Here is a 72,089-nt window from a genome sequence, read left to right on the forward strand (position 1 = left end):
ATACCTTTTGTTGTTTGGATTCCTTGAGAACCTTGTGAGCCTAGCACATCAAGTGTGATGCCTCAAATGTCTCACACAACACCACAACACTTGGAATAACCTTGAGAGAATTTCAATAACACTCAAAATTCGGCTAGCCCTCTTATTCTTGCGTGTAGCGTAGATTTTTTTCTAGTCAAGGGGTCTTTATATAGTTGTGACACAAGTAGGGTTACACCATGTAAACCCTAGTTGTCATGGCTTTCCATATTCCATGATCCATGGGTTTGTAATCTCCATGGACTACCCATGAAGCACCTTATGGGTTTTAGCTCAATCCATACAAACCATGGATCATTAGCCCACTATACAAGAATAAATGATTTACACAATCAACCCCATATATTTAATTAGTCTCTTTTTGATCACTTAATTAATTCCAAATTAATTCTTTGATCAATACTAATTAAATAATATTATTAATATATTAGAGCTTATAATATATTAATAATCCTTAAGTGTCCTTTCTCTCATTTAGTCTATCCAACTGTTGCAATGCCATGCAACCCAAATGGACCATGCTAACCGGGTCAAGTACATTCCAGGAATAGTTATGAACTTAGACATCTAATACAATAGTCTCCTACTTGGATAAGTCTAATAACTATAACTGCAAGAATGGCTTCAGGAACCGATCAGTAATCGTAACTCTTTCAAGGTCTCGCAGAACTAAGATGATGATGATACGCTATTTAAGATAAGTGATCATATAATCCTCTGTTCTAGATATCAGCCGGACAAATACATGGAACAATGTCTTACTTATTGTCCAGTAGTTTGTTTCCCGATTTTCGATTTGTTTGACATAGAACTTAATTGAACACATCAACTTAGTTCTGACTGGGGGCCCGGTACATGGGTCAACACAAAATCATCAAGGGGCCCATATATCGCTTCTAATCCAATAAGGAACAGATAAACTTCGACTCATATGCTTGTTCTACTGCTTGTTGAATCATACACAAAGGCACGTTTTATAACATTGAGTTACCAAGGGGTTTTCGTACAATCAATGTATAACCAACTCATAGGCAACAAATCATATCTCTAGGTTTGAAGAGTTATATGATATTACCGTCTCACAATCACTCGAGATAAATTCCATGAAGTGATACAAGTGAGCGTGGGTTGAATCCAATACTCAAAACTTTTGAGCACTCATGACTGTTGTAGCAACACTTTTCTATGTCCAACATCTTAGACATCTACAAGCCAACTCATGACAACCTTGATTCATATCTACTTCCAACATATGACCGACTGTGGAGAATTTGAATAATATGATATATCATAACATAATTATTCTGGAAGTCAAAACATGCAAAATGAAACAATAGTAAACGATTGACAAAAGATAGCAACACTTTACTCATAAATAAACAACAAATTTTATTCATCATCAAATGTCAATTACACTTTACACATTTCATAGCTATCTAACTACTAAAACTAATATCATCCTTCAACCCTATGTGCCTTGCATGCTGGAGATGCTTAACCCTACCCAGTCCCTTCGTGAGGGGATCTGCCAGGTTCTCATCCGATGATACCCTCTTTGCCACGAGGAGTCCTTCTATTTGATGTCTGATGAAATGGTATTTTCTGTCGATGTGTCTGGATCTCCCGTGATCTCTTGGTTCCTTTGCTAAGGCAACTGCACTTTCACTATGACATAAAATCTCTATAGGCTCCTTTATAGCTGGTACAACTCCAAGGTCTCCAATGAAGTTCTTTAGCCATATAGCCTCCTTTGCTGCCTTGCTTGCCGCTATATACTCTGATTCGCAAGTTGAATCGACCACTGTCTCCTGCTTGGAACTTTTCTAAGAAATTGCTCCTTCGTTTAAGGTAAAGACCCAGCATGACTGAGAGCGGAAATTATCCTTATCAGTATGAAAGCTAGCATCATTGTACCCTACTACTCTCAAGCCATCACTCCCACCAAGGGTAAGGACCCAGTCCTTAGTCCTCTACAGGTACTTGAGAATGTTCTTTACCGTAGTCTAGTGAGCCTTGTGAGGGTTCCCCTGATATCTGCTGACCATGCTCAATGCAACGGCCAATTATGACGAGTACAAGTCATAGCTCACATGATCAAGCCTACAACAAAAGCATACGATACTCGACTCATCTCTACTATCTCATCCTCTGTACTCGGGCTCTGAGTCTTACTCAGTCTGGCGTTACTCTGGATCGGTAACTCTGCTTTCTTGGAATTCTGCATACTGAACCTATTCAGCACCTTCTCCAAGTAGGTACTTTGACTAAGTCCAATTAGTAATTTACTCCTGTCTCTCAAAATCTTTATCCCTAGGATATAGGCAACTTCTCCAAGGTCCTTCATAGTGAAACACTTCCCAAGCTAGGACGTCACTTCCTGCAGAGTTGGGATGTCATTTCCTATGAGTAGTATGTCATCCGCATACAGTACCAAAAAGCTAACTATACTCCCACTAGCCTTGACATATACAGAAGATTCATCTTTACTCCTCGAAAATCCAACCTCTTTGACTTTCTCATCGAAACAAAGATTCCATCTGCGAGGTGCTTGTTTCAATCCATAGATGGATTTCTCAAGCTTACACACTCTATTAGGGTACTCTGTACTGACAAAACCCTCTGGCTGACTCATGTAAACATCCTCAGCCAACTTTCCATTAAAGAAAGCAGTCTTGACATCCATTTGCCATATTTCATAATCATGAAATGCAGCAATGGCTAACATAACCCTAATAGACTTAATCTTCGCTACTAGTGAAAAGGTCTCATCATAATCAACTCCCGGAGTTTGAGAAAAGCCCTCTGCAACCTGTTGTGCCTTATAAGTGTGTACATTACCATCTATGTTGGCCTTCTTCTTGAAGATCCATTTGCACCCGACTGTCTCACGACCAGGTACATTGTCAACCAAGTTCCAAACTTGATTGTCATACATGGATTGTATCTCGCTGTCCATAGCCTCTTTTCCATTTAGCAGCCTCAGGGCCTGCCATGGCTTCTATGTAGCTGTTAGGTTCATCCAGACTTACCAGTGTGTTATCACTGATAAGTGTATCACCTTCCGCAGTAATATGGAAACCATAGTAATGCTCAGGTGCATTCCTAACTCTCGTGGAACGCCTCAGAGGTACATACTCTTCTTTTGGATCAACAGGAGTTTCCTCCTTAGGTTGATTGCTAGGGTTTGAGGTTCCTTCACCACTTGACTCTTGAATTTCTTCAAGGTTAATTTGCCTCCCACTGTTTCCTTGGCTTATGAACTCTCTCTCGCGAAAGACTCCTCTCCTTGATACAAAGACCACATTATCACTGGGTCTGTAGAAGAGGTAACCAAAGGATCTCTGTAGGTAGCCGATGAAAATACACCTCTCACTTCGAGGTTCGAGCTTATCATGAGACTTGCGCCTCACAAAAGCCTCGCAACCCCAAATCTTGATGTGGTCTAGATTGGGAACTTTTCTAGTCCACATCTCATGAGGTGTTTTGGCAACCTTTTTTGTAGGGACTAGATTAAGGATAGGGGCGACAGTCTCTAAGGAATACCCCCAAAATGAGATTGGTAGCGAAGCTCGACTCATCATGGAACGAACCATGTCTAACAAGGTTCGTGTAACATCCCAAAATTCAAGCCCAAAAATTTCATTTTTGATTAATTAATTCATAAAACATTCATTAAGAAATATTGTATAAACACGTCATCTCAAAACCAAGTATCATGTTTGAAACCCACAACCATGGACAAATGTCATATCAGAGTACAGTCCCAGAAAAACACCGTGCGAAATTCATATGTGAGTGTCTGTGATGCCATGCTACGCCGCCGGCTCCTTCCCCTAGGATGAAGAGGTACCTGAAACCAAAAACTGAAACCGTAAGCACAAAGCTTAGTGAGTTCCCCCATCATACAACATACCATACAATACCATCGATATCTTTCAACCGGTAATCATCATCGGTATCTTTCAACCGGTAATCGTCATCGATATCTTTCAACCGGTAATCGTCATCGGTATCTTTCAACCGGTAATCGTCATCGGTATCTTTCAACCGGTAACTGGGGACTATTCCACCCCTACTACTAGCATACAATAGGAAGATATAATCACACATTCAGACATATCCGGGTACTGACCTACCCCTTGGTCCTAAGGACCACTATCAGGGAAACTATCCCTATCATGTAACATATCATACAAATATAACTCATAACCAAACGCAAACCAGACCAAGATAAATTATCACAAAGACAATTATCTTCTAAGTACTCCTCAATGGTGGGCCGACATTGTGGCCTTAGACCCACCCCTACTGGAAGGTAACTCACCTCGTATCTACTGAACTGTGCGGGAATCCTCTGACTGCTGCCACTACTGCTCCGGAAATCCACCGGCTAAAATTCCCACAAAACACTTAGTCAGAGACTGACATCTACCCTTAGGGTAAAATGACCATTTTACCCCTTGACCAAAACAAAGTCAAATTCAAAGTCAACTTCCAGTTGACCTGACTCGCCGAGTTGACGAGTCAACTCGCCGAGTCCCTATCCTTCCATCAGACCTCATACCCGTCTCTACTTGTCGAGTTAGGTGATGACTAGACAAGTTTTCCTTCTAAATGAACACCGAATGAATCCACATCCGACTCGCCAAGTTTTATGAACAACTCATCGAGTTCATCATCAACTGATACTCATGTCCTGACTTGACTCGCCGAGTTGTATGAACAACTCGTCGAGTTACTCTTCATCCTATGAACACGTTCTGTCCTCGACTCGCCGAGTTGATGAACAACTCGCCGAGTTCCATGAAGATTGTCTTGGACTCGCCGAGTCCGTTCTTGCACCCGCCGAGTACCATAAATTCCCATAACACTTTGCTTAGTCCAGAACGTTCGGTCACTCCCCGGGACTCCTAAAACCCTTCCACACTCAACTGGTCCTTATGACCCTCACTGATATGGGACAAAAACCCTTGGACTCGCCGAGTCCAGGAATGGACTCGCTGAGTCTATCACATTCCTTACTAAGAACTTCGATTTCTGATGTACAACACTTAACCAAATGATAGATCCAGGCCCCCAAACTCGATCTAGCACGTAAATTTACAAACTTTACGTGCATGCATGGGACATTAGAGCTTAAAAGGCTCTAAAATGGTTCTTTTGTTACATGGGGCCTTCCTTGGTGCAAAAAGCAACCTAGATCTGACTTGTGGCTCATAAAATGACATGATACAGAAGCCCAAACCCCCAACCATGTTTGCAAACATGGTTGGCCACCAAAAATGGCTTATAGAAGCCCTAAATCACCCCAAAGAGGGATCTAACAAAAGAATGAGCAAGGTTCAGACTTTATACCTTCCAAAGACTACAAATGATGAACCAAGCTCGAATCCTTCAGTCCCCTCTTGATCCTTCTATGCTCTTCCTTCTTCCTTGAGATCAAAACTCACAAGAATCACTCAAAAAGCCTTAGATCCTCACAAAAACGGCTAGGGTTTGCTATGAGGAGTGTTTGGGAGCATAAAGGGGAAAAAAGACCGCATAAGGTCGTTTAAATAGGGTGCAAACCCCTGGATTAGGGTTTTTGCCTAAATAGCGGCTACTCGCCGAGTCCGCAACTTAATCCCCGCGCCTCATCCCGCTTCTACTTGGCGAGTCAGTCCTTCGACTCGTCGAGTCCAAGGCCAAAATGAAAAAAATAAATGAAGATTTAATAACAGAATACATACCAAGAACCAGGTGCTATAAATCTCCCCCCACTTATTTTAGACTTCGTCCTCGAAGTCTGCCGCTCGATCCTGAAACAGCTCGGGGTAGTGCTCCATCATCTCACTCACCGGATCCCAAGTCCATTCCGACCCCTTCCGGTGCTGCCACTACACCTTCACGAGTTCTACTCTTTTGTTCCTCAGATCCTGTTGGGTAGCAGATTCGTTTATGTATTGCGTCATTGGGCTCGGTTAATAGTCCATTATTTTGTACTCCGGTTTGGGCCTGTCCAACCGTTGAGCTGTAGGGTTTAGTATATAATAATATGTTTGCATGCATATTAGGTTAACGATAGAGTACGATTGATAGAAGACGATAGCGTTACAGATTTATTTCTTTATCGTTCCTGTAAACCCTTTAACCCTCTACAGTTGATGTTCTTTATCGAGCTCTTCCGAGGGTTGTTTATAAATCATTCGACACGTTTGATTCACTTTTGAGTTGTTTGCTGTTTTCTTGTTCTTGCTGTTTGCTCTTTATATTACCTGTTTAAGATCTAATCGATCTTCAAGTTTAAGTTTTAAACTTATCAATTGGTATCAGAGCAGGAGGCTGTGTAATCGATACACTTCTTTTCTGTGAAAAAGGTTTCGATTAGGGTTATTCCGCAATTATTGATATTTATTGAGCCGTCATCTCATTATTGACGTATCTTGATATTTATTATTTTGCCCTAATCTGATTTATTACAAGTCTGATCTTTGAACAGGTTATTCGATCATTATGGACGAGTCGCAATCTAATCCCATCAATATTTCGAACAGCATTGGATCAACCACGAAGATTCCCATCCTGTACACCCATGATTATGAAGTCTGGGCGCATCACTTTGAAGATTATGTTATAGGATCTGAGGATAATAGATACCTCATCTGGGAAGCAATTGTTTCTGGACCGTTTTCTCATTCTGCAACTTCAAGGATTATTAAAACTCAAAAGGAGTACAATGATCTTCTGAAAGATGTTAAAGATATTGCGCAAGATGAAAAAGATAAATTTCAATGCAATATCAAGGCATTAAGATTAATCAGATTCGCCCTTCAGTCCGACACTTTTAGGCTAGTGAGTTCATGCACGACGGCAAAGGAGATTTGGGACAGGCTACGTGAATTGTATTCTACAGACGAGGATCTTGAACACTCCATTCAAACCTTACTCTTGTCTGAGTTTGGTGAATTCAGGCAAGGAGCCGAAGAAACAGTGACCCAAACGTTCGATCGCTTCAATCATCTTCTCAGCAAGATGATCAAACATGACATCGAAAGGAAGCTTATTGAGCAGAAGGTTACGTTCTTAAATGGTCTCAGATCAGAGTGGAGAGCAGTGGTGTCCACAGTTAAAGCCCACGAGCAATTTAAATCATATTCATTGGCGAAACTGGTGGGCATTCTCAAATCTCAAGAGAAGATCGTGTTACAGGAGAAGAATGTGGTCTCAAGCCTAGGTTCGTTGGCCCTCTTGCCAAAAAGTAAAGCTGTGATGGAGGACGAAGACCTCAACTTGGAGGATTATGACCTCACGTCTGAGGATTATGCTATGATGGTGTCTAACCCCAAAAGGTTCATCAAGAAGAGATTCCCCACCAACAAAAACCGAAACTGGCAGGGGAGTTACAGTTCAGAAAAGGTTAAAGATGAACCGAAGGTTGAAGAGTCTAAGAAGGAACCGAAGGCAGAAGGTGATTCTGGAGTTAGCTGCTACTATTGTGGAGGAAAGAACCACTATGCAAAGGATTGTGTCCTCAAAAAGATGGCTGAAAAGGATGAGGAAAAGGATGAAGAAGCTTTGCTGCAGAAAAAGCTTGATGAGATCAGGAAGAAGAAATCTACCGCTAACCCTTCTATGAATGCTCTAATTGTGCAGGGTTCGGTTGCTGATGACGAGTTCGGTGGCGTGGAGGTTTGGTCAACCGACTCTGAAGATGATGAAGTGAGGAAGCCTTCTCATGGAAAGGCTTGTGTGGCAAAAGAGGAAAGCAAGTGGAGGAAGGTGCTTGATGGTGTCTGACGTATCTCAGATGAGGGGATACAACACTGATGGTGGGAGTAATGAACCGAAGGAGCAACAGGATATGTGCTTTACAGCCAAACCGCTCAGCGTGCAGTTCAACGAGCTTGATGAACTGATTAAGAAGGTACAATCGGTTTTTGTCTCATTTAAAGTCCCACAATGCTCATATGAAAAAGAACTAAAAAGTGTTAATTCAAGAATCTCTCATCTAGATAGTAGTTTAACTCAAATTCGAGTCACCAATTCTAACCTAACTGATCAATTAAGCAGGATGTCTTCGAAGAGTGAGGAACGGCGCATGTGGATCGAACTGAAGGAGTGGGAATTAGTCTAAATTAAAGATGAAAACATTTATTTACAAAGAGACAATTTAAAGCTTTTGAAACAGTGAAATGTTTTTTGTTTGATTGCTAAACGTCTTTACACTAATATTACTCAGCTTCATCTAGATTGTGAAATAGGACAAAAGATTCGTCGCATGATTTTGCCCTTCCTTGAGTTTAAGGAGGATGAAATTGATGCCGAAGCATATAATTGTGAGAGTGTGATATCATTTGAAGACGTTAATCCGACATATATGTATGGACTGGACAAAATAGAATCTTTCATTAAATGCAAGGACCATAAGGACATGCTTAAAAACCTTTTGGATGAAAATGATAGACTGAAACTGAGAACCGAAACCATACAAAAATTTGACTCTTTAAACGCCAACTTGAGCTCAGAAAACAAGATTGATGTTGAAAATGCATCTGAGCTTAATGAGGATGACAATATGAGTGAAATTTCTGTATACGGTTGACTGCTCAGAATTTGTGAAAAGCGAACCTGAAAACCACAAGAATCTTATTTTAGAAAATTCAGTGGAATTCGCTCGTATGTCCCAACAAAAGTCCCCGATCCTTGCTGAGAAGGACGTTGTATATCAAAATGTTAGGACCACTCCAAATCAAGTGTACAAGGTCACAGGAGTAACCGAACATCAGACTGCTGAACTCACAGCAATTGTAAACGAAGACAATGTTGATGGCTGCGATGAGTTCTTCTGGTCAGCTCCAATCGATAATGTTGATGAAACGGTAGGCTTATCTGAAAGGACCTCATGGAAAAGTAAAGGTAGATACGTGCCAGAACCCTTGAACAAGCCCGATAACTTTGATGTGCCAAGTACTAGTGGTACGAAAGACATTCCTCAAGAAAATGGAAGTCTGGCAAAAGAAGACACTCCATCTAGTGAAACTTCCTCAGTTCAAAGTGAACCAGCCAAAGAAAAACCGAAACCGAAAGCCAACATCCATCATCAACCGAAGCAGATGAGAAATCAGAAACGTCAAAGGAATCAGAGATACAGGAAGAATCTCTCTGAAAGAAAACAGTTCTGGCAATCCCAGAATGCTTATTTCTCACATCAAGACAAGAATCTAAAGTATGAGAAAAATCCTGTTGAAACGCACGAGAGCCACAACAACCGAAAGCAAAGGTTCGGTTCAGAAAAGAATACCAACCAAAAGCAAAGGTTCAGTTCTGAGAATGACTCCAACTGAAAGCAGAGGTTCGGTTCAGAGAACGAAACCAACCGAAAGCAAAGGTTCGGTTCTAAAATCAAAATAGATCAAAACTCTAAGGTCAGTCCCACCAATGATCAAAAGCAAAAGGGTCACCTAGAGTCTCCAGCCAAGAAGTCATCTCAATCTAAGCCCTCTCATTCTCACTCATCTAATTCTTCTAATTCTTCCAATTCCTCTCCACCTCGTCCTAAATCCCATTCTGTTCCTTCTCAAAAATCTCAATCATCAGCTGAACAAAAAGGCAAACAGAAGGTTTCAGCATCCAAATCAGAGTCTAAACCGAACGCACCTAATCCTAATAAAATCAAAGTTTTTACCATCAAAAAGAAAGATGAAACAACACTAATAAAACGAACATATCTTGTTGACATCTCTCTTACTATTCCTGTACCTGTGAAAGGCTCACGTGGACCCAAGAAACTTTGGGTTCCTAAATTTGCTTAATTTTTGCAGGTTATCAGTGACGAGCAGTTTGACGAAGAATGGTACATTGACAGTGGCTGCTCATGTCACATGATAGGGAGGAAAGAAGAGCTGAGGGAATACAGGTCTCTTTCAAATGGTGGAAATGTCAAGTTTGGAAACAACTCCTTCGGCACCATAAAAGGCTATGGAATGATTACCAATGGTGATTTCACGATAAGGAAGGTTGCATACGTGGAAGGGCTACAACACAACCTCATCAGTGTATCTTAGCTCGTTGGAGGTACCGGTCTCAAAGTCTCATTCGACGATGAGGGTTCTGAAATTATTGAGAAGAAGACGAAGAAAGTTATTCTCAAATCGGAGCGTAAGGGTGAAATGTTTCCTCTAAACCTCAAACCCATCAAAGGAAACCCAGCTATCTGCTTGTTATCAAAAGCACAATCTGACGAAAGCTGGTTGTGGCACCGAAGGCTCTCTCATCTCAACTTTAAAGACATCAACAAACTTGTCACTGGAGGTCATGTTCGAGGTCTTCCACTGCTCAAGTATGATAGAGATCATTTGTGTGCTGCATGTGAAATGGGGAAGCAGAGTCGTCAAAGTCATCCATCTATAATAAACACTAAAGTTGTTGAACCACTTGAATTACTTCATATTGATTTGTGTGGTCCATCATCTATCGAAAGCATCGGTGGTGGCAAGTATATTCTTGTTATTGTTGATGACTTTTCGCGTTTTACATGGGTGTTCTTTCTAAAGCTTAAATCTGAAGCGACTCACAAGCTAAAGGTGTTCATCAAGCAGATTGAAGTACAACTGAAGAAGGTCGTTCGCAACATCAGGAGCGACAATGGTCTAGAATTCAAAAATAGAGAATTCGAAGAATTCCTGGCAGAAAAGGGAATAAGTCACAATTTCTCAGCTCCCTACACACCTCAACAGAACGGAATTGTCGAAAGACGAAACCGATCTTTGTGTGAAGCTGCCCGAACCATGCTAAGTTTCGCTTCCTTACCTCTTTATTTTTGGGCTGATGCTATTTCTGCTACTTGTTTTACACAGACAGGTCATATCTCAACAAGCGATTCACGCTCACACCTTATGAGATTCTCAACAACAGGAAGCCCAATGTGAAATTTTTCCATGTGTCCGGCTCACGGTGTTTCATCTTTAACTCTAAGGAACACCGCAACAAGTTCGATGTTAAAGCCGACGAGGGAATCTTTCTGGGCTATTCTCTCACTTCTAAAGCGTGCCGGGTATTAAACAAGCGTTCGAGGAAAATCGAAGAGACTTACTATGTGACTTTCGATGATAGCTATGTCAAAAAGCTAAAGGCCAATGAAGACACTGCTGGGGAAATCTCTCCTCAAACTGACCAAGTCAAAGTCTCGATCGCTAATCTATTCGAGAAGTTTATGGAGCTATTTGACGAACCAGAGAAAGCCACTCTCTCAGAAGCAGGTGCAACAGACAATAAGGTAGATCACATGAAACAAATTGTTGAAAAAGCTGCCAGGAGAATGAATGAAGGAGGATCAAATTCTGACGAACCTCCATCAAACAATGCTTCAGTCGAGGGGGAGGATCAACCATCGTCATCTCAGCCAACCTCACATGTTGAGGGGGAGCCAAAGTCTCCAACTGCTCCCGAAAGCACTTCACCAACTGAAAGTGCTTCACCATCCGAAAGTGCATCAACGCCTGAAAGCCCAGCACCACAAAAACCTCTGAAACTCAAGATTCGCAAAGCATTCCTGAAAGTTCATCTATCGAGGGGGAGCAAGCTGATATGTCATATGACTATGAAAGCCAGTCCGAACCAGAAGAAATGATAACTGCTGAACTGGATCCAACCTTTGATCCAAACTACCCTCCTCTCACCAAATGGACCAGAGATCATCCTGTCTCTCAGGTTGTTGGTGATGTCTCTGAAAAGGTTCTGACCCGATCACAACTCAAGGCAAAACAGACATCCTTATTTTCCAAAGTTGAATTCTGCATGTTTAACTCATTCGTATCAAAAGTTGAACCGAAGACAGTTAACACTGCTCTTGATCACTCCGATTGGGTTCAAGCCATGCAAGACGAACTGAACGAATTTGAAAGGAACAAAGTCTGGCGCCTCATTCCAACTCCTCCAGATGCCTCGGTTGTTGGTCTCAAATGGGTCTTTAGGAACAAAATGGACAAGGAAGGAAACCTCATAAGGAACAAAGCTCGTCTGGTAGTAAAAGGATATTATGAGGAGGAAGGGATTGATTATGAAGAGACTTTCGCTCCTGTAGCTAGGCTGGAATCTGTAAGAATATTTCTAGCTTATGCTGCCCACAAAAAACTTTGAAGTTTTCCAAATGGACGTCAAGTGTGCATTTCTTAATGGAGAACTCGAAGAAACAGTGTACGTGGAGCAACCTCCTGGTTTCGTGAACGAAAAGTATCCTAATCATTGCTACATTCTGGTTAAAGCTGTGTATGGACTCAAACAAGCTCCGAGAGCCTGGTATGAAACGCTAACTAAATTCTTAAAGATGTCCAAATTCAAACAAGGTTCGGTTGACCCAACCTTCTTTCGCAAAAAGGAAGGTAACCACCTTATGATCGTTCAAATTTATGTCGATGATATCATCTTTGGCTCAACGAATCCTAGCCTAACAGCTGAATTCAGAAAGATGATGGAGACTAAATTTCAAATGAGCTCAATGGGTCCTATTAACTTTTTCCTTGGTTTAAATATTAGACAGGGACCCGAAGGCATCTTTATCAATCAGGAAGCTTACACAAAGACTCTCCTAGCAAAATTTGGCATGATGGGAGATTCCAAAGTCAAAGTCCCAATGGCGTTCGGCACCAAGCTCACTCCATTCCTGGACAAACCGGCTGTTGATATCACGCTTTATCGTCAAATGATAGGCTCTCTGATGTATCTTACTGCTAGCAGGTCTGACATCATGTTTTCTGTGTGTTACTGTGCTAGATTTCAGGCAAACCCACGCGAACCTCACATGCTTGCAGTGAAGAACATCCTACGATATCTCAAGCGAACTGCCTCCTTAGGTCTATGGTATCCTTCCAACTCAGTCTTCTTCGTTCAAGCCTACTCAGATGCAGACCTTGGAGGATGTGGACTCGATAGAAAAAGCACCACAGGTGGCTGCCAATTCCTTGACGGGAAGTTGGTTAGCTGGCAATCAAAGAAACAAACGTGCGTGTCTTTGTCTACTGCCGAAGCTGAATACATAGCAGCTGCATCCTGCACCTCTCAAGTGATTTGGAAGAGTCAACTTCGAGACTATGGACTCAATATGAAGAAGATCCCACTATATTGTGACTCTGAAAGTGCAATTAGGATCTGTCATAACCCAGTGCAACACTCCAAAACCAAACACATAGCACTGAGGTATCACTTCATCAAAGATCATGTGGAAGATGGAAACGTCGAAGTACACTTTGTTAGAACCACTGATCAACTGGCTGAGGTCTTTACCAAAGCTCTTCCTGAAGCGTCATTCAACAGAATTTTACAAGGGCTAGGTATGATGGAATCAGAGTCAGTACCACAAACTACCTCTCAACCTCAATCGTAAGAAGCGAAATTGACCGAACGTTCAGGTTCGGTTGAATCATCTGACTCGCTCATCACTTCAAAGGTAATTTTCTTGGTTGTAAATTTCATGTACAAAGTTGTTTATCTTAGTGTCAAAAGTATTTTCTTATTGCAAGCCTAAATTCCTTGATTTTCTAAAATTTTTCAAAACTGAAACCTACAGAAGGTTCGGGTTCGGTTTTTCAAAATTTTCCAAAACCGAAACCTACCAAAGGTTCGGGTTCGGTTTTTCAAAATTTTCCAAAACCGAAACCAACCAAACGCTCGGGTTCGGTTTTTCAAAATTTTCCAAAACCGAAACCAACGGAACGCTCGGGTTTGGTTTTTCAAAATTTTTCAAAACCGAAACCAACCGAACGCTCGGGTTCGGTTTCTCAAAATTTTTCTCAACCGAAACCAACCGAACGTTCGGGTTCGGTTACATAATTTTTCCAAAGTTTTTTTTTTCTTTCTAAGTCTTATTTTTTTTCTTTCTTTCTTATTTTTTTTATCTTATTTTTTTTATATATCAAAAACTCCAAAAATATTTTTTTAACTTTTATTTTATTTGTGTGTTCGTTCGTTTATGGGGATATAATTGTTGGATTAGTTAAGTGTCCCTAGAAGCATGCTGTTGTATGTGTCCCAAGCCTCATAAGATTCTGAATAATAGCCTTAATGACTTGGTATAAACAAACCTTGTCTTCCCAATTAGGCTATCACATTTATTCTAATCGTGAACTACCTCACTCTCTTCTCACATGAGATAAGAGTTTTCTGCTTGGTCCTTATTTTCGCAGCAGAGGTACTTTAATTTCTTACACCATCTCCATTACATTTCTCCATTACATTCGTCTCATCAACGTAACCCTTGAGACTCTCAGAAATTACCACTGAGGTTTATGGTTACACAACAACTGTGTTTATGATCTTAGTTTCGTGCCACTACGAGCTGAGTGAAACCCAAAATTCAAAACCAAATCTGAATTGACGGTGAACAATTAATTTGATCAAGTTTTCACCAAAGAATTGACGGATGTATCCTGATGAAATCTCAAATTTTTATTTTGTGTGATTCCTATGAAATTGTTACACACCATAACATTTCTTCCCTTGGGATCCAGTTTTTAATTTTTTGTTGAGATTTTATATTTTCCTAGCCACTTTACAATTAATTCCTACCTACTTGTTCAACAGACTACACCGGTCTCACAAGTACTTTGTTCACTTTCTATCTTATTTCAAGATTAGGACTGTTGAATCAAAGATAAAGCCACCTTAAGGAGCCTAATTAAAAGAAGCCTTTCAACACTTATTAACAAGTGTTTGATCGTCATTCAACGGGAAACCACACTAACACTTTAAGGTCTCTCTTGACTTTGAAGGAAGAGATTCGTGCCCGGGATCATTTGTTTTATGTCATTATTGACATCACATTTCTTCCTAAAAAGATTTGCTTTATTTCTTTTCTTTTTACACTCCTAGCACGAAAATCTTTGATTTTCCAAACTTCTCGTACTAATAATTACAGGCTGTTTTACTAAATTGGTGGTTACTTAAAAGATGTGGTCAAAATTCATCCACGTGGGAGTATCATTCAAAAGATGCCGTTACAGGGATAAGATGAAGGGTTGCTGACTCAGGCGGGAGTCTAACGGATTGAATTTCAAACGGCGGTAAAAACGGGCGCATGCGAATTTGAAACGTCCATTCTTTAACTGACGTTGTGGACGCGTGTGCGAATATGAAGCGGTTCCTCTCTGGCACAAAAAGGCGCGTGTGGATTTGAAACGGTTTCTTCAGAAACGGCGCTTGTTGGGCGGCGTGTTCCAAGGAATCTGACACTCTCTCTCTCTTGCGTGATCATCACATACCTTAACTGTCACGCATCTGTCATTCTGGGAAAACCTTTCGTATTTCCATAGAAGATTTGAACAGATTTTTCTCTCTCCTTACAACCACTATAAAAGGCAACCTCATCTCCCTTTTACCTCTTTACCGCATCCAAATTCCCAAAAGAGCAAAATCTCCCTGAAACCCTCACTGTTCATCATCTTCTTCCCAACTTCAACAATGGCAGAATCATCGTCAGTTCATGCAACTTCACACATCCTTTCCATTCGCCCTCAACAGTGTTTGGTGATCGATTTAACCCCTCAGTCGTACGATTCCTACATGTTTCCGATCATCGAGTGCCTGAAGTACTCGCCAATCGCTCCTGCACTTTCTAGGGTGGAATCTATGCCCATGGAGCTCCTATCGCAGGTTTATGCGACTGCACATTATGATAAAGCAGTCGATAGGGTTTTCTTCGAGGTTTCTGATCACAAAGCCTCGATTTCAAAGCAACGATTTGGCGCACCGCTAGGGTTTGCTGCTGACCCTTCAAGGGTTAATCCGAAGACGATTCCGATTGGCCATCTCTACAGTATGTTCTACAACATGGGGTACACGGAGGCGCTCTCCTCCGTCGCGAAGTTTAAAAAATCATGTTTGCCGCCACAGTGGAACGGCATGTTCACTGTCCTTTTCAAGGGTTTATCAGAACGGAGCTCAGGATCTGATGGCTCCAGTCGACTCTTCTTGTCGATCATGTATGGCGTCTACAACGGAATCAACGTCGATTATGGGTTGGTTCTCTGGCAACAACTCATCCAAAGCCTCTCTTCTTCATCACGACATTCTGAGGTGTTGTATGCAAGGTTTTGGACTCTCATCACTAAGTGGGCGATGGATAAGTTCGATGTCCCCACGGTTGCCGGTGCATCGATGTCTTCGATCGGTACTTTCCATACCACGAAGATTATCGTCTCAGATGCATCAAAATTCCCCTTTATTGGTTCTATTCCGGAGACAATGTATGCTGATGTCCCAGCAGACAGCAGACTCATCCGGACTATCAAGGAGTTCAAACAGTCTGGACCGAGGGATCTCACGCCGGAGATGCTCAAGTCCATTCACGATGCTGATAAGCCTGTTCATAGAGGCAAAAAGGAAGACAAAGGGAAGCAAGTGGACAAAGGGGCTAAAGGTCCTTCTCCCAGGAAGAGGAAATCAACCAAAGCTGCACAGTCCCCGCAGCCGAAGAGGCGAAAGACTCAACCGAAGCGAAAGCTCATAATCGCTTCCTCTTCGAGTGAATCAGAAGGTGAGAGTTCGGATTCGGACGACTCTCAAAGAGGCGAAACCCCTCCAAGAGGCAACACCCCACCCCGATCACCTACCCCAGACATGGAAATCCATATCTCACCAATTCCCTCTCCCACTCAAACAATTCCCACTTCCATTCCCACCATAAACCCCTCTACCACAATTCCTAAAACCTCTTTCCCTATACCACCACCCATTTTCACCGATACAACAACAACAACCACTGCAAAGGTTACAACCAACGTATCTGATACGGGGGTTCATACCGATGCAACCGAACCACCACCTGTAACCGAACCCCTACATACAACCGAAACCCAACCACCACCCGAACCTAGCCATACTCAACAACCACCCGAAACTACCCCCACTCACACTCAACCTGAACCCACTCATACCACTCACCCCCAGCTTCACCACCCCCAACCAGATGAAGATGGGAAAGATTGACCCAAGGCGAAACTCGGTCATGTTCACTAGGGCCGAAGGACAAAAATGTTTCTTTGCCTTAGCGGATAAACATCTTTATACCACTGCTTGTCTTGAGCATGTGCTGGGGATCATCCATCGGTGTAAAGAGAATACAGTGGATGATATCAAATACTTCGACGATATGATACAGTGGTACATCCGATTCAGACAGACGATACTTGCTCTTATTTCTCGTCTGTTTCAGACTGTAAAGAAGAAGGTTCCTGCTGCTGTTGGCCCAAGTAAGAAGTAATGATCTCGCTCCAATTGACGCAAAGGGGGAGATTGTTGGGTAGCAGATTCGTTTATGTATTGCGTCATTGGGCTCGGTTAATAGTCCATTATTTTGTACTCCGGTTTGGGCCTGTCCAACCGTTGAGCTGTAGGGTTTAGTATATAATAATATGCTTGCATGCATATTAGGTTAACGATAGAGTACGATTGATAGAAGACGATAGTGTTACAGATTTATTTCTTTATCGTTCCTGTAAACCCTTTAACCCTCTACAGTTGATGTTCTTTATCGAGCTCTTCTGAGGGTTGTTTATAAATCATTCGACACGTTTGATTCACTTTTGAGTTGTTTGCTGTTTTCGTGTTCTTGCTGTTTGCTCTTTATATTACCTGCTTAAGATCTAATCGATCTTCAAGTTTAAGTTTTAAACTTATCAGATCCTTCGATTTCCGGTCAAGGATCGCCACAGGCCGCTCGATGTAATTCAGGTTGCCATCAACCTGAATGTCCTCCAAGGGTACTACTATCGTATCGTCCACTGGGCACTTCCGCAGCTGAGAGCACTTCGCGAAAGAATCATGTGGCGCGGTGAAGGGTTCGACATGGAAAGTGTTGTGGATCTGACTAAGTTCGGCTGGCAGATCCAGCCAATACTCCACCTTGCCCACCCGGGCTACAACCTTGAACGGTCCGATATACCTTGGGCCCAAGTTGCCCCGCTTCCTGAGTCGGATGACGCCCTTCCATGGAGACACTTTCAAGAGAACCATATCCCCGACCTGGAATTTCAAGTCTGATCGACGCTTATCGGCGTAACTTTTCTGCCGACTCTGAGCAGTCTGAAGCCTGCTCCGGACCTGCTGAATCTTCTCTGTCGTCTTGAGCAATACTTCGGTGCTCCCCATGACTCTCAGTTCAACCTCGCCCCAACATATCGGGGTCTTGCACCTCCTCCCATATAACATCTCGAAGGGAGGACGGTCGATACTTGCATGATAGCTGTTATTATACGAGAACTCTACCAACGGGAGGTAGGTATCCCAACTACCTCCGAAATCTAAAATGCATGCCCGCAGCATATCCTCCAGAGTCTAGATGGTCCGTTCGCTCTGGTCATCCGTCTGCGGGTGAAAAGCGGTGTTAAAATGCAGACGAGTACCCAGCTCGTCATGAATCCTCTTCCAAAACCTAGAAGTAAACTGCACGTCTCTGTCCGAAAATCACCGAAACTGGCACTCCGTGCCGCGCCACCACCTCCCTGATATAGATATTGGCAAATTTCTCGGCCGAGATGCTCTCCTGAATCGGAATAAAGTGGGCACTCTTAGTCAATCGATCCACTATGACCCATATCGAATCCATCCCCCGTGCGGTCCTGGGAAGGTTCGTGATAAAATCCATCGTAATATCCTCCCATTTCCACAGCGGGATATCCAACGGTTGCATCTTGTCGTGTGGTCTCTGATGCTCGGCCTTGACCTTCCTGTAGGTCAAGCACCGCTCCACGTACCATGCCACATCCCCCTTCATGTAGGGCCACCAATAGTCCAGACGAAGATCCCTATACATCTTCGTCGCCCCAGGATGAATGGAGAATTGGGATTTGTGCGCCTCCTCCATCAGGACCTGACACACTCCTCCATGATAAGGGACCCATACCCTACGATGAAGAGTCAATAAACCCCGACTATCATAGTCGAAAGAGGAAACCTGCCCCACAATCCGCTCACTCTTCCGATGTTCCTCCTTCATGGCCTCCTGCTGAGCCTCCCGGATCCGCTCCAGAAGCGGAGTCATCACTGTCATCCTTAGACAGATACCCTGATCGGCGCTGCCTTGCGGCTAAGCGCATCAGCCACGACATTGGCCTTCCCCAGATGGTAGAGGATCTCACAATCATAATCCTTCACCACATCAAGCCACCGACGCTGCCTCATATTTAGATTTGACCGGTCCATGAGATACCTCAAACTCTTGTGGTCCGTGTAAATCGTACAACGAACCCCATACAGGTAATGACGCCGAATCTTGAGGGCGAACACAACAGCCCCCAACTCCAAATCATGCGTCGGGCAGTTCGCCTCGTGAGGCTTTAGCTGCCTCGACGCGTAGGCAATGATATGCCCTCTCTGCATCAATACCGCTCCCAAACCTGCGATGGATGCATCGCAGTACACAACAAAATCCTCCATGCCCTCTGGCAGGGCTAAGATTGGCGCCTCGCACAATCTCTGTCTCAGCGTCTCAAATGCGGCCTGCTGATCAGGCCCCCAGCGATACACCGCCGAGTTTTTTGTCAGTCGGGTGAGCGGAACTGCTATCTTGGAGAAGTCCTGAATGAATCTCCGATAGTAGCCTGCCAAACCTAGAAAGCTCCGAATCTCCAATGGAGACCTCGGAACCTCCCAATTCATCACGGCCTCAACCTTGGCCGGATCTACCAAAATCCTGTTCTGGTTGACAAGGTGCCCAAGAATCTGCACCTCGCGCAACCAGAACTCACACTTGGAGAACTTAGCATAAAAGTTCTCCCTACTCAAAGTCTCCAGAACCTCCCGCAGATGCTCCTCATGCTGCTCCCGCGTCTTGGAATAAACCAAGATGCTCCTCATGATGCCTTTCGGGCTCACCAATGCTCCTGCCGCGTTCGTGGATCTCATGAACCGCGTGTGTAGACCGATGTTGGATCGGTCTGTGATAGTATTTATTGATGAAATCTCGGTTTATTCCAAGACGCGGGAGCAGCATGAGGCGCATCTGCGGGAGGTTCTGGAGACTTTGAGAAGGGAGAACTTATATGCTAAGTTCTCCAAGTGTGAGTTCTGGTTGCGCGAGGTGCAGTTTATTGGGCACATTGTCAACCAGAATGGGATTTCGGTAGATTCAGCCAAGGTAGAGGCCGTGATGAATACCCTGAACGCGTCCGAAACGCAGTCTTCTGTACATCCTCCTTTCTGACCCTCATCTGATGATACCCTGAACGCAAATCAATCTTGGAGAACCAAGATGCTCCCTGAAGCTGGTCGAATAGGTCATCAATCCTCGGGAGTGGGTAGCGGTTCTTGACCGTTACCTTGTTCAGCTCCCGATAATCTATACACATCCGATGCGACCCGTCCTTCTTCCTCACAAACAGAATCGGGGCTCCCCAGGGTGAACTGCTCGGTCTAATGAAACCCTTGTCTAACAGCTCCTGTAGCTGTGTAGACAACTCCTGCATCTCAGGAGGAGCCAACCGATACGACGCCTTGGCTATCGGAGCCGCACCAGGAACCAGGTCGATCCTGAATTCCACCTGTCCTTCCGGAGGTACCCCCGACAACTCCTCGGGGAATACGTCTGCAAACTCTCGTACCACAGGTACATCGTCCACCGTCACCCTACCCGTTTCCCGGGTATCCATAACATACGCGACATAACCTACGCAACCCCGCTGGAGGTAGCGCCTAGCTCTCGCTGCTGAACATAAAGCTGGTCCTTGCTGTGGGCTCTCGCCCTGAATCACCAGCTCTCCCCCACTTGGTGTCTTGACCCGCACCAACTGTTGCGCGCAGTCGATCACTGCCCCATTAGGACTGAGCCAATCCATGCCTATAATCACCTTGTTCCCACGCAATGGAATGGGAACCAAATCTACCAAGTAGCGCTCCTCAAATAACCTCAGCACACAATCTCGAAATACCGTCAATGCCCGCACCGAACGGTCGTTTGCAATCTCTACCTCTAGAGGGCAATCCAACATGCCCGAAGACTTAGAAAATCTCTTCCTAAGCGCAAGAGACACAAATGACCGGGTAGCGCCCGAGTCAAACAATACCAAAACTGGGATGCAATTCACATGGAACAATCCTAAACAGAGCACATATCAATAACACAATCACACGAAAGAAGATTAGAGGAAAAGAATCATACTCGTCACCACATCGGGTGCAGCGCGTGCCTCCTCGGCTGTCAGCTGAATTGCTCGGCTCCTCACCACTAGAACCTCTGTCTTGACCTTCCGGCCATCTGTAACCCGCGCCGTGTGACAATAGTCAAATTCGGGTCAAGTTTAAGCCGGACAAGGTCAACGAGTCAAACCGGTCAACTCAATTAAAACCTTGTATAATAGGGTTTGTATTATGTAATTTCTGTATAACTCACTATCTTAATGAGAAAACATCACTTGGAAAGTTCGTGTGTTTAAATTTCTTTAACTTTAGTGCTAAACAATAAACAAGAACAATAAAACAATGTTGCATACTCATAGGGAGTGTGTAAGATCCTAAAACATGGCATAACGGGGTTTACGGACCTTGCATTTCGAAGCCGGACACTCACATTCATCACACACGAAACCGCTCTCAATCGTTTTCACTCTATCTCTTCTTATCGAAAATCTCTCCAAGAATGTCAAATCTCTCCCAAATCTCTCTAAGAAAGTGAAATCTCTCCCAAATATCTCTCTGTATGTGAAATCTCTCCAAGAATGTCAAATCTCTCCCAAATCTCTCTAAGTATGTGAAATCTCTCCCAAATATCTCTTTGTATGTGAAATCTCTGCAAGTATGTCAAATCTCTCCCAAATCTCTCTAAGTATGTGAAATCTCTCCCAAATATCTCTCTGTATGTGAAATCTCTCCCAAATATCTCTCTGTATGTGAAATCTCTCCAAGAATGTCAAATCTCTCCCAAATCTCTCTAAGAAAGTGAAATCTCTCCCAAATATCTCTCTGTATGTGAAATCTCTACAAGAATGTCAAATCTCTCCCAAATCTCTCTAAGTATGTGAAATCTCTCCCAAATATCTCTCTGTATGTGAAATCTCTCCAAGAATGTCAAATCTCTCCCAAATCTCTCCAAGAAAGTGAAATCTCTCCCAAATATCTCTCTGTATGTGAAATCTCTCCAAGAATGTCAAATCTCTCCCAAATCTCTCTAAGTATGTGAAATCTCTCCCAAATATCTCTTTGTATGTGAAATCTCTCCAAGTATGTCAAATCTCTCCCAAATCTCTCTAAGTATGTGAAATCTCTCCCAAATATCTCTCTGTATGTGAAATCTCTCCAAGTATGTCAAATCTCTCCCAAATCTCTCTAAGAATATGAAATCTCTCCCAAATATCTCTTTGTATGTGAAATCTCTCCAAGTATGTCAAATCTCTCCCAAATCTCTCTAAGTATGTGAAATCTCTCCCAAATATCTCTCTGTATGTGAAATCTCTCCAAGTATGTCAAATCTCTCCCAAATCTCTCTAAGAATATAAAATCTCTCCCAAATATCTCTTTGTATGTGAAATCTCTCCAAGTATGTCAAATCTCTCCCAAATCTCTCTAAGTATGTGAAATCTCTCCCAAATATCTCTCTGTATGTGAAATCTCTCCAAGTATGTCAAATCTCTCCCAAATCTCTCCAAGAATATGAAATCTCTCCCAAATATCTCTTTGTATGTGAAATCTCTCCAAGAATGTCAAATCTCTCCCAAATCTCTCTGAGTATGTGGAATCTCTCTCAAATCTCTCTCGAAATCTCTCCCAACTTTCTATAATCACTCGGGGCATCCCGACCCTCGAATTTGGCGAAAACAGCCCAAAAACGGAAGTCTACGCGAAAAACGGACCTAAGGAACCGAAACCCCTCTTAGGAACCGAAACCGAACCCCTCTTAGGAACCGAAACCCCTCTTAGGAACCGAACCCTTCTGAGCCAAAGGCTGCTCAACCGAACCCGAACGTTCGGCACCTTTCGGTTTTGACATCTTCTCTTCTAATGGCTACCGAACCTTCTCTTCTGAGGACCGAGGACCGAAGCTTCCCTTCTGACCTTCGCTTCTGACCTTCGGACCGAGCCCATCGCCCTCGTTCCTTCTTCTGGCTCAGCCTCTCGCTTCCGAATCAGCACAATCCTGACCGAACCTCGGCCTAGGGACCGAACCTCGGCCTAGGACCGAGAGGCCTCGCTGGGAAGCCTTTTTCTCCCGGTTTTCGATTAAATTCGCGTTTTAAGCCCGTTTTTAATTGTTTTAACACAGGATTTTCACCCAAAACTTTATTTTAAAATATAAGACCCCTAAATTAATGATTTAATCACATTTTAAGGATAAAACCTTATCCAAAAGAGAGTAGGTAAAGTATAAAGGTAGAGTGTTGACTTTACCTTATTTTATGATACAAGCAACCCCATACCCACTCCATGATTAACCCACACTCCTCCCCACCATACCTTGTCACTTCCTTGTACTTTTTACCCCTCTCACAAGCCATCCCCACGTTTTTAGGGCTGGTCACTCAACCTCTCTCCTCATTTTCTTTCAATCACTCTCATTCCACCAAAGATCCAACTCCAACTTTTCTCTCTAATTCAAGATCCCAAGGCTGATCATCAAGTGTTCTTCCACTCTTGGTAAGTGTAATTCATCCTCCTTGTGATTTTTACACTTCATTCTACTCAAATCATTGATAGCTTATACAAACTCCATAACTATGATGCTAGATTCTCAAAAATCTTCAAGGCATCTCCAAGTGTTCTTGAGTTAAACACCTCCATTCTTCAACAATCATCTACTGAAAACACTTAAGGTGAGTTCATACCCCTACATTTTTATGTTTTCTTAAGTTTTTAGGGGGGGAATACAAGTTAAAACACCAAGAACATAACTAAATTTTTCTAACAGCTTTCATCAGAAAAGTTGGACTCCATTCATGGACTGTTTTGGACAACTTAAACATTTTTGTTTGAAAAACTGTTTTAGGTGTAAGTAATTCCAGTTCTTAGCTTTAAAATGACTACTTGCACATCTCCATACAATTTTTCTACAATTTATGGTGATTTTTACAAAACTGCCTATCATTTCAAACACCAATCCAGACCAGTCTGTGATTATGGACTTTTTCACCCAAGTTGGAGGTCATTAAAAATCATGATAAAAATTATGAGTAAACTAGACACATTTTGGGAACTCTCAGAATTTACGGATTTAGTTTTCAACTTCGTATGATTTTTCTATGACTTTTCAAAAACAGTGTAGAAAGGTTGAAAATTTGTTAACAGCTTATAACTTTCATAACACTTTGTATTATGTTGAGCAAAGTGTATAACGATCAGTTCTAAATTTTGAATGTGTTTCCTTGTTAGTTTATCATCATAAACTGAAATATAGTCATTCATGATAAGATTATTCATTCATTTATAATACGTAAATTAAGCTATAATGAGCATAGTTTATGGATTCATAGTATTAAAACATTTATAAAAGAATTCTTATACATTACAAACGTTTTGGATAAACTATAATAGGTATAGTTTATGTATCATTTACTTCTCAAACTTATTTACCAAAGGTTTTCAGTTTAGTTCACGTAAATCTGTTAATGAATAAATTTGTGAGTCATTCCCTTCGGGTTACTTCCAAAGTAACAAAGTCGAGAAGTCCTGTAAATTGTAACCAGAGTCTCTTGTAGGGAGAACGTGATAGTTGTGTATAGATCTATATTGGGTTTGACAAACCCACACCAGAGCTACTTGCAACAGCTAGACCGGCAGGTCTGTGGTGACAAGTGTCATTTAACGGCGACGCCTGAAGAACGTCGCATTACGAGGCCGTCTATGTCAAGTATGGTTATAATAACTCACGAAAGTATTAACAAACTTAAGAATTTACGAGAATTTCACTAATATCACACGCGATTATACCGAAATATACTCACGTTATTTTCTGTAAATAAGGAAGATTACTCATACGTTTCAGTATTTTGGTACAAGACTATAGCATTCATTTTAAGGAAAATATCAGATTTTTCTAGAACGGCTATGCAATTACGAGACAAGCTATTTCATAATTATATACAAAAAAAACTTATGAACTCACCAACCATTGTGTTGACACTTTTTTTTTTCAAACTATTTGTATTCTCAGGAAATCGCTAAACAGGTAACAAAGTACTTTTGAGGATGGGACGTTGAGGCGTCAAACTTATCATATTTTGTCAACATATTGTAATTGATTTTGAAACATGTAATTCATACAATGATGTAACTCTTTCAATTATATATATGTTGCTTGTGTTTACTTTCATCACTATTGCCATTGTTGTTATGATACTACACATGAAGTCCTCCACCCCCGGACGTTTCCGCCATCCTTGGTTTGGGGGTGTGACAGATTGGTATCAGAGCACGGTTTATAGTGAATTAAGTATATCAAACAACATAGGATATACAAACTATAAACACATTTGGGACTGAGAGTCTCTGATTTTAAAACATTTTAACCGGTTATACTTTTAGAAAACGAATAGTTCTTGTTTAAAAGTATACCTACATGCATTTCATACTCGCGTAGTGTCATAACTAGAAGAACATAAACAAAAAAGAAGAGGAGTTGAACGCTACGAGTATGCCTTGGTATGAGTAATCAGTTTTGGGAAGGATATAGCCTGATCAACTATATTAGTCCGAGAAGTGACTTACTCATATCGGGGGATAGTCGTAGGAGGGCAACAAATCTAATAACCTAACTTCACCCTACAAAGAATGCTATAAGAACCAAATCTAAACATTTAAAATACTATAGGAGTATTTGTATGTTGCTATGTTGCAATATTATTAAGATCTACCGCTATCTGCTTCTTACCCCTCTATTCTCGCGCAGACGACATGGCAGGATTTCACCTACCAGGAGACCCATACTTTCCCAACCAGGGAAATGCCGGCTGGATTGAGGAAGAGCCCGAAGAGCTGATTGAAGAGGATCCCGAAGAAGAACCCGAAGAAGAAGAAGAGGAGGTAGACGAAGAAGACGAAGAAGAAGAGGAAGACGACGAGGTGGACATGGATGAGGATGAAGGTGAAGAAGAGCCAGAGGAGGAAGTCTTCAACCCTCCTTACATTGCGAGGGTACCTGCAAACTGCTGGGGGCACAACGGGCCTGAGCCCCGTTGGGCAACCATGATCGAGAGGTGGAGCCGGCAACAACGCCAGAGGTCACCCTATGGCGACCAACGAGGTTACTATGACCTCAGTCACGGGGGACCGGCTGACAGAGCTCTCCCCATTATGACCCAGCACATCACGAACTTGGGGAACCAGAGTAGGGAAATGGCAGACCAGGTTCGAAATCTCAGCGTTATTATGGCAGCCACCGATGCACGCACCCGGGATTTGGAGAGGGACTTCTATCCATTGGACCAAATCATCAAGGACCTTACCGCTGCTCGAGCGGAGGTAAGGGAGTACCAGGAGAGGCACGCAGCTCTCGAGGAGAGAGTGATCGCGGCCGAACGCCGGATTGCGGAACTTCAGGGGGCCTCGACCTCATCCCAGGGCCACCATGGACCAGATGCTACCCGCCACGAGTAGTGTTCGCGCTACTTATATTTTGTTATAAATCTAGGATTTCGAGTATGCGTTGGTGCTACTCCTTTTTGCGAATAGGTTGACCTCGCGACTAAGTGATCACACTAGTCAAAGGGGCTTTTGTACTGCCAAAACTTTATCTTTTATTATGATGTAATGTAGGCCCTTTTGAGGCCAAATTTCTCAAAACAATATGTACTAACAAATTATCAATGAATGTGGCATGTATTTTACTTCCTTAGATGCTGACACGAACCAAACACATGACTCCGCTCGGGTCAACACTATTTAATTCATAAGTTTAATTGCATAAACTTTCCGACGAATTACCTTCTAAATTAGTAAACTCGGACAAAATACAATTGAGATGAAACAAGTAACGCTCGACTCGTTATCACCATTGAAGTCTTACCGATAAGTCTTTCTTTTTATTTTTTTTTATGTCAGAACCATGCCACCAAGGAAAAGACCAAGACCTTCCGGAAACTCAGCACCACCCCCTCTGCCACCACCTCCGGAGTTTGATCCTATGATGTTTCAGGCTGCAGTAACAGCAGCCGTGGCGGCAGCAATGTCGCAAATGGGTACAAAATGGTTCCGACGGCTCCGGATCCGGGAATACTAACTCGAATCAGGGGGACAGCACGGGGCGCACTAAGGAGTGTTCGTACAAAGACTTCACTAATGGCAAACCCGATCCTTTCGACGGAAGCGGGGGCGTCATAGCGCTGATGCAATGGTTCGAAAGGACCGAAGCAGTCTTCGAAATCTGTGCTTGTCCCGAAGCAAGCAAAGTCAAGTATGCGGCATTCACTTTCACAAGAAAAGCTCTTACTTGGTGGAATGGCCGAGTTAAGTCACTTACTCCTGCAGTGGCTAACTCCATAGGCTGGGAAAACTTAAAAGCATTGATGTTAAAGGAGTATTGCCTGAGGGGAGAAATACAAAAACTCGAAGAAGAACTCTGGAATCTCAAGATGTCGGGGACGGATCTCGAAGCTTATACTGCCCGATTCAATGACCTAGCACTCCTCTGTCCGGCAATGGTCACCCCGGAGGAGAAAAAGGTAGAACGATACCTATGGGGGCTATCATCCCAGATTCATGATAGTGTTTTGGCCTCGAAACCTACTACCTTTGAAAGTGCCAAGGAATTGGCACAACAACTTATCGATCATAGGGCCAGCCGTGGCATCATGGTCGCCACCACCGACCAAACAAAAGGAGGGAACAACAAGAGGAAGTTCTGGAACAGTAAAAAGAAACAACCGGCGCAGGACCCCACAAAGAAGCAACAGACTGTTGCTGTCCGTGCAGCCACTACTGCTACCGCTCCAGCGCCACCAAAGCAATACGCAGGAACTCTTCCCAAGTGCAACAAGTGCAACTTCCACAATACCGGTACTTGTCGGGAAATGCACTGCAGAAATTGCAACCGGAAGGGGAACACTGCTCGATTTTGTAAAGTGCCAGCCCAATCCGCCCCTTAAGTCGCCCCAGCCGCTAACACCGGAGCAAGTCAAACCTGTTACGGATGTGGAGAGGCAGGGCACTTCAAAAGAAACTGCCCAAAAGCACGAAACACCAATGCTGGAGGTGTAGGGAAAGTCCTGACGATGGGACACGGAGAAGCAGTCAAGGATCCCTCGGTGGTTTCTGGTACGTTTCTCCTCAATAACACATATGCATGCGTACTATTTGATAGTGGAGCAGAGAGGAGTTTTGTGAGCCATGAATTCAAACAATTACTAAAACAAACCCCTCATTCATTAAAAGATACATACGTAGTAGAAATGGCTAATGGGAAAGAAGAGCACACTAATGATATATACTCAGGGTGTACCCTCACTCTAGACAACCATTCGTTTAAAGTAGACCTGATGTCGGTCACAATAAAATGCTTTGACATAATCATCGGTATGGATTGGTTAAGTTCCCATCGTGCCGACATTCTATGTTACGAAAGGGCCGTTCGCCTTAATCTGCCGAATGGCGAAACCCTCTTCATCTATGGCAACAAACCCAGTTCAAATTTGCAAGTCATCTCTTGCGTCAAGGCCCAAAAGTATCTCCGAAAGGAGTACCACGCATTTCTAGCCCACGTAGTAGATATGAAACAAGAGGTGAAGGATATCAACGACATTCCCGAGGTGTGCAACTATCCCGATCTATTCCCCGAAGATCTTCCAGGTGTACCCTTCGCACGACAAGTCGAATTCCAGATCGACTTAATCCCAGGAGCTACCCCCGTCGCCAAGGCTCCATACCGCTTAGCACCGACAGAAATGCAAGAACTTTCCAGCCAGTTAAATGAACTGTTGAGCAAAGGATTTATAAGGCCAAGCTTCTCACCCTGGGGAGCACCGGTCCTGTTTGTAAAGAAGAAGGACGGATCTTTTCGCATGTGCATAGACTACCGGGAGCTAAACAAACTCACTATCAAGAACTGATATCCCTTACCCCGAATCGATGACCTCTTCGACCAACTCCAAGGAGCAAGCTACTTTTCAAAAATCGACCTGAGGTCGGGTTATCATCAACTACGAGTTCAAGAAGAGGATATTCCCAAGACTGCGTTCAGAACTTGCTACAGGCACTATGAGTTTGTGGTAATGCCCTTCGGATTAACGAACGCACCGACAGTATTTATGGACCTGATGAATCGAGTGTGTCGACCCTACTTAGACAAATTCGTGATTGTATTCATCGACGATATTTTGATCTACTCCCGAAGCGAGGAAGAGCACCGTCAACATCTCCGGCTAATCTTGGAAACACTGAGGGCTGAGAAGCTTTACGCCAAATTCTCTAAGTGCGAATTCTGGATCAGAGAAGTGAATTTTCTTGGCCATGTGGTTAGCGAGAAGGGGATACACGTGGATCCCTCTAAAATCAAGGCCATCAAAAACTGGTCAGCACCTACAACGCCGACGGAAATTCGACAATTTTTAGGGCTCGCCGGCTACTACCGAAGATTCATACAAAACTTCTCCAAGATCGCCAAACCACTCACCACCCTGACTCAGAAAGGCGTGATGTTCAACTGGGAAGATAAACAAGAAGCCGCCTTCCAGACACTAAAGCAAGCTCTATGCAGTGCGCCAATCTTGTCTCTTCCGGAAGGAACTGATGACTTCGTGGTATATTGCGATGCTTCAAATCAAGGCCTCGGCTGTCAGCTGAAATGCTCGGCTCCTCACCACTAGAACCTCTGTCTTGACCTTCCGGCCATCTGTAACCCGCGCCGTGTGACAATAGTCAAATTCGGGTCAAGTTTAAGCCGGACAAGGTCAACGAGTCAAACCGGTCAACTCAATTAAAACCTTGTATAATAGGGTTTGTATTATGTAATTTCTGTATAACTCACTATCTTAATGAGAAAACATCACTTGGAAAGTTCATGTGTTTAAATTTCTTTAACTTTAGTGCTAAACAATAAACAAGAACAATAAAACAATGTTGCATACTCATAGGGAGTGTGTAAGATCCTAAAACATGGCATAACGGGGTTTACGGACCTTGCATTTCGAAGCCGGACACTCACATTCATCACACACGAAACCGCTCTCAATCGTTTTCACTCTATCTCTTCTTATCGAAAATCTCTCCAAGAATGTCAAATCTCTCCCAAATCTCTCTAAGAAAGTGAAATCTCTCCCAAATATCTCTCTGTATGTGAAATCTCTCCAAGAATGTCAAATCTCTCCCAAATCTCTCTAAGTATGTGAAATCTCTCCCAAATATCTCTTTGTATGTGAAATCTCTCCAAGTATGTCAAATCTCTCCCAAATCTCTCTAAGTATGTGAAATCTCTCCCAAATATCTCTCTGTATGTGAAATCTCTCCCAAATATCTCTCTGTATGTGAAATCTCTCCAAGAATGTCAAATCTCTCCCAAATCTCTCTAAGAAAGTGAAATCTCTCCCAAATATCTCTCTGTATGTGAAATCTCTACAAGAATGTCAAATCTCTCCCAAATCTCTCTAAGTATGTGAAATCTCTCCCAAATATCTCTCTGTATGTGAAATCTCTCCAAGAATGTCAAATCTCTCCCAAATCTCTCCAAGAAAGTGAAATCTCTCCCAAATATCTCTCTGTATGTGAAATCTCTCCAAGAATGTCAAATCTCTCCCAAATCTCTCTAAGTATGTGAAATCTCTCCCAAATATCTCTTTGTATGTGAAATCTCTCCAAGTATGTCAAATCTCTCCCAAATCTCTCTAAGTATGTGAAATCTCTCCCAAATATCTCTCTGTATGTGAAATCTCTCCAAGTATGTCAAATCTCTCCCAAATCTCTCTAAGAATATGAAATCTCTCCCAAATATCTCTTTGTATGTGAAATCTCTCCAAGTATGTCAAATCTCTCCCAAATCTCTCTAAGTATGTGAAATCTCTCCCAAATATCTCTCTGTATGTGAAATCTCTCCAAGTATGTCAAATCTCTCCCAAATCTCTCTAAGAATATAAAATCTCTCCCAAATATCTCTTTGTATGTGAAATCTCTCCAAGTATGTCAAATCTCTCCCAAATCTCTCTAAGTATGTGAAATCTCTCCCAAATATCTCTCTGTATGTGAAATCTCTCCAAGTATGTCAAATCTCTCCCAAATCTCTCCAAGAATATGAAATCTCTCCCAAATATCTCTTTGTATGTGAAATCTCTCCAAGAATGTCAAATCTCTCCCAAATCTCTCTGAGTATGTGGAATCTCTCTCAAATCTCTCTCGAAATCTCTCCCAACTTTCTATAATCACTCGGGGCATCCCGACCCTCGAATTTGGCGAAAACAGCCCAAAAACGGAAGTCTACGCGAAAAACGGACCTAAGGAACCGAAACCCCTCTTAGGAACCGAAACCGAACCCCTCTTAGGAACCGAAACCCCTCTTAGGAACCGAACCCTTCTGAGCCGAAGGCTGCTCAACCGAACCCGAACGTTCGGCACCTTTCGGTTTTGACATCTTCTCTTCTAATGGCTACCGAACCTTCTCTTCTGAGGACCGAGGACCGAAGCTTCCCTTCTGACCTTCGCTTCTGACCTTCGGACCGAGCCCATCGCCCTCGTTCCTTCTTCTGGCTCAGCCTCTCGCTTCCGAATCAGCACAATCCTGACCGAACCTCGGCCTAGGGACCGAACCTCGGCCTAGGACCGAGAGGCCTCGCTGGGAAGCCTTTTTCTCCCGGTTTTCGATTAAATTCGCGTTTTAAGCCCGTTTTTAATTGTTTTAACACAGGATTTTCACCCAAAACTTTATTTTAAAATATAAGACCCCTAAATTAATGATTTAATCACATTTTAAGGATAAAACCTTATCCAAAAGAGAGTAGGTAAAGTACAAAGGTAGAGTGTTGACTTTACCTTATTTTATGACACAAGCAACCCCATACCCACTCCATGATTAACCCACACTCCTCCCCACCATACCTTGTCACTTCCTTGTACTTTTTACCCCTCTCACAAGCCATCCCCACGTTTTTAGGGCTGGTCACTCAACCTCTCTCCTCATTTTCTTTCAATCACTCTCATTCCACCAAAGATCCAACTCCAACTTTTCTCTCTAATTCAAGATCCCAAGGCTGATCATCAAGTGTTCTTCCACTCTTGGTAAGTGTAATTCATCCTCCTTGTGATTTTTACACTTCATTCTACTCAAATCATTGATAGCTTATACAAACTCCATAACTATGATGCTAGATTCTCAAAAATCTTCAAGGCATCTCCAAGTGTTCTTGAGTTAAACACCTCCATTCTTCAACAATCATCTACTGAAAACACTTAAGGTGAGTTCATACCCCTACATTTTTATGTTTTCTTAAGTTTTTAGGGGGGGAATACAAGTTAAAACACCAAGAACATAACTAAATTTTTCTAACAGCTTTCATCAGAAAAGTTGGACTCCATTCATGGACTGTTTTGGACAACTTAAACATTTTTGTTTGAAAAACTGTTTTAGGTGTAAGTAATTCCAGTTCTTAGCTTTAAAATGACTACTTGCACATCTCCATACAATTTTTCTACAATTTATGGTGATTTTTACAAAACTGCCTATCATTTCAAACACCAATCCAGACCAGTCTGTGATTATGGACTTTTTCACCCAAGTTGGAGGTCATTAAAAATCATGATAAAAATTATGAGTAAACTAGACACATTTTGGGAACTCTCAGAATTTACGGATTTAGTTTTCAACTTCGTATGATTTTTCTATGACTTTTCAAAAACAGTGTAGAAAGGTTGAAAATTTGTTAACAGCTTATAACTTTCATAACACTTTGTATTATGTTGAGCAAAGTGTATAACGATCAGTTCTAAATTTTGAATGTGTTTCCTTGTTAGTTTATCATCATAAACTGAAATATAGTCATTCATGATAAGATTATTCATTCATTTATAATACGTAAATTAAGCTATAATGAGCATAGTTTATGGATTCATAGTATTAAAACATTTATAAAAGAATTCTTATACATTACAAACGTTTTGGATAAACTATAATAGGTATAGTTTATGTATCATTTACTTCTCAAACTTATTTACCAAAGGTTTTCAGTTTAGTTCACGTAAATCTGTTAATGAATAAATTTGTGAGTCATTCCCTTCGGGTTACTTCCAAAGTAACAAAGTCGAGAAGTCCTGTAAATTGTAACCAGAGTCTCTTGTAGGGAGAACGTGATAGTTGTGTATAGATCTATATTGGGTTTGACAAACCCACACCAGAGCTACTTGCAACAGCTAGACCGGCAGGTCTGTGGTGACAAGTGTCATTTAACGGCGACGCCTGAAGAACGTCGCATTACGAGGCCGTCTATGTCAAGTATGGTTATAATAACTCACGAAAGTATTAACAAACTTAAGAATTTACGAGAATTTCACTAATATCACACGCGATTATACCGAAATATACTCACGTTATTTTCTGTAAATAAGGAAGATTACTCATACGTTTCAGTATTTTGGTACAAGACTATAGCATTCATTTTAAGGAAAATATCAGATTTTTCTAGAACGGCTATGCAATTACGAGACAAGCTATTTCATAATTATATACAAAAAAAACTTATGAACTCACCAACCATTGTGTTGACACTTTTTTTTTCAAACTATTTGTATTCTCAGGAAATCGCTAAACAGGTAACAAAGTACTTTTGAGGATGGGACGTTGAGGCGTCAAACTTATCATATTTTGTCAACATATTGTAATTGATTTTGAAACATGTAATTCATACAATGATGTAACTCTTTCAATTATATATATGTTGCTTGTGTTTACTTTCATCACTATTGCCATTGTTGTTATGATACTACACATGAAGTCCTCCACCCCCGGACGTTTCCGCCATCCTTGGTTTGGGGGTGTGACACGCCGTCGCTGAGACCGGCGCTGCCGCTGGCACTGCTGATGACGCTGCTGTCAATCTCGGGCAATTGACCCTTTTGTGGCCCCTCTGATTGCAATGGAAACAAATCAGGTCTGTCATCTGTACCGCAGGGGTGGGGGCAGTACAATCCCTGCCAAAATTCCCCACCTTGCCACACTTATAGCAACCCGAACCCGACCCAGTGCGACAAGCTCCCTCGTGTGACCAACCGCATTTCCCACAACGGTCCCGTCTTGCCTGGCCTTTCGGCCTACCATCAGATCCCCTGGGCTTCTTCCCCGAAGCCCCAGCTGTCATCCCATCCACTTCCTTCCACTTTTGGACGTGCTCCAGATCAATCTCCCTCTCCCTAGCCCTGGCAATCATGGAATCCAAGGTAGGGCAAGTTGAAAAACTAACATGCTTCCGAATGTCAGCTCGTAGCATGTCATGGTAGCGGGTCCTCCTCATATCCTCATCACCCGCGTACTGGGGCACCAGCAATGCCCTCTCTCAGAACTTGGCGGTGATCTCCGCCACAGTCTCCGTAGTTTGCCTCGTATCCAAAAATTCCCTGGCCAGCCGCTGAAGCTCCACAGCTGGCGCAAACTCCGCCCTGAATCTGGTCACAAAATCCGACCAAGTCATAGCCTCAACAGCCGGGGCCCCCAATGAGTCGCCAACAGACTCCTACCAATCCCTATCCCTGTCTCGCAAGCATCCTGCTGCATATCTCATCTTCGATCCCTCTGGGCAGAAGCTCGTCAACTGCGCAAACTCAATGTCTACGATCCATCTCCTAGCAGCAATGGGGTCTTTCACCCCATGGAAATCGGGCGCACCACTCCCACGAAAGTCCTTAAAGGACATTGTGCGCGTACCCATCTGGCTAGATTCCATATCACTCCTGAATGATCGGAGACGATCCTCCATCAGCTCAACAATCCCCTCCTTGATCGACCCGAAGATGATAGGGGTCGACTCAAGGATCCCCCTCGTGATCTCAGACGCGATGAACTTGCGTAGCCCGTTATCAACCTGCTCGGATCCCGAACCCGAGCCCAAACCTGATCCTGATCCGGAACCTCCTGCTCCAAGTCGTGTGGTCACCATACTGAAAATGCACGCATAAAGGCGGGATCATTCATCTACTCGAGGGATCTAACATACTTCCCAAGGTTCCCGATTTCATCTAGGCCCTCCTTGATTCGAGTACGGGTCCTCTGCTTTCAGTAGTACGAGCCCATACTACCTTCCACATCTACCCGTGCTTTCTTCAATGATTGCTTCGACTTCACCAAGTCCCTTTACCGATACCCTTTCCATTAACCTCATCCTAGGCTTCCCTAGGGCACTCTCCGACCTACCCTCCGCCATCAGCTGCACCAGGAGCCCCTACCATTTCCCCTTAACTAACTTGCAGGTACTGTTACATATCCGCTCCTTAGTTGGAAATAGCCAGAACCCCCATAGAACAAAGCAAACAACATTCATGCATCGAGTAACCAAATCAGGCATAACCTATACATGTCATCCTACTGCTGACTAAACAGTCCTAGCATACAGCTCATACAATAGGCATATAAGACATCCTCCTAGATCCTTAGCCCTAGCTAGTATGCGATTATCAGAATCATATATCAGGAACACAAGGCATCTTCCTAGATCCTTAGTCCTATTTTACCATGCAATTCTGAATCAAGCCATATAGCATAACATAACATGTATGGGTATCTTGGGGAAAACTTACTTGACTCGGCCGGTCGCATGCATTACACACCTTGTCTTTCGTAAAATCCTTTTGCTTAGATTTTTTTTTTTTAGAAAACCATTTTTTTTTGTAAAAATCTTTTAGCCCCTTAGTCTGAGTCCAGACACCCCCGAGGGCGTGTCCGAATCCCTCAAACCAGGGCTCTGATGCCAACTTGTAACATCCCAAAATTCAAGCCCAAAAATTTCATTTTTGATTAATTAATTCATAAAACATTCATTAAGAAATATTGTATAAACACGTCATCTCAAAACCAAGTATCATGTTTGAAACCCAACACCATGGACAAATTTCATATCAGAGTACAATCCCAGAAAAACACTGTGCGAAATTCATATGTGAGTGTGTGTGATGCCATGCTACGCTGCCGGCCCCTTCCCCTTGGATGAAGAGGTACCTGAAACCAAAAGCTGAAACCGTAAGCACCAAGCTTAGTGAGTTCCCCCATCATACCACATACCATACAATACCATCGGTATCTTTCAACCGATAAACATCATCGGTATCTTTCAACCGGTAATCGTCATCGGTATCTTTCAACTGATAATCGTCATCGGTATCTTTCAACCGGTAACTGGGGACTATTCCACCCCTTACTACTAGCATACAATAGCAAGATATAATCACACATTCAGACATATCCGGGTACTGACCTACCCCTTGGTCCTAAGGACCACTATCAGGGAAACTATCCCTACCATGTAACATATCATACAGATATAACTCATAACCAAACGCAAACCAGACCAAGATAAATTATCACAAAGACAATTATCTTCTAAGTACTCCTCAATGGTGGGCCGACATTGTGGCCTTAGACCCACCCCTACTGGAAGGTAACTCACCTCGTATATGTTGAATTGTGCGGGAATCCTCTGACTGCTGCCACTGCTGCTCCGGAAATCCACCGGCTAAAATTCCCACAAAACACTTAGTCAGAGACTGACATCTACCCTTAGGGTAAAATGACCATTTTACCCCTTGACCAAATCAAAGTCAAAGTCAAAGTCAACTTCCAGTTGACCTGACTCGTCGAGTTGACTCGTCAACTCGTCGAGTTGACTCGTCAACTCGTCGAGTTGACTCGTCAACTCGTCGAGTCCCTATCCTTCCATCAAACCTCATACCCGTCTTTACTCGTCGAGTTAGGCGATGACTAGACGCGTTTTCCTTCTAAATGAACACCGAATGAATCCACATCCGACTCGTTGAGTTTTATGAACAACTCATCGAGTTCATCATCAACTGATACTCATGTCCTGACTTGACTCGCCGAGTTGTATGAACAGCTCATCAAGTTACTCTTCATCCTATGAACATGTTCTGTCCTCGACTCGCCGAGTTGATGAACAACTCGCCGAGTTCCATGAAGATTGTCTTGGACTCGCCGAGTTCCATGGAGGAGATGATTTCATATTGCTCTTAACGAGCACTCTGATGGTAGCGGTCCATCAAATCCTGGTGCATCTCAAAAGGATAGTAGTCCTTATAGGACTTTTGGAGCTCGACTGTCATTGTGGCCAACATGATACATGCCACTTTGGTAGTATCTCTCTCATGTGCCTGGTATTCAGCGATCTCCTCAGGAGTAGCAGACGGCTCAAGTTACTTAAGCTCCTTGTCGAGGACATATTCCCTGTCCTCATACCGAGTGACCATCCTGATGTTCCTGATCCAATCCATAAAGTTGGATCTATCGAAGATGACTCTACCACAAAGGTTCATGAGAGAGAAGGAGCCGGTAGGGTTTGAGCCAGAAGTAGCATTGTTGGAAGACATCTGAAAAAGAAGAAATACAAGTTTAGATTAGATTTAAAGATAGTCCTTAATAAGACACCCAAATGTAATATTAAGGCTAGGACCTAACACGATATTTTATAACTTAGAAGAAGGATGTCGTAAGCCAAACTATAAAATATTTGAAGGTAGGTGAATGACGATTCACCAATTTCCACCATGAAAAACTAAATAAAATATTAGGTTATAATTGGTTTTGAAACTCCTATATTCTTTGAGGTTCATTGAACTTGTCAATGGCATGTTTCAATCTCGAGTGTGCCCTTCATGTTTTATGATTGGGATGCCGTGGATCCCAAAACAAGGTGTGAAGTAACCATGCAAATTACTTGGTACCCTTAATGTTTATCACTCGATCCATGTGCCGGTTAACCACACGCGCTCCACTGACCTATGATAAACCTTAAGTCACCCTTTGCATACCTTGTTAAGTCCATGTTAGTGTGCCGGTTAACCACACATGCTCCACTAACGACTTAATCAAAGTGCAAAGTGTAATTTCATGAGTTAGCACCTTATTCACATTTTTCTAAAGTAACTAAGATTGGGAATTTATAAAAACATTTAGTTACTTTACCTTCATCATACTTTTAATGAGGATTTAAAGTCCTTGTCTTACCCGTTCGGTTAACGACCCTCCACTGGTCAAGGAAGCGGTGAGTGAGAATGGACATCCATTAAGCTGTCATTTTATAAGCAACAACCTTATATCCCCCTTATAGACCGGCTTCGTGAATGAGGCCTACTAACGGTAAAACGACTTGTTCTTATACATATATAATTATTATTAAACTTATAATATTATAAGTATATGGGTTGAATTTTAACTTTTAAAATTCTAGGGGTTGGACTTAAAGTTTTTAAAGTGACTTTACATGTTCCAAAACTTGAGGGCAAGTTTTGTAACTTTCAAAACTTTTCATCTTTCATAACATATGAGTTAATGGTTTATTAAAATGAGAGACTTTTCATTTTATGTAACCTATGTGTTTCATAATGGACTTTAAAAGAGTGACTTTTGGTAATCCATAACTTGAGGACAAATTATGGATTCCATTAAAACACATAATGATCAAGAATTAAGTTAACAAGCAAGTTACAAATAATTTCTATGATCTTCTATACTCATAAGTTCATGAACAGGCATATCAACAATTTCAAGAATCATAAATAAACCATATAAAACTTGAAAATTTGATAGTAGCTATTGAAAATGGATTAGCATAACCATTACACCATCTAAAACAAGTTTTATAAGACCAAAACAATTTAGGGTAATGTTTCTAGTTCATTTCCAGCAGCAAAACTCGAAAAACTGCACTCTGGGCATTCTACTCGTCTAGTGCATGAACCTACTCAACGAGTAGGATGATTTTAGGCATGGGCTCGTCGAGTCCCCCCATGGACTCGGCGAGTTCACCCAACAGATTGCATATTTTTTGACTTTTTTCAACAATTTGCATCAAGTATCAAATAAACAAGCCTAGGCTCTAATACCACTGAAGGGTTTCGAACGTTCTAACACTCCTAAGGTGTACATGCAACCCTAGAAACCTTGGATCTATGTTTTACTATGATACATGCAAAATTGTTTTTCCAAGGTTCTTAACCTATCTAGCATAGCATGGGGAACTTTTAAACATATATGCTAGAAGAAGAACATACCTTTTGTTGTTTGGATCCTTGAGAACCTTATGAGTTTAGAACCTCAAGTGTGATGCCTCAAATGTCTCACACAACACCACAACACTTGGAATAACCTTGAGATAATTTCACTAACACTCAAAATTTGGCTAGCCCTCTTATTCTTGCTTGTAGTGCCGATTTTTACTAGTCAAGGGGTCTTTATATAGTTGTGACACAAGTAGGGTTACACCATGTAAACCTTAATCGCCATGGCTTTCTATATTCCATGATCCATGGTTTTGTAACCTCCATGCACTATCCATGGAGCACCTTATGGGTTTTAGCCCAATCCATACAAACCATGGATCATTAGCCCACTATACAAGAATAAATGATTTACACAATCAACCCCATATATTTAATTAGTCTCTTTTTGATCACTTAATTTTCCAAATTAATTCTTTGATCAATACTAATTAAATAATATTATTAATATATTAGAACTTATAATATATTAATATTCCTTAAGTGTCCTTTCTCTCATTTAGTTTATCCAACTGTTACAATGCCATGCAACCTAAATAGACCATGCTAACCAGGTCAAATAAATTCTAAGAATAGTTATGAACTTAGACACCTAATCCAACAATCACTCCATCCTTCCTCGTAACCTTTCTCCTATTATACTAAAGTGATAAGGATACGACTTGAACTATTTCATTGACTTTGATTTCAATTTGTTTTGTGGAGTGGGTACCACATCAACTAAATTATCAGTAAGAGTAGGCATGATAGGTGCTTCCTTTGATTGGTCATCAGGAGCTTCATTAGTGTGTTGCACATCTTCATGTGGTTCATCTAACTGTATCAGGGTATATAACCTTCGTAACAGGTTTAGGATTCAAGATATAGGTGATTAGTCTTGTCTCACCGTGTTCTGTGTATACCTTCATCACTTTGTGCTCACTGACATATTGAGAAAAGATTACAATATCTTCATCATTTCCTAAAGGGCGAAGACCAAAGTGGAAGTCTCCACTAGGCATAAGAAAGGGGTAGTATATAACAAGAGGAACCCCATATCTAAAACCTTTCATGGTTGCATCGAGCTTATGAACTGAAAACTCATCTATATCTACCATGTCAACATAGTTTACAATATCCTCGATGTAACAACATCAGGGTACTTGGTGAACTCACGTGCATAGTACAACTTAACGGTAAACAATGTTGGGTATCCATCTTCAAAAGAAGGAAAAAACAACCTCAGGTGGAGTTACTTTAAAAACATTCAAGAAATCAAAAGTGGAAAAAGGCCAAGTTACGTACCATAAGCAGCCTTGGGGTTGAAGGGTTTGTTTAACAACCTTACGTGCCACATTGATATGTTCATCCACCGTTAATCTCTGCGAATCGCAACTTAACTAACATAACATATTTTGTGTCTAGGGATTTTGTTGATCTTGCTTAACAACGAAGATCTACTTTATTGAGGAGATGAACTACTTTTATTGAGCTTTAGCGGGAACGGTTACAGGGATAAATGGACTGAAATACCCTAAAGTGACAGGGGCATGGGTATATTAACGGGAGCTTGGTAACGACTGTTAAGCCATTGGACCAAACTCGCAACAAAACGAAACTATTGGACCACCCTTGCGAGCCCAAACTATTTTGGACCAAACTTGTTAGTTTTGACATACCACAGGGACTATTCTTGCAATTTTGTCCATCCCTCTCAACGTATTTGTCATAACAATATCACATCAGCTTTTCTCTTTAATCTCTCTTCCATCTTTGTTAACCCATTTTTTTATTTTTAAAATAAATAAAAATGAATTAAAACCATACAAAACTAATTTAAAAAATATAAAAAAACTATAATACTTATTCACAAACGAATTAAAGACATACGTACTATTTTAGTACATGTATACAAGCATAGTGTACAAGTATACAAATCATAGTCTTTAAAATGGAATAGTTTAAAAAACTCATTGAAACTATGGAATTAGTTGTACCACAAGAGGGAGGAGCCATCTATTTGGTATCTCCGATGCTAATGTAGTGTTTTTTTCTGATTGATCACCCATTTTTTTTCAATAAGCCATTAAAATTATTTTTCCTTCTCAATTATATAATTATGTGATCTAATGCAGGAAGAGCCAATTACTTTGGTGATGTGACATTTTAAATTATATTTTTATATATTTGTTTGGGGCCAAGTGACGACAAATAGACAATGTCATATACACATGGATATTAAAATTTTTATTTTTTCATCTGTAAATCAGAATAACCCTTGATTAGCCATTTAGTTGCTTCCTTTACACCATGTCTCTTCTTCTTCTTTGGACATCCTTCTCCTGAGACACCATCATTTGCTCTAATCTTCCCCTCTTACAACACCAACCTCCCTGTGATGTCTCTTTTGCACCAGTCGATCATTTCAAAGTACTGGTCAATTAGAAGTCCTTTTCTCATCCGGTACCCATTCGACCCCATCTTGAAAACCTCATGCATTGGTGTTTGTTCTTCCCTTGTGAGTAAGACAGAATGAAAGAGTTAGAGGGAGAAAGTGAGTAAGATCGAAACAGGTTGATTCATGACGATAGTGAAACTTGGTGATTGCCACCATCTAATGAGAGAGCAAGTAATGTCGAACGACATCGAGCCGATTGACCACACTCTAGCAGTCAATGACGCCCATCCGAGCTGAGTGACCACACCTGACCGGTAGTTCGAGTTCTCCTGCTTCTTGCTTTTGTAATTGGAACTAGAGTTATATATGGAGACTATAAAGAGATCGATGGGTGAAAAACATGAATGATCGATAAACATAATACAGTGAAATCAAGTACAAAAAACTATAGAAAACAACGTCCGAATGAAATGATTTAGTGAATACAAACATATTTGTCGAAATGCTATTGCTCTAAAAATATTTTCGAAAAAATATTGAAAGAAAAGTAGAGAGGATGAAGTCCAGGAGATTGAACAAATTTATTCTTGAAATTAGTGTCGATGAAGTTATCGGAGGATGAGTATTGAACCTAATGTTGATATCCTCTGTTGGACCAAATATCTCTATCCACACTCTTCCAACTGTGTTCATGTAAAATTGTCAATGCTAATCCAATTAGGGTTTGTAAATTGAATCTTTGTAGTGAAATACAATAACACAGATACAAAAGTGCATGCTATGTGTTGTATAAATCGATTGAATTAATGGGGTTTAGGCGAATAAAAGTGACATCGACGATTATAAATTTTTCTCCAGGGGCAAAGTTTTAAGAACGACCGTGTTGGGGAAATGGATGGTGGTGTTGCAGGTTAATAAAGAAGCTCATTCCAATATTTAGGGTTAATTAAACTTTTTTAGTTAAAAAAAACTTAGAAAAATTAAAATTAAAGAATTATCCAGATGGATTCCATGTAGACAAGCAAACTTCAATTTTATATATAAACCGATAACTTTTGAGGTTGCATCCATACTTAACGGGTAAACTTAAAGTTTAATGACATATTACTTAAAAATAAAATACAATACAACAGTTACCAAACTGGAACAAAACACAAAGTATGTTATGTTGCAGTATCATTTTTCCAAAATCAATGATAGTACCGTCCACCTATAACATTACTAACTAAAATCAAAATTTATACGATGAAATTTTCATTTTTTGACGCCAATTTTTTTTTTGTTTGTATATAAAAGTTTTAATATTGACAACTTTAGTTTCTAAACACTTTTGGATTTTAGATTTTTGGCATAAAGATTTTGAATAGTGGAAGATTTAATCTCTAAGCAATTTTATATTTCAGATTTTTGCACAAAGGTGTCGAATATTGGCAGATTCAGTCTTTATAATTTAGTAATTTACAGAAAACATCATCATGACTTTGTTTTTTTTACATAAACAGCTCATATGTTTAACATTTTCTAATTTCTATGTTGACAGGTTGACCATTGTTTAGAAAATAAATTACAAAAAATGTCAGAGTAATTCATATATAGAAAATGTTATTGTGCTCTTTTTACATAAACGGTCTATGTATTTAAAAATTTTCAAAAATAATTCATAACTAATAGAAAATTGGTAGACTAAGCCCCGCTCTTCCCCACACAATACATATTTACAAGCTTGCTCCTTACACTTTCATAATTACATGATTGCTCCTTACACTTTTATAATTACACAAATTCGGTCCCCACACGAACTGAAAGTAGTAACTTACTAATTAAAACTAAAATACATATTTAATTTTGGATTTTTTTTGTCTAATGACTCCAAGAGCCTCAAGATATAATAATTGATAATTCTTATAACCCATCTTTTTATATTTATCCAAATATAGGAGCCCACTATACCCAAACCCATCAAAGTACCATGGACAACCTTATCTTGCTTAATTATTATCCCATTTGATAAAAGAACAGGATGAAAATATTAGTCCCTTTGATAAAAGAAGCAATGAGAATACTTTCGTTTTGGAACTACAATTATAAAACAAAGCCGTTTCACAAAAAAATAACAACAATAATAGAAAAAACCCAACATAATGAATATAATTATCTCTTACTTATTTAAGTTGAGTTTTTTTAACCAAATAATTAGATAATTAATTAAATTAAATTTACTAATAGAAGAGAGCGTTTGTCCAAATATGGAATACTTGAACGAGTCATTAGGCAACAAAATACGGTCTTCATTAGTTCTCGTGGTTGAAAGAAATTTAATGCATGCCTCTTCTTTCTATATTGGAGGTCCAAGTTCGATCTACCATGAAAAATAATCAAAAAAGTTGTGGATATCAACAAAGACTGGTCTCCACGAAGTTTATAACATCATCTTAAACCGTTTCATGCAAAAACTATTTGGTGCCATGCCATCCAAAACACATTAAAAATTCACTTGTCTTCAAAGTTTTTACGTAAATAGGCATATCGATCCATTTGCAATTCAAATATAAAAAAATAATTAGAATTTCATATATTTTGTGTGTAAAAATGGCTATTAACAAGCCGACGATCATCATCTTGATCATAGCAACCGTAGCAGCTTTAGCTATTCCGTCCGCTTCAGCCACTGAGCACATCGTTGGTGGTGACAAAGGTTGGGTTTTCGGGTTTGATTATCAAACATGGGCACTCCAGCAGCGTTTCTATGTTGGCGATAAACTTGGTATGTGTCTCGCATCTTATATAAATTACCTAATGCATCAGTTATTTCTCTATCTATTCATAAGAAGTGTTTCTGTTAATTCTTATTCTCTTGATGATGTAGTTTTCAATTATCCTGTTGGAAAATACAATGTATTTGAAGTTGGTGATGCGGGCTGGGAAGATTGTTATGTGTCTAGTAAAAAAAAAGGACTCACGAGTGGACACGATGTGATAACCCTAGAAACCCCTGGAAATAAATTTTTCATCTGCCAAGCAAAAAACGATGAAGGTAGATCTCTTTTTGTTTTTGAAACCTAACTTGATTAATTACATCTTAACTGTAGTGTACATATAGAAAATATGGTAAACCCCTTAAGGGTTTAATTATGGCGTAGGACGAACATTGATATCTCTTTGACCTCTATATACATGCATAAAAAAAAAACTAAACTACGCATTTGTTTAACAGGAAAAAGGTGCTGTGAGGAAGGTTCTATGAAGTTTCACATCACGGTATTCGTTCCTAATGACCCTGGTGCCCCGGGCAAGTTGCATGTTGTTGGAGATGATAAAGGCTGGACCCTGAATGTGGATTATCAAGCTTGGGCGAATGGAAAGAAATTCAATATCGGAGATCAACTTCGTATGCTCATTTTACGCTAGCTATATATATAATGTCATAACTAATTAACTATAAGCATCGTATGTCTTGAAGCAACTAGCTAGCTAACCCGTTAATTAAACATTGTGTATGTATGCATGCAGTCTTCAAGTATCCAGCCGGAAAGCATAGTGTCTTTCAAGCGATCGATGAAACTTCCTTTAAGGAATGTATCCCTCCTAATGCTGATGAAGGTCTCAGTAATGGATACGATATTGTAACCCTAGATGCCCCAGACACCTGGTTTATTTGCGGTGCCCCAGACCATTGTAAGAAGGGCATGAAGTTTTTCGTCCATGCATCTGATCCATCCAAATCTCCTGGATTCCAAGGATCAAGAAAACTAATCCCACCAAAACTCTAGGCTTTGAGGATTGGATTCTCCCTTGTGCTGTGAAGAGTTAGACTCCTGGGTCTGGAACCTGGGGGGTTGCTCCGAGAAATCCTTTCTTTCTCGTCCACTCAGGGGGGTGCGGTACCCTCGTACGTACATGATATATATTTTTGTGTTTTTCTTTCATATGTCTTTACTTTTGTGTGTTAATGGCTGGAGCCAAATATGTGGCATATATAATCTCTTGTTGTAAATATTATGTGTAAATTAAGTGGATAGGATGATCATTTTATGTATGATTTTGTTTATAAGGAAACTTAACTTGGATACAACCCTTGACATTGCTATATCGAGTATATATACTAAGTGATCTTGGTTGTTCACTTGTTTCTTCCAGCGTTAACCTCATCGATCATCGTGCTTGTTCGAAGAGAATTGAAGAAGTTTAACATATCAAACAGATACATGAGCCTTTTTATATTTATACATGATAATAACATTATATACAAACATACATAGTAAATCTCTATACTAATAAAAGAGTAGCTCTTTTGCCAAGTGTCATCATATTAGACATCTTAATTAATGTGTTGGCACTTGTCAATCTATTAGTTTTCCATTTTAAATTTATTAAACCTCCTCGTTAATGTGATTCTATTTTAAATTTTAAATTATTGTTTTCATTAATTCACAAATAAAAAATATTTAATATATATTAAAAATTAATTTTATATATTTATTTGAATCAATGATTATAATTTCACATAATTAATAAAAAATATCTCTTAAATTAATAATTTATTTAAAATAACTTATTAATAATTTTGAGTTTTTACTATAAAAGTTTGATTAATTTTATAACCGTGGTTCCCACGGGTTATAAACTAGTTACTACTTATATACAATGTTTGAACCATCACAACCATTCATGCGTAACCGAAAATTAATACTCGTATTAATAAATTGTCACTGTAACCGTTAAGTTAACCAACTAACTCTCTAGCTTACTTCGAATACTCTCCGACCCTTAAGCTAGATACAATCCATTCCTAGCTAACATACATGTAGGGGCTTTAGTGAATATATTTTCCTATTAATCCTTGGTGCTACAATGATCAATCTGAATTTCATAGTTATCAACATGTTCACGAATGAAATGGTATTAGATTCTGATGGGTTTGCTCTTTCTATGGTAGCAATAGTTAATTTCTTATCCAGAAAATCATAGATATTGACTTAATTCCTTCAACACGACTCCTATATCCATAGAGTCTGCCAACAAACACTAGAGAGAGATATGCACTCAACCTCGATGATTATAAGGCAACTACGCTCTGTTTCTTGGATTGCCAAAACACAACTCTAGAATCAAGACTGAAAGCAAAACCGGATGAGGTGCTATTTTTATCATATATCCCCTCCAAAGTCTATCAGTTTAAGCTAACAAGTCCTGCATTTGTAGACTTTCCGTAAATGATAATGTGATCAATTGTCCCTTCAACATACTTCATGATTCTTTTCCATGCTCCTTGTACCTTTGTTGAAATAATACTCTTATAAAGTGTCAAACTTAAATTAATTCTTAAATTGGGTATTTTTTGTAAATGTGTTATTGTGTATGGGTTAAATTATAATTTATGAAGGATATATTAGTTTATACGTGGGTTATTGGATGCTCCGTAGGTATTCAGCTATCTGGTTATACCCGGTATACTTAAGGAGGTGCAGGCGTGCAAAAAATATTTTCATTCATTCTCATCTTTATTGTTACTTCTCTTTGATTACTTCCATTAGGGTTTCAGTTCGTGTTTCAGATTAAGAGCTTGTTCTTATAGTTGTTCTTGATATACATATGAGTGTGAGTGTTTTTAGTGGTGGAGCTTGAACAAATTATTAGAGGGGGCCGAAACTAGAACTATAATTCTTAAAAAAAAAAAGCAGGGGCCAAAGCTTAAATTTCATATTTTCATGTCTAATATATATAAGATTTAGTGGGTAAAATCTATTATAAGCAAAAAAAAAAACAGGGGGGGGGGGGGCATAGCCCCCCTAGCCCTTTATATCCTCCGCCCATGTGTTTTGATGTAGTGAGATTTTTCTGTTGTAATCTGTACATGTAAACCATTTGTTTCATAGTGAATGAAATGATGATGTTGGAAAAATCTTGTTCTGTTTACGTTTTTAAGAACCTTACATCAAGCTACCAACTAAGCTACAGAACAAACAAGCGTTTAAGCTCTTTTCTTGAACTCCCTTTGAAAATTTTAGCTTTTATTCCATGAGTAGACAACGACATACATTCTCCTATTGAACTTTTACGGAAAGATCCTTAACATACTCTTGTTGAGAAACGAACACTACAAATAAAATGATGTTTAGTGGCATATTAAAAGTTTTACTAAAAACCGAAAAAGTGCCAATAAAAGCACCCGTGACTATCAGTGGCACAAAAAAATGTCACTAAAAGCGCTCCTACTAAAGGCCTTTAGTGACACTTTTTGATTGTGTCGCTGCAGCCTTATGAGATTTAGTGACACTATTTTTATGCCATTAAAACACTTTTGAATTTTAATGGTATTTTTTATGCCACTATATATTTACTAAAATAAATATAATTATCCTATTTTTTTTTAAATTTATATTTATAAATTAGGCATGGCCTTTTTAAATTTCAATCAGTTATGCAATATAATAAAATGATAATTAAGATTAACTTATTTGATAACAATATTCTCAATATTTAAAATACAAATGTTTTCTACAATTCTAAATGCCTTATTGTGCTTCTTTTGCATCCTACTATGCAAATTCTACAGTATATAATTGTACATTCCTTGTGAATGACGTAGCTGTTGAAAAAGTGAAACGTGATCCATTATATCATCTGCAATAATAAGTCAAATTTATTAGTCATTGTTTATAAAGCATTGGTTTAATTACATATAAAGAAAGAGAGAAAGAAATTGGATGTCTAATGTTCAAAAGGACCTGAATAAAAAACAAAATTAATGCCTTATGCATAAATTAAAATCCATTTTGGATACATTTTGGATAAATTAAAACCCATTTTGGATACCACTTCCACCCATCCATATAGTTACAATTTCTAAGAAAAAGATTAGCAAGAATTTGAATATGAGTGGTACCTATAAAACCTTCAGTCGAAGCTTATTTTCTTTGCACATTTAAGCCTAGATGCCTAAATATTAACCTGAATGTATGTTGATAAAAAAACTTATCACTTCTCATTTTTACTGTAAAATGACCATTTCTTTTTTATGCATGAGAATAGTGTTATACTTTAAAAAATTACCCGACCTAGTAATTTAAATTATAATGCAATGGTATTTTAAAGTATAACGCTAATTGTTGGTAAATTATGCATCTACATAAATGGTTCATGTGGTCCCTGCTATACCAAACAGTTACAAAAATGGTCCTTATTGTAGCAAACTGTTATAGAAATGGCCCCTTTAACAGTTTATTGTTACCAAAATGGTCCATGTGACAGTAAATTGTAACATAAATGGTCCCTTTGACAGTTAACTGCTACATAAATGGTTTTTGTAACAGTAAATTGTCACATGGACCATTTATGTAATAGTTTACTGTTGTAGGGACCTTTTTGGCAACATTTAACTGTCATAGAGACTACTTATGTAAAAGTTTGCTACAACTAGGACCATTTTCGTAAATATTTGGTATAAAGTCCATTTATGTAACCATTTTCTGCCACATCAATAAGAAAAACATATCCAAATTATACCAACGATTGCATTATATAGTGGAGTTAATGTCATCCTACCTATGAATAGTCTTTGAACTTCTCTTCATCCAGAAATGAAAGTATTAAAAATACCAGCTCCCAACCGAGAGATGACATAGCTCAGCCAAAAACTGCAAGGAAATGAAAATCAAAAAGCAAATAGCTCAGCTAAAAACTGCAAGGAAATGAAAATCAAAAAAGCAAATAAATACGTGAAAAAACAACTAAGTATATATAAAAAATTAGCAAAAGAAGTCAACAACCATTTAAACCCTAACAAAACTCTGAATTCTTCCTTCAAAAAACACCTAAAATTAACTAAAAACATATATGTATTTGCAAAAGCACAATATGATCACAAAATGCATACTCTACAAGCATAACTTTCTGCAATAACACAATGACTAGATGTGTGCGTATGTGAAATTGTTAGGATCACAACTTTCATTTACCTTTGAACTGAACCGCAAGAGATACCAAGAATAGTTTCCCCTTCAAGGTTTATGTTTATTTCATCCCTCTACATTAAATACATATCAAAAGCTGTATATGAAAATCACACCAAACCAGATAACACGTATAGTTTATGGAACTAAAGTTTTAAATTACAAAAAATAGAAATTACCTTAAATAATCAAATTTGTGATAGGAGAAAAGTCGAATAGCAAATCCTTAGAACTTAGATGCAAAATTGTAAGAATAGAAGTCCTGAACACAAATAAAAATTATAGAGAATTAGAAGAGAAAAGATGATCAGAAAAGTAGATTTTGATTTATACTAAAATTGTAAAGGCCAAAGACAAATCAAAAACTAGGCAAGTTGAAATTACCATTAAGTTGCAATGAAATCTCAAACCGTTGAATCATTGATTGGCTAAGGGTGTGAAGAACAACGTCAAGAAAGTGTAATCTTGATTATCGGTGCAATCCTATTGGAAACCGACGATATTTTGATGCCCTTTCATCCTCTGTTCCATCTTACAAGCCCATGTCCACTCGCTTTTGTTTTTCGCCTTCAATCTCAGGATCCAGTTGCAATATAGATCCACAAAGTAGAGTTAGAAACAACAAAAACAAGAAGAAACAAACAAAGACAACATGTAGTCGATTAGAGTCCATAATCATACCTATTTGAGGCCAGAGAATAAGATGAAATTGGTTATGAGCTATGGAGAGCTCGATACGGTAGCTAGATATCGAGATGCATTAAATCAGAAATGATCTTCAACCGGCGAGATGCGGAGATTCAATCTGCAAGGAGCGACGAGGGTTTTAGAAATTGGAATGGATTTTGATTTCAGGGGATTCAAAGTTTTCAAACGTGTTTTGAGTGTTGACCTAGGAGACCAAAAGGGATGGGTGCAACACTGTTAATTTGTATAGAATCAAATAAGTAGCGCAAGCAAAATTAGAATTTTTTTAATAAGATACAACAGCATATAAAAATAAGTGTCACTAAAAACTTAATATAGTGGCACAAAAACAAATATGTCACTAAAATTGTGTGCCACTAAATGTAAGTTTGTTTGTAGTGAAAACCATGTTTAGATTTTATTTGACCTCTATACCTAAGAAATATCATAAAGGCCCAAGATTTGTCATTTCAAATTCTCTCTTCATAGCTTCTTTGAATGTTTTAACCAAGTTCTAAGAGTTGTTTATGAAGACTAAATCATCAACATGTATACAAACTATTAGTAAACTACCTTGAGTCTTTTTTATATAGAGTGGGTGTTCATATGTGCACTTTATAGAAACTCATTTTTCCAAAATACTCGTCAGCACTACAAGAAACGCGATCATTATGTCGCCGCTAAAAAGTAGGTTTGTCGCCGCTAAATGTATTAGCGGTGACCTGTCGCCGCAAAAAGGTATCCCCTGTTGTCTTGCTGCAAATGCTCCATATGTCGCCGCCAATGCTCTCTGTCGTCGCAAATGCTATGTCGCCGCAAATGCTCTCTCGCTGCTAATAATAACATGTCGCCGCTAAAATATTTTCCTTTTTTTTATTTAACATTAAAATTATAAAAAACAATATAACATACATAAAAACTGCAATGAAACTTAATTTTGCAGAAAAACTTAATTTCTTAGCTATTTTTTCTTCCGTAAGTAGCAAAACCGCTTTCACCAGTTCAGATATTTGGGCTTTTAGCGCATTGTTGATCTCTTTTATTTCTCTTGGCCGACGTGGGTACCATTCTTCTTCAATTATAGAATGATTTGATTTGTTCGCTAGTTTCTCAATTAATGCAGGGATTTCAGTCGGCGTCATATCTTGTAATGATCCCCCGCTCGAAGCGTTAATCAACCATCTCTGTAGGGGTATAAGGTCGTCACATAAACACTGGTATAACTGATAATCGCTTATCCCATGTTGTGGGCATTGAACCAGTAACTTCTTAAAACATTCCCAGTAGGTGTAGAGAGCTTCTCTTTTTCCTTGCTTGAATGCAACAATTTCTGTACGAAGGTTTGAGACACTTGCTTCTGGAAAATATTTTTCTAAAAATAATTCCGGCAACTCGTTCCTTGTAGTTATGGAGCCTTATGGTATATCGTAAAGCCATTTTTTTTGCCAAATCTTGAAATGAAAAGGGGCATGCTCTCAGTTTTATTTGATCTTCAGTAGTTGCATGTGGCTTCATTCATGAACAAACCACATGAAACTCCTTGATGAATTTATGTGGATCTTCGTTTTCTAAGCCTTTGAACATGGGAAGAAGGTGTATCAACCAAGATTTAAGTTCAAAATCTGGGCTTCTAGAAATGTGATGCAGAGAGGTTGTTGATTAACCTCATGGGTGGCCCATTATCTGAAAGTTTTTATGCTTCGTCTCATCTTCACTCATGGTTGATTTTTCTGATTCGTTTTGGGAAGGGTCTATGGTTTCAGATTTTTCATAGGGTGGTGGGGAATATTTTTTAAACGGACTGTTAGAAGTGAAGATGATGGTACTTTTGAGAAGCACGAGATGACAAGTTTTGGTTCGTTCCACAAGGTACTGCCTTGTGGTATGGTGATTTCTCGGGCTAGAGAAGATGATGTACCAAAGAAACCAACTGATTGCTTTTGTTTTTTTGCTTCTTTTTTCAGTTTTCTTGCAGTTTTTCAATTTCGGGATCAAACTGTAGTGGTGTACCTGTATGTGAAGATCTTGGCATACAAACTATTAGCAACACCGTGTCCCCGTCAAAGGCGTCAATTTGTTAAACCGTTGTCGTGAACGATTAAAGCAAATAAAATTTTGCTACTCGAAGGCACTAAATGATAGGAGATGGAAGCATGGTTGAATCCTAAAGGACACAACCTAATGGTCAATGCATCTTTGCATAAGACACATATTAGTCATAAACAGAAAATATAAAATTTTTTTTATTAATAATTAAACTAAAATAGAAGTGAAAATAAACTAAAGCAAATTTGATAATAAAAAGAGAATCCAGTTCTGTTGCGACTTTCCTAATCATGCAATCAATCCATACCCGATTATTCAAAATGTGTTATGTTTAAGGTGGTACTCAGAAAAACTTACAGACTCTAGTAAATTCTCTTTTACCTAATTAGTTAACCAAAAAAAGCTCTTCAATTAACTCTAACTTTTTACTCATCTAATTAGACAAGCTCTTAATTAAATTCAGAAAAGTTGCTTTAAGATCAGTGTAAAATTCTCATCAATATCCAATACTTCTTAGAAGCTCGGAAGCATAAAGATATGAATTTTCAGTTTATAATAAAGTCAAATCCAATCATAGAACTGATTTATTACTTGTTACTTATTACCAGATTGTCAAAACAATTACAAATTTCAACAACTGATTAACTGGAATGACTAAACCCCAACTAGATGATCAGAGTAACAAGAATCAAAATAAAACATTCATTAAGTATAAAACTAAAATTAATAGATAGAAACACATAATGAAAACCAAATATGATGTTTGATCACATGAAAAGTACTAGTCTTTTGCAAAACTGAAAACTAGAGTTTAGCCATACATGGCTAAAATCCGATCAAAACTAGTAAAAAGAAACATTACACTACTAAATCTTACTAAACTAAGCATAGGAGATGATCCTCAACCTTCAGATCTTCAAAAAATGATGAAAAATAACATAAAATCTCCTTTCGAAGAGTTTTTCGTCGTCTGGGAATGTCTGAGATCATATGAGAGGATATCTAGTATTTATAAAGTGGACTTGGCAATGAATAAGGATTATGGCAAGAAGCAAGGCCCGTGCTTTGGGGGCACGACCCGTGCTAGGTCAACGCAAATTGAGAATCCATAAAAAATTAGAAAAAAAACCAAAAAACTAGATTTCAATGGGGAATCACGACCCGTGCTTGGGAAAAATGGCCCGTGCTTGGGCTTCACAGATTAAAAAAATCTAAAATAATGGCATCAGGAGGTAGGCACAGCCCGTGCTTGGAAGGCATGACTCGTGCTTCAGGACCAATGTTTTAAAATGCCTAAAAAAAGAAATTTTGCAATTAAGTTTCGTAAGTGAAGAACGACCTATGTGTGGTGAGACATAGCTCGTATTTGGTCCTTTTTAGTGTTTTGGCTCCGTTTAAGCTCCATATATGCTCCAAAGACTTTCAAACTACCGCTCCACTTCGAATTACATGAAATAGACACCGAAACATGAGCAGTACGAGAATTCTTACGGAGTACATGAGTTGAATATTATTTAAACTAATGCACATGAAAAATCATAAAATATGATGCAAAACTCTAAAAAACTAATATACAATATGCATAAAATTGCATCTATTAGAGACGATGGACAGTAGGTGTAACATCCCAAAAATCGAGATCAAAAAATTTTGTTTTAATTATATTGCTTATAAAACTTGTTTGAGGAAAACATTACTGATATCATATAAATTCATAAACCATAGTTACATGTCTCAAAACCATATCGTCAATTAGTAATAATGCCAGAGTCCAATCCTAGAAATCTCAAATGCAGAATCGTGTGTGTGCGATGCGTTGCTACCCTGCCGGCTCCTTCCCCTTCGACGAAGAGGTACTTGAAACCAAAATTGAAAACTGTAAGCATTAAACTTAGTGAGTTCCCCCATCATACCACATACGATACAATCATACATACTGCCGGGCAATTCTGGGGTGCCCAACCTACCCATGTCAAGCCTTTCTGGTGTCCTGACCTACCCATGTCAAACCATTATGGGGTGCTGACCTACCCGTGTCAGGCCATTCTGGGGTGCCTTCCTACCCTCCAGTCTATCTCACCCGACCACAGGGACTGTTTCACCCCTAACACTATCACATAATAACATATCATAATCATACTGTCAGACATATCTTGGGTGTCCGACCCACCCTTCGCTCCTAACGACCGAATCAGGGGACTAGTCCCCTCCTACTACCACTATTGCATATAACATATCATACTGGCACATAAGACACATCAGTTAGTAGCAACCTAGACAATTATCAAAAAGACAATCATCTAAAGACAACTCCTGCTGGTGGGCCGACATTATGGTCGTAGACCTACCTCTACTGGAAGGTAACTCACCTCGATGTCGTGTAGTGTCTGTACTGTCCTCGGTACGGAAATCAACTCGTCTCAACTCCTCGATCCCTACACAACAACCTTTCTTGATTAATATTTCATACTCTTAACCCCTCACAAGGGTCACCTCAAGTCCAAGTCAAAGTCAAGGTCAAAACCCTGGTCTAAGTCAACTTTGGTCAACGTCAACATCCGGTTGACTCGACTCGCCGAGTTGGTCCCCCAACTCGTCGAGTCCCCACTTCCACAAAATGCTACACCCCGAATCTACTTGCCGAGTCTAGCAAGAGCTCGATGAATGCCCCTTCAACCAAAACATCGAGGCCTTCTTCAACTGACTCGCCGAGTTCATCTTTGAACTCGTCGAGTTCATCTTCATCCGAATGAAGGTGTCTAGTCTATGAGTCACCGAGCTCTCCTTGAACTCGTCAAGTCTGTCTTCATGGGGTTGGGACATTCACTTGAACTCGCCGAGTTAGTTCATACACTTGCCGAGTTCTATGATTTCCAGGTCCCTAATGAGCCTAGACAACTGAGTGATCTTCAATCTTAGCATCTGGTCCATCAATAGAAAGGATTTGATGGGAAATACGACCCGACTCGCCGATTCCTTCTTTGTCCAAAACTATACAGTCAATTTCAGTGGGTATTAATGCATCCAAATCATAGATCTGACCTCCTAGGGTCCATTTTATATGTAAAGCTACGAACTTGATGTCCATGCATGGGGTTTTAGGCTAAAAAGGCTATAAAATGGGGTTTATATGGTGCATGGGCTTCTGGCCATAAAGTTGGCACTTTTATGCCATGGGAAGCCTTAATGGTTCTAGATCTGAAGTGTAACTCCATGATACACACCCAATCCCGAATATGGCCTTACAAAGCTTAGAAAAGAGTAGAAATGAGCCCGAGCTAGAGATCTAAGAGTTAGATGGTCAAGATTTCAGCTTTATACCTCAAATGAGCTGAAAATGCGCCAAAACCTCTGGATCTTCTTGCTTCCTCTTGATCTCTCAAGCTTCCTTCTCTTCCTCAAACTTCAAACACACAAAAATGGCACTACAAAGCTCAAGAGCACTCAATAAATGGTTAGGGTTTCGATTTAGGGTTTCTCTAAGTTGGGAGGGACGATTGAGGTTGGGTTAAGACAAGATAAGTTGTTTAAATAGGGTGAAAACCCTAAATATTAGGGTTTTGTCCAGACAGCCCTACTCGTCGAGTCGGTCTCCCGACTTGTCGAGCAGGTCACTTATCCTCCCGATCAAAAGTCGAGTCTACTCGACGAGTTGGGCCTCCAACTCGCCGAGTCCCAGTGCAAAACATGAAATTACTTGAATTTAAATACATACCAGGAACTAGGTGTTACGGTAGGATTTAGTCCATGTATGATAATAAAGTATGGAACTTGGTTGATCTTGAACCTGGTCGAAAGCCAGTAAGTAGGTTGCAAATGGATCTCTAAGAAGAAGATTGACATGGATGGAAAAGTACACATGTTCAAAGCGCGACTGGTTGCGAAGGGCTTTGCTCAAACCTAAGGAGTTAACTATGATGAGACCTTTTAACCAGTGGCTGATATCAAGTCGATCAGGATTATGCTTGCCATAGCTGCATTTTATAATTATGAGGTATGTCAAATGAATGTTAAAACCACTTTCCAAAATGGGAAGTTATATGAGGACGTCTATGACAACTGAGAAAATCATGTCACTAACAAGAGAGAGTAGGAAAATAAATGTAATAGCTTAATGTTTGATTTATGAGATAATAATAAAAATCAAATATGACGTTACATTTATGATTAAATCAACCGTTAGGCTACAAAATAAGTCTCCAAAAATTTGTACCGTCTTTTAAAATTGTTAATGTATTTAGAAAGTACTAGTCCTGATCCTAATGATATAAGATTCGTAAAAAACCGACATCAAATAGAGGAGTTATGAATTTAGTAAAAAGTAAAAATCAATCGTGTAACTAAAGTTAATTACATAAAAAAAAGTACATAAAGATTGGTTGAGTTTTGGCTAAAAGAGCAAAAAGGAAATTTGAAGTACTCCATGAGATATAAAATTTGGGAGAAAGAATGTCATAAACGGGATCCATATGAGAGATATATGATTTTTATAAATTCATTTATTTTTACCCCCGTTAGGCATAAAAATGAAAGTAAAAAATAGCTACAACAACCTAAAGAAGAGTTGTAGTGCTCTTTGAGATCATCAAATAGATATAAAGAGAGATTAGTTCTGAGCTTGCACAAAAGTGTTATGATTTTTATACAATCATCTCGTGCGTGAGAGGCGCGTGCCTATGCCGGTTGCATACCTGACACCCGATTCGAGTAGATTGCGAATGACGTGGACAAGTGGGGAAGTGACATGTGGCTACTTCTGGTGGAGCCACCGACTTATTATGAGTAATTTACCTTTATTATATATTTTTTCTTGTTTTTCTTTTCTTATTTTTAGTAATTAATTATATTATTTATTAATATAAAATTAACAAATAGCGAAAAATACAACCCTTTAAAGTTTATATGTGCAATCCATCCATCACCATGGGGGAAAATAAATATTCTTTTTATTTTACATTTCTATTTATCTTTTATCCATATAAAATTAATAATATCTTAAATTATTTATCATCACAGATGGGAAGATAAATAAAAAAATATGAATTTAAAGATAAATAGAAAAAAAATGAGGATATAATTTGGTTTCACTTCGTGTAATTTACTCTTTATTTGTTTGCATTGTCCTGCAACAAGACACAAAAGATATAGTCAAAAAGCAATATGCAAAAAATTGCAGAATCCACCGAAACGAGGGATGGAATCTTATAATTAGACAAATCATTTTGTTTAAAAATCATAGATTTGAACAAGTCCTCAAAGGCTCAAACACAATATGTTGTTCATTCTCCCAAGGTTTATAGAAATACCGTGCATGCTACTTCTTTTTCATATTTTAACTCGTAATTTTGTCGTAAACCCAAATAGAAGAATGTAAAATATAAACAGTAACAGATCTCAACGTTCTTTTTAAGATATAGACCCCCAGTTCATGACTTGGTCCAACAAATATATTTGATGCCATGCCATTCAAAACTTGTTCAATGCGTTCGATCTATAAATACCCACTTCATCTAAATTCAATTTCACATATAGACGCAAACAACTTGAAGCAGTAGTTAAGCGATCAAAGATGGGTACAAACAGGTGGAACATCATTCTCTTTGTAGCAATGGTTGCTGTAGTAGCTACTTCAGTTTCCTCCAAGGAGTTTATTGTTGGCGATGACAAAGGTTGGACCCTCAACTTCGATTATCAAGCCTGGGCCTATGGGAAGGAGTTCGTCGTTGGTGATAAACTGGGTAAGCGCTCCTCTATCCCACAAGCATTAAATTAATGGATTAGGTTCTTGAGCATGATAATATATGTGTGATAGTTCTAAATCTTTTCCTTTATTCTGGATGTAGTATTCAAATATGCTGCTGGAAAACACAATGTCTTCAGAGTCAATGGAACAGTTTTCCAACAATGTATGATTCCTTCTGTTAACGAAGCTCTCACTAGTGGATACGATGTCATAACCCTTCAAACACCTGGAAGAAAGTGGTATATTTGTGGAGTTGGAAAACATTGTGAGCAAGGTGGTATGAAGCTTTTCATCACTGTTCTCCCTCAATCAACGCCAACCCCAGCTCCTTGGGTCTCTCCTGTTCCTTCAATTAGAAAGCTGTTTGTGGTCGGTGACGATAAAGGATGGACGTTGAACTTTGATTACCAAGCATGGGCCACGGGAAAACAATTCTTTGTCGGGGATAAACTTGGTATATTTTCTTATAAACCAGTGCAAAAATTATAACCGTTTTATCTTCTCAAGGGCTATGATAGCTAACTGGTTAAATATAATTGATATAGTCTTCAGATACACTGTGGGAAAGCATAATGTGTTTAGAGTAAATGGAACTTCCTTCCAGCAATGTACTATTCCGGCTGCTACTGAAGCTCTCACAAGTGGATACGATGTGATCTCCCTTGATACCCCTGGAAGGAAATGGTATATTTGTGGTGTCGGAAAACACTGTTTGAAGGGACTGAAACTTTTCATCAATGTACTCCCCCTGTCAACATATCCTCCTCCTCCGTACTATGGAGCACGAAAACTTGCACCACCAAAATTCTAGGTCTCCTCTTCTGTTGTTGACAATGATGTGATGTCTTTGTTATGGTCTCTTTTCGTATTTTTTTGTAGTATCTATTGGCTGGAGCCAATTTGTTCCCGCGTGTGGCACGTGTTATAGTATTATTAAGACTCATTCCTGTGATTCAGAAATATATTATATATACTCTCTTTTTCATAATGATCGACTTAATTGACTACTCCAAGTGAGTATGTTTAATTATCTATTGGCCGGTATCACGCGATCGTAAGATTGGTCACTCCCAAATAAATCGATCACCATCTTATTATGATCGTTTTTCATAAGATATATATATATATATATATATATATATATATATATATATATATATATATATATATATATATATATATATATATATATATATATATATATATATATTTTTTTTTTTTTGGAGTAACCGTATAAAATATCCCTTATGAATTGTTTATTGTCAAAAGATGTATTAGATACGTATTTTTTATATTCTAAACTATTTATTACTAACTGAATGTTAATATGTGGACAAAAATATAATTTTTTATGTTATAAAATGTTTTTGATAGTATTTTACAATCTGGTTTTAATCTTATGATCACAATCTTGCAAAGATAAAACGATCATGTATAAGATCTCGATCTTGACAACCTTGGCTGGTATTATTTGGAATTGGATTTTTATTTGACCCATAAATTTTAGAGGCATAGTTTTTAGTTGGTGTATAGTTTTTATATATTTGGGTCTAATTTCATTAATTTCTAAATCATGTATGAAGAGATGGAGAAGTAACCTAGAACAACATGGCAAACAAAAATTCGAATTGTATAAGTGTAAATTCAGGAGAACATTCTTTTGGCAACTGTTGGTAGATGCCAAAGCCTTTTTTTAGTAGAACTCATTCGGTATGGTTTGGTGGTTTTAAGAATGGTTCGGGTGGGGCTGAATAAAGAAGACATGTATAATAGAATTCATGTTCATGCTAACAGAAGAGTGCATGCTGACGATCATGTCCATGCCAATCAGTGTTGCCTATGCATGACTACTTTGCAAGATATATATTAAAAAAACCCTATTTGTATCTCTCAAAGCTAATTTCTTAAATTTTCGAATTCTTTGTTGCTCTATATGTCTCTTCCTCTTGCACAACTACCCCAAACAACTAATCTTTGATTCACTTTCCGAACCTCTTCGTTGATTTCAAATCTTAATAGCTTATTCAAAAAGTCATTTTATAGAGTAAGACCGTTACTAAGAAGGATAAAATCCCCCTTCTCATTTGATAATATTTATATTTCTCTTATTCTTTGTTAGTCTATATTTGACTCTCAATTAGTGTGCAAATTTGTCAAATTCTTTTTGTTGGGTGACAACAAAACAAGCTAAGCACTTCAGAAAAATACTGAAAAACAAACTTCGATGAACTCACAAAAACTTCTGAAAAATGTAAATCAAAAGAACACAATATTTAACGTGGTTTTATCAAGGTGACCTACGTCCACGGGTGAGAGAGAGAGAGAGAGAGATGATTTTATTAACTTTCTGGAACTATTACAATCACTCAAAATTGTATCTCACTTTGACCTCTCCTATTGGCTCAAAGGCCCATAAATCGTGACAACCAATCATATTCCGCCATGCAGCATCTTTTGGAACATTCTTCCATCTTGAACATCATAGAGGACTTCATAGCATACTTGGTTCATCAAGGACCAAGATGGTCTAATTTGTGCCATCATGGCGTAACAGGAATATGGATGGTGCAAGTGGCTTCAAGTGTTGTATAAGAACTTCTAGGTTGGAGCTATCTCACCATCTTGGCACCACAACATCATGCATGGCGTAGCAAGGCCATGCTTGGCACAACAACATACTCCATGGTGCAACAAGAGTACCTCATGGCACAAGAGAGATACCCCATGGCGCAAGAGGGAGTAGATTTGGAGCAACAATATCCTTCTTGGCCCAACCCTTCAACAGATGGTGAAACAAGGTCCCCTTGTTGCTCCATATCACTCCCAAGTGCTCCAAACCTCTTCTAGGTGCTCCAAACCTCCTTTTACATGATCTGTTCCTTTGTCGGATGATCTATTCCTTTCTCAGATGATCCATTCTTTTATCACATTCTCCATGAACCCCATGTGCTCCATTTTGATCTAAGTGCTCCATGTTGAAGAAGACTTCATACCCCAACAATCTCTCACTTAAAGGCTTGAACAAATTCATTTTACATTTAAATTTCTCCATTCCTCAAAGTACTCCCTCACTCCATCTCTCTTTCTCTCTCTCTCTCTCTCTCTCTCTCTCTCTCTGACAGCTTTTGCAAGTGCTATGTATTCTACTTCTGTGGTTGAAAGAGCAACACTCTTTTGTAACCTTGACATCCAACTGATTCTTGTACTTCCAATTTTGAACACATAACCTGTTGTGTTCTTTCCTGAATATGCACATCTACCTAAGTCTGCATCACCGAACCCTTCTAAAATTAATCCTTTTCTTCTAAAACATAAGGAACACTTAGCTATTCCTTTTAAGTATCGTAGCAACCATTTCAATCCTTCCTAATATTGTCTTCCTAGATTTGACATGAATCTGCTCACAACCCCCATTGCATGACCAATGTCTGGTCTGGTGCAAACCATTAAATACATTAAACTACCAACAACATATTTATAGGGAACTTTAGCCATGTATTCTATGGATTCTTCTGTTTTTGGGGATTGCATCTTGGTAAGTCTCAACTGACTCCCCAAAGGTGTACTTCTGGCTTTCGCATTTGTTATGTTGAACTTTTATAAAATTTTCTTGATATGCTTGGCTTGTGAAATTTTTAGTGTACCAGTAACTCTGTCCATGGCTATGCTCATGCCCAATATTTGTTTAGCAACCCCTAAGTCCTTCATCTCGAACTCACTTGCTAGCTGCTTTTTTAGCTTGTTGATCTCCTGTATCTCGGATCCAACAATCAACATGTTATCAACATATAACAATAGGATGGTATAAGAGGACTGGAACTTATTCAAATAACAACAATGATCCATCTCATATCTGATGTACCCATTCCTCTACATGAAGTTATCAAGCTTCAAGTACCACTGCCTTGGAGCATGCTTTAAATCATATAAACTTTTCTTTAGTAATTTGCACACCAAATTTTCCTTGGCAACTGTGGGAAAACCTTCTTGTTGTGCCATGTAGATGTCGTCTTCAAGGTCGCCATGCAGAAAAGTTGTTTTCACATCTAGTTGCTCTAGATGGAGATCTTCAGATGCCACAATTCCCAAAATCATTCTGAATGTAGTCATCTTCACCACTGGAAAAAGATCTGATTATAATCAACCCCTTCTTCTGTTGGAAACCCTTGACTACCAATCTTACATTGTATCTCTTGATGTCACCAATCTAATCCTTAACCCGAAACACCCACTTGTTTTGCAGTGCTTTCTTCCATGTTAGGAGCTTGACTAATGACCAAGTGTGATTCTTGTTAAGCGAGCTCATTTCTTCGTCCATATCCTTCTTCCACTGTATGTATTCTTTCATCTATTAAGGCTTCTGGATAAGAATCGGGTTCGCCATTCTCTGTCAGCAACAAGAAGTTTTCTGAAGGAGAATAACTGACTGGAGGCCTTCGTACTATGTGGATCTATGCACGATAGGAGTTTTAGTTTCTACACCTTCATTCTCTGAACTACTATCATCTATGCTACCACTATCTCCAGTTTCATCAGAGCTCCCACTGCTTCCTAAACTTTCAGATATCTCTGGAGTACTGATAGGTTTTATAATATCGTCTTCTGAAGTTTCCTCTAACAGAACTTGTTCTTCCTTTTATGGTTTTTTGTTACTACTTGAGCCCTTAGCAAGTTCATCCTTTTATAGCACATTCTCATTGAAAACCATGTCCCGTCTTCTGATAACCTTTTTGTGCTCGTTATCCCAGAAGCGGTAACCCATGTTGTCCAACCCATAGCCTATAAAGGTACAATTCCTTGACTTTGCCTCTTCCTTGTCTCTCTCGGAGTCTTTGACTTTTACATACGAGACACAACCAAAGACCTTCATGTGTTTCAATGAAACCTCATAACTTTTCCATTCTTCCTCTGGAATCGTGAGCCCTATGGGAACTGAGGGTCCTCTATTGATTTGGTATGCAACTGTGTTGACCGCATCTGTCCAAAACATCTTGGACAAACCTGCATGTAGTCTTATGCTCTTCGCCCTTTCATTCAATGTTTTGTTCATCTTCTCAGCTACTCCATTATGATGAGGTGTTTCTAGAATGTTTTCTGCATTCTGATTCCATGTTCATCATAGAAATCAACGAATTCTTTGCTACTGTATTCGCCCCCACTATCGGATATGAAACACTATCTTTTCAAGCTAGTTTCATTTTCCATCATCGCTTTCCATTTCTTGAAAGCACTGAAAACTTTAGAATTTTGCTTCAAGAAATAGACCCAAACTTTCCTAATGTAATACCCATAAAAATCATGCCAAATTTAAACTTTTTTAAAACATTCAAAACCCACAATTATTACAAAACCTATTTTTCAAAATAGTTTGGTGTCAGAGTATCCCAGAATCAAATCATTAAACATAAGGAGGTGTACGATAACGCCTTCGCCTTCCTGCGATCATCAGAAGTACCTAAAACAAAATCAACAACTGTAAGCCCGAAGCTTAGTGAGTTCCCCCCAAAATAGCAATACCATACAATCATAATCATATCATATAAACAAATAACATGCATAATGAACCTTCAGCCTGACTTGACCGCCTTGTAGGACCTTCAGCCTATCTGGACAGCTCCCCTAGCCTTTGGTACGTCTGGACCGCCTCGCAGGGCCTTCAGCCTATCTGGGCCGCTCGCCAGGCCTTCGGCCTTACTAGTACGCCCTCTCGGGCCTACAGTCTATCCGGTCTGTCGTGGGTATGTTGGCCTTCAGCATAAAGCCGGACCGCCTCAACCCAACCCCGAATCAAACAAACATGTGCACATAAATATCATATGCTATCATATATCACAGTCATACCGATCTAAGATATCACAAATCATAACAACATCCTATAACCAGGATATCGACCTAATCGGTCAGTAACATAGCATTATCCTATATACCAGGAAACCGACCTACCAGGTCACTAAGCATATCACCATCCTAACTACCAGGATGCATATCAATAAGCATATAATGCAATAAACCTGGATACAAATCTGAAAGGGCTGGCATTGGTGCCTTAGACCCTGTTGATGTAGTGAGAAGAACTCACCTCACAAATGTTGAACTGTAGTGCTAAGATCAAACTATCGAATCACATCCACAAACTCCACCACCTATATTCATCATAGGACCTACCTCATCGAGTGCAACTCACTGACTCGTCGAGTCCTTCCAAAACTCGAGAAATCATGAAAACCCTAGTTGACTCGCCGAGTTTCCAGACAACTCGTCGAGTCCATATGTGTTCAAATGTCGGGAAAACCCTAACAGACTCGTCGAGTCATCTCACTGACTCGTCGAGTCCATGCAGAAACCTACAACGACCAATCTTCATCTAACTCGTTGAGTTGACCATGCAACTCGTCAAGTCTCTTCATTCCATTTCACATTTAGACGTTTTTAAGCTACCCTAAAGCTCCAAAATGCAGATCTATCCTCCTAGGGCATGGTTTCCACGTAAAGTTGCAAACTTTACGTGCATGCATGGTCATAGATGCCAAAATTAAGTTACGGGAAAGGTTTAACCCAAAGAGAAGGGCCCAATCTTGATAAATCTGATAACTCTATAGCTATAGGGAATTAGAGGAGTCCAGATCTGAAGTTACAACTTCAGATCATGACCAATACCCGAAATGGCTCACATATATGCTAAAAATGGCCCTTACTTATGCATGGAGAGATCTAGCTAGAAAAAAGTCAAGGTAACAACTTGTTACCTTCAAAATGATGACAAGATGAAGTAGAGTTAGATCCACAAGCTTCTCTTTACTCCAAACTCCTTAGACTTCAAGCCTTCTTCACAAAAACCACTTTCCAAGCTCCTTTACACACAAAATGGAGAGTATTTGAGATTAGGGTTTTCTGGACTCAAGGGGGATGGTAAGGGAGGCTGAGGGAGGCTAATGACCCTTTAAATAGGGTGCAAAACCCTGGAAATCAAGGTTTCATTTTCCAACTCCTACTCGTCGAGTTGGGGTCCTCCAACTCGTTGAGTAGATCCCTTAAATGCACGCGGTCTAAATCATTTCTACATGATGAGTTGGGGCATCCAACTCGTTGAGTAGGTATAAGAACATGACTATAAACTTTAAACTTTATACCTAGGAGTCGGGATGTTACAATTCTCCCCCACCTGAACTAGACTTCGTCCTTGAAGTCTGCTGCAGTAAATAATTCGAGGTAATGCTCCCGCATCTCAGCCTCCAGCTCCCATGTCCATTCGGATCCCATCCGATGATGCCACTGTACCTTTACCAAAGGTACTTACTTGTTTCGTAGAACCTTTACCTTCCTATCAAGAACGGGCACTGCCCTCTCCACATAATCCAGGCGCTCATTGACCTGAATATCATCTAACAACACTACTGCCTCCTCATCCAGTATGCACTTTCGCAAGTGGGACACACGGAAAGTGTCGTGGACCTGACTAAGATTCTCCGAGAGATCCAGTTTATATGCCACCTTGCCAACCCTAGAAATGATCCTGAATGGACCTATGTATCGGGGACCCAATTTCCCCCTCTTCCTGAAGCGAACCACACCCTTCCAGGGTGAGACCTTCAGGAGTACCATGTCACCTACATGGAACTCCAACTCGGATCGGTGTCTGTCAGCGTAACTCTTCTGCCAACTCTAAGCGGTCTACAACTGCTGTCTGATATGCTGAATCCTCTCGGTAGTCTGCAGAACTACCTCTGTCCATCCCATCACCTTGTGACCGATCTCACCCTAACAGACTGGGTGCGACATCTCCGTCCATACAACAACTCATATGGTGGAGCACCAATACTGGAATGAAAGTTGTTGTTATAGGAGAACTTTGCAAGGGGTAGGTAGGAGTCTCAGCTCCCACTGAAGTCAATAACGCAGGCTCTCCGCATATCCTCAAGAGTCTGTATGGTCCGTTCACTCTTGTCGTCTATCTGCGGATGATAGGCTATACTGAAGTACAGTTGCGTGCCCAGTTCCTTGTGGAGCTTCTGCCAGAAACGGGAGGTGGACTGAACATTGCGGTCTGAGATAATAGAGACCGGCACCCCATGGCGAGCAACGATCTCATAGATATATAAGTCGGCCAGCTTCTCGGCCGATGAACTCTCCCATATCGATAAAAAAATGGGCGCTCTTGGTCAATTGAGCCATGATGACCCAAATAGTGTCGAAGCCCTTCGTCGTCCGTGGCAGCTTGGTGATAAAATCCATCGTGATCTGCTCTTATTTCCACATGGGGATCTCCAGAGGCTGCAACTGACCATTCGGCCTCTGATGCTCAATCTTGACCATCCGACAGGTCAAGCATCTCTCAACATACCATGCAATCTTCCCCTTCATTCATGACCACCAATAACTCAATCGTAGATCCCGGTACATCTTGGTGGCCCCCGGGTGAATAGAGAAACAAGACTTATGAGCCTCCTCCAGAACAATTTGTCTGATCCCACCAGACATCAGAACCCAAGCCCGGGCATAACGGGTCAATCCCCGGCTTTCCTGTACAAACTAGGTGTTCTAACCCCTAATCTTCTCAAGCTTCCAATTCTACTGACAAATACCATCAGCCTGAGCTTCCCTGATCAAGCTCACAAGTGGAGAATCCACTGATATCCTCATACATGTCACTGGAGTAGAAGATCCAGCTGATTTGTGGCTCAGAGCATGCGCAACCACGTTCGCTTTACCTGGGTTGTTATGTCATAAATTATGGTTTATACTTTGCTATTCATAAGATATTAGAGTTCTCATTCTAGGACTGAAAACACCATATTTTGGTGTTGTTTGGACCAAAATCACATGTGATTTTGGTTAGGCTTAATATTGTTTTGTTTGGATTTTGGGCTTGGGCTTGGTTATTAGGTCTAGGTATAAATAGTGTTATTTAGGCCTTGTAGTTAGTGTGGGACGTTTTGGGGGCTTCCATAAGCTTAGAACGTGTTTTTGGAGAGAAACAAGAGAGAACCAAGTGTAATCAAGAATCTTATGTACCCGATTATTCAATAATAGTGTGCATTGAAGATTAACCATTGTCTTCTTATTCTATATTTCATCTTGTCTAATTCACTTGATTGGGATTCCACACCATCAAGTGAATTCGATTGATACATCATAGCATTTTGGGTTTTACAATTGGTATCAGAGCTTGGATCGGTATCAATTGGGTCATTGCAAATGGCTTTTCTTGGAGTTTCTTGGTGTGTTTGATTTATATTTTAGAAAGTTTTTGCCTTTTTTCTTCATGTTCTTGACTATTTTAGGGAGTTTGATCGATTTTGGCATTAAAAAGTTGAAAATTTTGTGTTTTGGCAAGTTTTGGGGATTTATAGGTCAAAATCTGTGAGATTTCGGCGGCCAGCTTCGGATTCGGTCAAGCCTAGCAGATCTCAGAGGCACAGCACTAACGATTTCGGTCAGAGTCGCAAGTTCTCGGTTTTGAAGTCCTCAGACTCGTTCTCGGTCCGAAGCCTCGGAGTTCTCGGTCTAGTTGTTCTCAGCCTTTAATTACGGTCTCGCGTTTTTGGTCAACGGCTCTTCTCGGTGCGAGACTTCTTGGTCAACAAATCAAGTTTTTGGTATTAAAGCCTCGTTTCCGATACTAAAGCTTCGATTTTGGTCCTAAAGCTTCATATTTTGTCAAAAAGGCACATATTTGATCCAATACTCTCATTTTCGGTCTAGAAACATTTGTTCTCGGTCAAGGTTATTTTTTTCGACAAAAAGTTTGATTTTCAACTTTTGACTTTCAAATTTGACTTTTGACTTTCAAGTTTGACCTTTGACTTTCAATTTTTACTTTTAAGTTCGACTTTTAATTTTGACTTTTAAGTTTGACTTTCAAGTTTGACTTTCGAGGTTTCAAATCAATGGGATTTTTTATTGGCTTCACAATCAGTTCTACTTTTGGTAAATTCTTATTTTTAATGAATAATGAGTTCTTCAATCACCAAGGTTAACAAACGAGATGTGAATAACCATGCAAACCCGCATGACACCTTCAATGTCATTTATTATCTCTCATTGGCGTGCCAGTTAACCACACACACTCCATCAACAATTATAAATTTGAGTTTATTCCATCATTTCAACTTTCTAGTCCCAGTTTAGTCTGTCGGTTAACCACATACACTCCACTAACGACTCAGAAAGAAACGATGTGCGTTTTCATTGATTTGCATACAATTTCACATTTTTCCTAAAGTAAGTAGTGTGAGATTTTATAAAATGTGCTAGTACTTCATTTATACTATTAATGTGATTAGTTTCCTATTAGAACCCTTTCGGATGGTGACAATCCACTACGCAAGGAACCAGTGGTTGAAAAGGATACTCATTCGATGGTCATTTTATAGGCTGTCTCCTTATACCTCTCTTATAGCATAGCTTCATAAATGAGGCCTAGTCTTGGTTTGACTGCAATTATTAATCTTATACGTATAACATTATTTACTATTACAATATATAAGGGTGTATTTTAAACATTTTAAAATTACAAGGTTTGAGTCTAATTCATTAATTAACTTTTTAATTATTAATATTCAAGTATTTAAGATTAATAATATTTTATGGATTATGATTATCTTAATTAATCAATTAATTAAATAATAAAATTCCATAATTCTCTTCCAAGATTTTCGAATTTTTGATTTATCACATTACTTAATTAAAAGCTCAGATTTTAATTTATTTAAGATAACTAGTACATATTAAGCAATTATCCCCCAAGACGGAAATTAGGTAAGAAATTTAGATCTGCCAGATCAGGAGACGTGTCGCGCCTGATGTATCGAAGGTATATTCCATTTTCTCAATTTAGATATACACCTATAATGGAAAGCACCCTAGGCTTTGGTACCACTGATGGGTTTTACAAGCTACATTAAACATATTTGCATATTGGAATTAACTCGCAATCTAATTATGGGCACATGCAACCTATCGATCTATATCTTTACACATTATAGAAACATACCTTTATTGTTATAATTTTATGTACCACTCTTAGATTTTTAGTTGGTATTAAGAAAGTTAGCACCAAAATTATGGATGCCTCTAATGGCTCACGCCCAAACTCTAGAAACTAAAGAATCGATATATATATATATATATATATATATATATATATATATATATATATATATATATATATATAAGAGAGAGAGAGAGGCAAAATTTCAGCCTAGGCTACAAGAGGGATCCATTGCCAAAAATCATAGCCATATGGGTCCTTTTATAGCTGCCATATATCAAAGGATAAACCATAATTTGAATGTTAAAATAATATATTTTAATACTATTTAAACCAGTTTCCTTATCTACACTTGAAGGCTTCAAGAACCATTTCGAGAGGTTCCCAAAACCATCCAAGAAAGGTGGGTTCCCAAGTCCCTCATTTTCTGAACTTTTAAGCAACTACATCTAAAGCCTTGTACCTCAGATTAATTCTAATTAACCCTAAATTAATTTCCAGTTAATTCTGATTAATTCTAAATTGATTATAATCAATTTCTAAATAATTTATCAATCATATAATAAATTAATAAATTCTTTTCTCTTCTAATATCTTTCCTAACTATTTATGCATATAATGGAAACCCACAAAGGACTTGACTTTTATTCATAAGAATATACCAATGTAGTTAAGACGTTAGACACCTTAATCTAACAAAGCAACCATAACTTCTTAATTCCGAATCCATTTTCAATGACCTTGTAACATTCATAAAATTTTCAAAAAATTTAAACTTTTAAATAAACCCAACAACCATCATTGTTTTACAATTTGTTTTCAAAATAAGTTCAAAATAAGTTCAACATCATAGAAATCCCAAAATCGTGAAACAAAACATGAGGGGGTGCACGATCACGCCTTCGCCTTCCCGCGATCCTTTGAAGTTTCTGAAACATAATACAAAACTGTAAGCCCAAAGCTTAGTGAGTGCCCCCCCCCCCCCCCAAAAAAAATACCACCACAACACAAAAACATAGATATCATAACAATAACATGCATACAAAACTTTCAGCATGTATAGACCGCCGTACCAGGCCTTCAGCCTGTCTGGACCATTCTCCTAGCCTTCAGCCTGACTGGTTTGTCTTACAGGCCTTGTATCTATCCGGGCTGCCCTAGGTATGTTGGCCTTCAGCACAAAACAGGACCGCCTCAACCCACCCCAAACACACATCAACATATATCATATCAACACTAGCTAGCATGCACATATAATCATATAGATGTAACAGATCTCTAGCATTAACATATCACTATACATAGTATCATACAATAAACCAGAATTCAATCCAAAGGGCTGACCTTAGTGCCTTAGACCCTGCTAGTATAGTGAAGAGAACTCACCTCAAAGATAGCAAAAACCTACGAATGTTGCGGTTGCTGCGAATTGGCTCCAAACACTGAGCCAAACCCAAAGTTAAACTCAGTAAATAATCATGGCTAGACTCAAACACTAGGACCATAAACGGCCCAATTAACCAGGCCTACCAATGGTCCAAGCCCATTGGGCCCACTAAGGCCCAATATACAATCCTAGGCCAAACAGGGCAAGCCCAACAGTACAAGAAGTCCAACACTCCAAAGGAAACCTTTAGTCCAAACTAAGCCCAACAAACAACATCTAAACCAAGCCCAAAGCTCAAGAGTCTAAAAGATGGCCCAAGGAAAAATCCACTGATGAACCGAACGTTGGGCGTTCTCTTGTGGAACGCCTGGCGTTCGTCAACAGCCAAACAGATCGTGAACCTTAGCCGGAACGTTGGGTGTTCCAAGGCTGACTTCCAAAAATGATCATTAAGCACTTAATGCTTGAAGCCACACGACCAAAACATAGATCCAAGTCCTAAAGAACATTTAGAACCATAAAGTCACTAACTTGGTGACTTTGCATGCCCCAAAAGGTCCCAAATTAAAGATATAACACTCAACTTCCATAAAAGGGCTTAATCTCGTGCATGGGGCTTATACAACTCTATATATGCAAACTTTACGAATCTAGAACCTCAGAAACACCAAAAGGAGCAACTCAAAGCTTCTGGAGTGATAAACAACTAATAGACCTCAACTATGGGACCAAAAAGGGACTAAAATCCATTAAGACTTAGATCTAAGCTTCTAATGAGCAAGGTTAGAGATTTATACCTGAAATGAACTTGAAATGGAGTAGAGAACCAAGATCTATGAGCTCCTACTGGAACTACCACCTTGCACCAAGCTTCTCTTCCTTAATTTGGCTTCAAACACACACTGAAACACACACAATGAGCTCACAAAACTCTTGGAGGCTCTAGGGTTTCGAGATCAGGGTTTGGAAACTATGGAGGCTGGAAATGAGGCCAACACCTTGGACTTAAGGTGTTTTAATATGTCTTAAAACCCTCAAAATTAGGGTTTGAGCTCCACATGTAAACGCGATGCGTTCCCCAAGGGAATGCCTCGCGTTCGAGCTCCGCCTCCAAAAGTCCAAACTTGGCAGAAATGGCCCCTCCTCCCCCTCAAACTTGTAAACCAAGGACAAAACAACCACCTATATATAACATACCAAAATGAATAATACCTTAATCAAGCGTTACAACTCTCCCCCACTATATCTAGACTTCTTCCTTGAAGTCTGTTGTCACAAACAAGTCCGGATAATGCTCTCGCATCTCTGCCTCCAGTTCCCATCTCCACTCGGAGTCCCTCCGATGCTGTCATCGCACCTTCACCAAAGGTACTTCCATGTTGTGTAGAACCTCCACCTTCCTCTCCAAAATAGCTATGGGCCTCTCAACATAGTTCAGACGCTCATCAATCTGAATATCATCCAAAGACACAACTGCGTCCTCATCCAATATGAACTTTCGTAGCTGCAAGACATGGAAAGTGTTATGAATCTGAATGAGCTCCTCAAGAAGATCCAATCTATAGGTGACCTTGCCAACCCTGACAATAACCTGGAATGGTCTAGTATATCGGGGGCCCATCTTCCCCCTCTTCTAGAAGCGAATCACACCCTTCCAGGGTGACACCTTCAACAACACCATGTCGCCGACCTGAAACTCCAACTCAGATCGGCAACGGTCGGCA

At 39.8% G+C, this 72,089-nt stretch overlaps 1 protein-coding gene, 1 long non-coding RNA gene and 1 pseudogene across 5 annotated transcripts; 2 read left to right on the top strand and 1 right to left on the bottom strand.

Moving 5' to 3' along the window:
- The first annotated feature begins 43,952 nt into the window (after window positions 1-43,952).
- On the top strand, window positions 43,953-45,627 carry LOC145058397 (blue copper protein-like). The gene is made up of 4 exons (XM_079006311.1): window positions 43,953-44,324; window positions 44,427-44,594; window positions 44,775-44,948; window positions 45,071-45,627. The coding sequence occupies exons 1-4, from the start codon at window positions 44,150-44,152 to the stop codon at window positions 45,328-45,330; spliced, it is 777 nt and encodes a 258-aa protein (XP_078862437.1). The 5' UTR covers window positions 43,953-44,149; the 3' UTR covers window positions 45,331-45,627.
- A 2,368-nt stretch (window positions 45,628-47,995) lies between these two features.
- On the bottom strand, window positions 47,996-50,414 carry LOC145058421 (uncharacterized). Of its 3 annotated transcripts, none has more exons than XR_013686385.1 (6): window positions 50,194-50,414; window positions 49,897-50,079; window positions 49,692-49,774; window positions 49,519-49,586; window positions 49,106-49,197; window positions 47,996-48,184 (listed from the first exon to the last, which is right to left on the bottom strand). It is a non-coding gene; the product is annotated as an uncharacterized LOC145058421 (long non-coding RNA). The 3 variants fall into 3 exon arrangements; XR_013686384.1 differs by having other exon boundaries at window positions 49,897-50,086; XR_013686383.1 differs by having other exon boundaries at window positions 49,897-50,414.
- Window positions 50,415-57,814: 7,400 nt separating this feature from the next.
- Window positions 57,815-58,868, top strand: LOC145059510 (blue copper protein 1b pseudogene; annotated as a pseudogene). Its single transcript, XR_013686787.1, has 3 exons — window positions 57,815-57,983; window positions 58,089-58,442; window positions 58,534-58,868. The product of XR_013686787.1 is annotated as a blue copper protein 1b pseudogene (transcript).
- Window positions 58,869-72,089: the final 13,221 nt, after the last annotated feature.

This window comes from Lactuca serriola, chromosome 6 (genome assembly GCF_051521515.1).
Source record: "Lactuca serriola cultivar US96UC23 chromosome 6, Lser_US96UC23_V15, whole genome shotgun sequence".
Classification (NCBI taxonomy): Eukaryota; Viridiplantae; Streptophyta; class Magnoliopsida; order Asterales; family Asteraceae; genus Lactuca; species Lactuca serriola.

Coding starts and splice junctions, on each gene's coding strand:
- LOC145058397 (XM_079006311.1), top strand. CDS start 44,150: ATGGCTATTAACAAGCCGACGATCATCATCTTGATCATAGCAACCGTA. Junction 44,325..44,426: donor CTATGTTGGCGATAAACTTG/GTATGTGTCTCG, acceptor TTGATGATGTAG/TTTTCAATTATCCTGTTGGA. Junction 44,595..44,774: donor CCAAGCAAAAAACGATGAAG/GTAGATCTCTTT, acceptor TTTGTTTAACAG/GAAAAAGGTGCTGTGAGGAA.